Below are 72,089 nucleotides of genomic sequence, written 5' to 3'. Positions count from 1 at the left end.
GAAGTATAAAAGCTTTCTAGATTTAATTACATTCTTAACATTATTTATGCTGAGGATTTAGCAAAAACAGATTAGTAACTATAAGGGGAAACTTGTCCTGGAAATGTAGATTCTTCTGCTAGCTAAACTTTCAAGGTAAATAATAAAGCTTTTTCTTTCCAGGCTCCTAACTGAAGGACTGATGTTTCAGGAAGACTCTTTTTTAAAAAAATTAAGTATGAGAGATGTCAGGAATGGAAGGCACATTCCCAGCAACCCAAAAGTTGGGCAGCTGGTCTGTAAAGCAAGGAGAGATTTCCAGTGGTTCCACAAGATGAGAGGTGAGCTGTGAGGCCCCAGAAAATCCCTGCAATCTCACCAGGACTCAGATACATACAGGCCTTGCTAGAGAGAAAGTCCAGATCCCACTCTGAAAACATCTGAGGCCAGTGATGAACTAAAACAAGTTGCAGTAAAAGTGCACACTCAGCTCAGTGACAGATCAGATTGACTCGTCCACTCTAGTAGCCTGGTATTTACCCTTCTGAAAGTGAACAATATTTACTTCAGTCTCTTCTATTCTTTTATATTAAATGCCCAGAATGCAATTAAAAATCAAAAGACATATGGAAAAAACAAGAAAATGTGGACCCATGGTCATAAAAGAAGATCATCAATAGAAACAGACCCTGGCCTTACCCAAATGTTGAAATTATCAGACTAGAACTTTAAGATAACTATGGTAAAAATGCTGAAGTACCTAATGGGAAAGATGAAAATATGTTTGAAGACATGAAGACTTTCAATAGAAACATGAAAACTTTTTTTTTAAGAATCTAATGGAAATGCCAGAAATGAAAAATATGATATCAGAAGTAAGGAATTCATTGGATGGGTGTAACCACAGATCAGACAAAGTAGAGGATAGTATCACATAGCCAAGTTTAGATCAATATAAGTATCCAAACTGAAACACAGAGGAAAAAGAGAGAGAGAAAAAAATAATAATAATAACAGAACAGATCTGTGGGAAAATATCAAATGGTCTAACATTAATGTAATTGTAGTCCCAGAAGCAGAGGAGGGAGAAAGTGAAGTAGAAGAAATATTTGAAGATACACTGGCCAAGAACTTCACAAGATTGATAAAAAACAATCTAAAGATTTAAGACTCTCAGTGAACTCCAAGCAGAATAACCACAAAGAACTGACCTAGTCATAGCAAAATCAAATTTCCAAAAATAAAAAGCAGATCTTAAAAAGAGCAGCCAGAGGAGCGAGGGGTGGGCAATACATTATATACAAGCAGGAAAGGACACACATAAAGGCTGATTTCTCCCCAGAAATACTGCAAGTCAGAAGACAATGGAGAAATTTCTGTATAGTAATACAAGAAAAATAAAGGTCAACCTAGAATACCATATTCAGTGAAAATATCTTTCAAAACTGAAGAGGAAATAAAGATATTCTTAGAAAGATAAAAGTTGAGAGAATATGTCTCCACAAGCTTTACTACGAGAAATGTGAATGGTAGTTCTTCAGCCTAAAAGGAAATAAAACTGACAGAACTCTAGTACTGCAGGAGAAAAATAAAGGGCAAAAGAGAGGATAAATTATCTGAGTAAATGTTTAAAAAATTTAGTACCTTTATTTTATATATTTTCTTTTCAAATTTCTACAGAAGACCATCGATTTTTAAAGCAAAAATTAAGAAATTGAGAAGCTTATGGCGTATAGAGTAGTAAAATACAAGCAATGAGAACATAAAAGGCGGAGTAGGTCAATGGAATTGTGCTGTTGTAATGTCCTTATACTCTTCATGAAATAGTCTGATACTAATTGAAAGTAGATTATGATAAAGTAAACATGCATGTAATACTTATTCCTACAGCAGGTTATTACCTAAAAGTTTTGCCTTAAGTTAAATCTGATTTTCCAATAGAAACAATGGCATTAAAAGAAGATGGGGCTTCCCTGGTGGCGCAGTGGTTGAGAGTCCACCTGCTGATGCAGGGGACACAGGTTCATGCCCCAGTCCGGGAGGATCCCACGTGCCGCAGAGCGGCTAGGCCCGTGAGCCATGGCCACTGAGCCTGCGCGTCCGGAGCCTGTGCTCCGCAGCGGGAGAGGCCACAACAGTGAGAGGCCTGCGTACAGCAAAAAAAAAAAAAAAAAAGATGTTTTCCTAGGGACTCAAATTCAAGGCCTCCCTCTGCTGCTCACTGCTGAGTATACTTCGTTGTGGCAATGCCCCAAATTGGCAATGCACAGCCTGAGAGGAGGTCTTCTCCCAGAGCCCGCCCATCCTCGATGCTCCCCTCGGCTGATCTAACATGTCTCCCCGTCTCCAGGTCCAAGCCTCTAAGGACACTCCTCTAACCGCTTCACTCTCCACCCTTCTCTCTCCTACAATCCACAGCTCTCCAGCCTATTGTTTTGCTGCAAAAACTTATTTTGCACTTCTAGACTTTTGCACTTGTGTGCCTAGATGGGATGATTCTATAAATCGATTTTGCAACTTTTTATGTGTTCTTTGTTTTTTTTTTTAATTTGCAATGTATTCTGGACACCTTTCCAAGTCATTTCAGAGTTAGCTCATTCTTTTCAATAATTGTGTGGCATTTCACTGCGTAGATGTGCTATAATTTATCAATTGCTACTAATGAACATTTGTGATGTTTCCCATTTTTTAATATTAAAAACAATGCTGTAATTCTCAAACACTGCTCGTAGGGGTATAAATTAGCATAGCAGAATGGATAAACAAATTGTAGCATATATTCATAAACTGGAATATTCACTATATGTGAAAATGAATGAATCAGTTATAGGTAAGAGCAGGATTAATTACATAAGAAAAAGAAGCAAGACATGAAAGAATACTTAAAGCATTTTCCATTTATATAAATTTCAAAAATTGGCAAAACTATATTATTTTTACAGATGCATACACAGGTGATAAAAATTTAAAGAAAAGGAAAAAAATTATTAGCAAAAAGTCAAGATAGTGGTTACTTGTAGAGCTGTGCTGTCCAATATAAATATAATGTGAGCCACGAAAGCAAGCCATAAATGTAATGTTACGTTTTCTAGTAGTCACATTAAACAAAAGGAAAAAAGAGGTGAAATGAGGGACTTCCCTGGTGATCCAGTGGGTAAGACTCCGTGTTCCAAATGCAGGGGGCCTGGGTTCAATCTCTGGTGGGGGAACTAGGGTCCCACATGCCACAGGGCAACCGGGCCCACGCACCACAACTAGAGAGAAGCCTGCACACGACAACAAAGAATCCCACGAGCCGCAACTAAGACCTGATGCAGCAAAAAAAAATAGATAAATAAATAAAATTTTTTAAAAGTCCACATGCCACAACTAAGAGTTCGCGTGCCTCAACTAAGACCCGACGCAGCCTAAATAAATATTTTTTAAAAACAGTGAAATTGGACTTCCCTGGTGGCACAGTGGTTAAGAATCTGCCTGCCAATGCAGGGGACACAGGTTCAATCCCTGGTCTGGGAAGATCCCACATGCTACAGAGCAACTAAGCCCACATGCCACAACTACTGAGCCTGCGCTCTAGAGCCCACAAGCCACAACTACTGAGCCTGTGTGCCACAACTACTGAGCCTGTGCTCTAGAGCCTGCAAGCCACAACTACTGTGCCACAACTACTAAAGCCCGTATGCCTAGAGCCTGTGCTCTGCAACGAGAAGCCACCGCAACAAGAAGCCCATGCACCACAATGAAGAGTAGCCCCTGCTGGATGCAACTAAAGAAAGCCCATGCACAGAAATGACCCAATGCAGCCAAAAATAAATAAATAAAATAAATTAACTATTTTTTTTAAAAAACAGTGAAATTAATATATATTTAACCCAATACATTCAAAATATTGTCATTTCAATATGTAATGAATATTAAAAATTATTAATGAAGTGCTTTACATTTTCTTATACTAAATCTCCATAATCCAGTGTGATTTTTATACTCACAGCACATGTGAATTCCACCTAGCCACATTTCAAGTGCTTATTAGCCATGTGTGGCTGGTGGCTACCATACTGGACAACCCAGTTCTAGCAGATATAAAAATCAGGAAAGAAGTTATCCCTATAGGAAAGAAGTAAAATTGGAATTGGGAAGGACCCTGGGGACTTCTGGGGAACTGGCATTATTATCTTTCCTGATATGAGTGTTGGTTACATGAATGTTTGCTTCATAATTATTCATTAAACCATAATACGAACTTTATGAGCTTTTTAAAATGTGTTTTATTTCATCAAAAAAAGTTTTAAAATTACTGAATGTAGGGACTTCCCTGGTGGCGCAGCGGTTAAGAATCCACCTGCCAATGCAGGGGACACGGGTTTGAGCCGTGGTCTGGGAAGATCCCACATGCTGCAGAGCTACTAAGCCTGTGCGCCACAACTACTGAGCCTGCGCTCTAGAGCCTGTGAGCAACAACTACTGAGCCCACATGCCAGAACTACTGAAGCCCACATGCCTAGAACCCGTGCTCCACAACAAGAGAAGCCACTGCAATGAGAAGCCCACGCACTGCAACAGAGTAGCCCCCGCTCACTGAAACTAGAGAAAGCTCGTGCACAGCAACAAAGACCCAACACAGCCATAAATAAATAAATAAATAAATAAATAAATAAATAATTTTTTAACATGCTGAATGTATATTCTTGTAATTTATTGTTATAAACTTGAGCAAGTATTTCTGAAGGATAAATTTATAGAAGTGTAACTACTGGATCAAATGATACAAACATTAAAACATTGAATAGTACTAAATTACCTTCCAAATGCTTATACCAATTCTCACTCCTACCAATAACAAGTGAAAATTCCCATTTCTCCACATACTTACCGACACTGGGTTTTATCAATTTTAGGACATTTTTGACAGGTATGTGTAAGAAGATATCTAAAGAATTAGGGTCATTCAATGACTATTTCAAGAAATTACAAAGTATTCCATTCAGTACAGGTTCTCCTTTTGCAAATGTAGGCACTAACAATCAAGTTGGTGGTCCTTCTGGTGCCTCTGAAACAGATGGGACACCTGTGTTCTTGGGTTACCATTGCCCTGCACTAGCAGCTTTACCCTGCAGCTAGATAATATTTGAAATAGCCTTGCTTGAAAGTGCCTACACCAGCCTTCATTCTGACTAAACATGTTAGCATTTGATACTTCGCCTCAGGGCTTTCATGCTTTCAAGCTTTGGCTTGAGTGGTGGCCAAAAGCAAAGACCTCAAAGCCAAAGATGACCTTGATTCCACAGGCTGAAAAAAATCTTACATCTTGGCACTATTCCAAACTTTCTCCTCTAGTGGCATTATAGTCCTGTTTCCTTTTATGTGACATTTTAAATGTTTAGAATATATGTTTAGGACTCCTCTAATAAAATTGCTTTCAGAGATGGATTATCAGCCACGTAAGAAAAATGAGTCCTATTACTCTATAATCACAAAATACTCCTTTGTCAGATTATTCTCTCTCTCCCTCCCCTCTCTTTCCTCCTTCCCTTTCCTCTTCCTTCTCTCTCCCAACATTGCTTAGCTTAGTTCTGATCTCTCTTTCCTTGCTCTGCAACGGCCTGAGAATCCCAGAGGCAAGATGCCTGAGGCCCAAAAGGTGGGCAACAGAGAAGTAAGGAACCCTGGAGACAAATTGAGATTTTAACCACAGAAGCACTTACCCAGAGCATTAGCAAGTACTACTAGATAGCCGATTGTGTTAGCTGGGTACCTAGGCTAACTTTGTAGGACTTATGAACAAACTGGACCTAACGAACATGCTCTTGGAACGGAACTTGTTCGTATGTAGGGGACTTACTGTAGATCTATAGAGGAGGGCATCTAGTGCTTATTTGCTAGCAGGAGTCAATAACATGGGCACAAATAACTTGGCCCCCAAGTGAAATAATCCGTAATTAATTCAGGCCTGCTTGTACTTTTCTCTGAAGTAAGAAAAAGAGACTGTCTGGTATTGTGCAACTATGATTACAGAACAGGATATCCGACTAGTAGGGGTTTCCAGGCTCCACTGAAGAACTCCTGAATCAGATTCATCAAGGATGATCCTCCTGGTTAGGAACAACTTAAGAGAAGGAGGCACACAGAGGTTCAGCCTAACATCCCAAGGCATAAATCTGCAGACACACACAGGCTCATCACTTATTAGTATGTGACTTTGAAAGTCGTTATGACTCTTGCTTTTCTTATCAGTATGACAGAGATGATGCCTACCACAAAGGGCTAGTTTAAGGATTCTGTGTGTAAAGCACTTGCACATAATAAGCTCTCAACAATAAGTACTTATGATAATAATCAGATAATGATTTTAACAAGATGATAAGTGCCATCCAATTTTTCTGAATTTTTTTACAATAAGCTCATATTATTTTTATACTTAGGGGAAAAAATTAAGCTCATTTTTAATCGGTCTGCTTTTTCAACAGCATAGGCTTTAAGTACCATTATAGAATCTGCTATTAAAATTTTACAGAGGAGGGGGAATGTGGGTCAGTTTCATGGAATAGGAACTAGGGAAAAAAATAATTTCCATCTCTTAAAAACATAACTTCTTTTATCCCAGTTACATTTACAGGTACTGAAATAGAAATGAACAAGACAGACATAAGATCTACTCTTAAAGTCTTTATGGAGTAGTAGGAAAGCAACAACTTATAACAGAAATCACTGGAATTGTGCTAAGTGACACTGTGTCACAAGGCCCCTCACCAGGTCTGGAGGGTCACAGAGGTCTCCTGAGGAAGAGATACCTGTGCTGGGTAGAAAAGAGAAAATCTAGAAGAAGAGTAGAGAAGCACTCACCAGGCAGAGGAAGGAGCCTGGGTAAACTCCCTGAGGTGGAAAGAAGAGTGGGAGAGGGAGCGGTAGTTGGTTGAGAATCATAAGAAAAACCTTGTGAAGCACAGAGGGGCAGCTCGTCCAGGCCTGTGGAAATGTTAAGGATTTGGGACTTGATCCCAAATACAATGGAAAGCCATGGGTGGGTTTTAGGTGGAAGTGATATCATATGACCTATTCTTTCATAGAGCAGTCTGGGTGCTTTGTGAAGCACTGAGATGTTGTGATACAATAAGAAATACATACTTGGTCTTCATCCCAGGTTCTTGGCACAGAGCTTCGAAAACCCTTGGAATTTCCTGAGTGGACAGAGGTGACAGGAGTGTTTTTTGTTATTCATAAGAAGTCGTTTTCAGCCATACCTGAGTTGAATGAGGAACTCTTGATAGGGCCCTAGATAGCTTCAGGGTGGGGCTGGGGGAACCAACCATGTGATTAAAGTGTGGGAACTTTCAGCCCCACCCATCCAGGGAGAGGAGAGGGGCTGGAGATTGAGTTTAATCACCAAAATCACAGCAATATCTTTTTGGATCCACCTCTTAGAGTAATGAAAATAAAAACAAAAATAAACAAATGCAACCTAATTAAACTCAAAAGCTTTTGCATAGCAAAGGAAACCAGAAACAAAACAAAAAGACAACCCACAGAATGGGAGAAAATATTTGCAAACGATGTGACCAGCAAGGGATTAATCTCCAAAATATACAAACAGCTCATGCAGATCAATATCAAAAAAAACAAACAACCCAATCAAAAAATGGGCAGAAGATCTAAATAAACATTTCTCCAAAGAAGACATACAGATGGCCAAAAAGCACATGAAAAGATGCTCAACATCACTAATTATTAGAGAAATGCAAATCAAAACTACACAGCAGGGGCCTCCCTGGTGGCGCAGTGGTTAAGAGTCCGCCTGCCGATGCAGGGGATACGGGTTCGTGCCCCGGTCTGGGAGGATCCCATATGCCGCGGAGCGGCTGGGCCCGTGAGCCATGGCCGCTGGGCCTGCGCGTCCGGAGCCTGTGCTCCGCAACGGGAGAGGCCACAACAGTGAGAGGCCCACATACCGCAAAAAGAAAAAAAAAAAAAAAAAACTACACAGCAGTCAGAATGGCCCTCATCAAAAAGTCTACAAACAATAAGTCTACAAACAGTCTACACTGTTGGTGGGAATGTAAATTGGTACAGCCGCTACAGAGAACAGTATGGAGGTTCCTCAAAAAACTAAAAATAGAGCTACCATATGATCCAGCAATCCCACTCCTGGGCATATATTTGGAGAAAACCATAATTTGAAAAGATACATGCACCCCAATGTTCACTGAAGCACTATTTACAATAGCCAAGACATGGAAGCAACCTAAAAGTCCACTGACAAGAGTTTAATCACCAACGGTCAGTGATTTAGTCAATCATGCCTACATAATGGAACCAGCATAAAACAATGGGGTTGGGAGAGCTTCTGAGTTAGTGAGTACATCAAGGTGCTGGGAGGGTGGTACACCTGAAGAGGACATGGACGCTCCTTGCCCCTTCCCACATACTTTGCCCAATACATCTCTTCCATTCGGCTGCTCCTCAATATTCTTGGAGTCAGGCATGATAACCATGTCACCATGAGGTCCCTCTAAGTATTCTTTGTAATAAACCAGTAATAATAAGTAAAGTGTTCTCCTGAGTTCTAGTAAATTATCAATCCCCAGGAGAGGATCATAGAAACCCCTGATTTACAGCCAGTAGGTCAGAAATACAATGGTCCAGACTTTCCACTGGTGTCTGAAGCAGGGGCAGTCTTGTGGGACTGGACCCTAAGCCTGTGGGATCTGACATTAACTCCAGGTAGACAGTGTCAGAATTTAATTGAATTGTAGGACACCCAGCTGGTGTGAGAAAATTGGTTTTGGTGTGGGGAAGAAAAACATACATTTGGTTTCAGAAGTGTTGTGAGTACAGAAAAAGAGTTTTACTTTAAGAATGGATTCAGGGGAGGTAGGAATTAATGGGAAAATGGCAGTATAGGTAAAAATGAAAAATAGACAATTCTCACCAATTACTTAGGAGGTGGAATCAACAAAACTTGATGGTGGATTGGAAATGGCAAATGAGGAAAAGTGAAGCAATAAGGGTAAATCCTAGGTTTCTGATTTGGATAACTATGCTTGGGGGTACCATGTACTGAGATGGCAAGCACTGAACCAGGATCAGGTCCTGGGGGCCAAGAAGAGGAAATTAGAGTGTCCAGTACATAGCAGGAAATAGGCACTCAGAAGCAAGGTCTGGACTGCATTATCAATTTGGGAGTGGTCACCCCAGGAATGTGTAATCAATACATCCCCAGACCCCATCTCCTCCAACTGCAAAGTGAGGCCACATCTCCATGAACATCTAAATTGCTTCATCCTTTCCTAGGGCTCTCCTCCAGAAATACCCAAAGATTCTCAGGGCTGCTCACACTGGCCCAGCTCTCCCAATCCTCATGTGCCTCTTGCTGCCACCACAGCAAGGGCAGAAGACTCAGACATGCCCCTCAAGTCAGGTCTCCACCACCACTGACCCCTCTGTGGCCAAGCGTACAGGTCACCTCCAGCACTTTCTTCCTGGATGGCAAAATCAAAGGCCAGTGTTGCCATCGAGGGAAGAATTGCTCTCACTCCTGATTTCCTTGAGGAAAGGTTTTCCTTCAGTGCATTCCTAGCCCCTCTCCATTTGGGGACGTAAAATGACTTACCCACTTGGAAATTTGGAAAGAACTGGAAACGCAAGATATTCACCTATCTTCTTGGGAATGAGCTACCCACCGGGAGACCAATTTGTCTGCTCCTCCAGAGGCTGGCTCTTCCCCCCATACCCTGGTCCAGCACTGCCTGTGACTGATAGGGAAATTCTGCCTAATTCTGGGCTTTGAGATGAGCAAAACCATTTTGAATAACAGACCTAAAGAATACCATGCCCTTTGACAGTAAAAAAGTGGGGAGAGGTGGAGATTTTGGCCCATTATGGTATCTAGTACATACCATTTACTATTTGCTATCTCTCCATAACATAAACTAAATGTGTACATCATTTTTAAGTATAAATACACCATAATTTAACCAGTCCTCAATGAACAGCCATTCATCTTATTACCACTTTTCTACTGTTTAAGCCTCATCTCAATTAATATCCTTGAACATATAATTTAACTGTCTATAGACTAAGAGTAGAGCTGCTGGGTCAAAAGACATATATTTTTTTTGGGGGGGGAGCTGCATTGGGTCTTCATTGCTGTGAGCAGGCTTTCTCTAGTTGTGGCGAGTGGGGGTTACTCTTCGTTCCGGTGCGCGGGCTTCTCACTGCGGTGGCTTCTCTTGTTGTGGAGCATGGGCTCTAGGCATGCAGGCACAGTAGTTGTGGCACAGGCTCTAGAGCACAGGCTCAGTAGTTGTGTCGCACGGGCTTAGTTGCTCCACGGCATGTGGGATATTCCTGGACCAGGGCTCGAACCCGTGTCCCCTGCATTGACAGGTGGATTCTTAACCACTGCGCCACCAGGGGAGTCCTATATATATTTTTGTTTGCTTGTTGTGTTTTTTGTTTTTTAAGTATTGATACACCTTGAGACAATATACACTTCTACCTGCATGAATGTATTGGTATTATATTGCTACATAATAAACAAACTTAAAAGCATAAAAGTGTCTGTGGTTGGGGAGTGTAGGTACAGCTTCCCTGTGTCCTTCACTGAGAGTTTCACAAGGTTGCAGCCAAGGTGTCAGCTGAGCTGTGTTCTCACCTGGACACTTAACTAGAGGAGAATTTTCTACCTGGTAGCTATATGAATGAGAATCTGGCTTTTTACCGGCTATCAGCTAGAGGCTGCCCACAGCGCCTAGAGACTGCCCACAGTTCCCTGCCACATGGCTTTCTCCATAGTAAGTTCAAAGCATGGCACTTTGCTTCTTCAAGGCCAGCAACAGAATCTCTCCTCTCCAGTCTGCCAAGATAGGGTCTTTAAAAATGTAACATAATCATGAAAGTGACATCCCATCACTGTCGTCACTGAAGCAAATCACATGTCCTACCCACTATCAAGGGGAGGGGGTTCTAGGGGACATAACACCAGAAGGCAGAGGTCATGGGACCATCTTAGAATGGTGCTTCCCACAGTGAAGCTTCCCACCCAGCTCCGCATGCCAATCCTAGCTTATCAACCTCTGCCAACCTGACAGGTCATGAAATATCTTATTTTTATTGGCATTCTTTGATCACCAGTGAAGCTAAATACCTTTTTATATATTTTCTGGTTATTTCCTATTTCTTCTTTTGTGACATGTTTCTGCTCTTGCCCAATGTTTTACTGAAATGTTGGTACAAATCAACAATCTCTTATTTGCAATCCCCAAAACCAAAAAAACTCTGAAAATCTTAAATTGTTCACAACCCATTTGGTAGCATAATCTGGCTTGATATGAACTCTTTTTGTCAGCAAAACATTTTCTGGACTGATGTAAAACTATTTATAGTTTTATTTACCTCATTTACTGTGAATATTCATATAGTTCAATGCAGAACTAAAAATATATTTGATAAACTGCATATTGCCCTGGGCCTCACTAGGAATATTAAATAATATACACCAGTTACCTTTCTAAAGCCCCTAAAAATCGGAATTCTGAAATATTTATAGTCCCAAGTGTTTTTGAATAGGGGTTATGGAACTCTATTTCTTATTGATTTCCAAAATGTTTTTGTAGATTAGGAAAGTAAACATATTTTCATAGATATTGCCAGTTTTTCCCCATTTTGCCATGTTCCAATCTATCATATAGTATTATAGGTTTTTTAAATTATTAATTCATGTTCATTGCAAAAAGCTTCAAATATAGATTATAACAGTGGCTCTTAATCCTTTCAAGTAAATGATGACTTTGAAAATCTGATTAAAGCAGTGGGAAAGCTCCCCAGAAATTTTACGTATAATTTCAGGAGCTTTAGACACCAGATTAACAGCCTCTGCCTTCTATGCGCTTCCTAGGAACTTTCATCTTTTCCTTTGACTTCAATTATCATCTATCTATGACATACATATATATATATATATATATATATATATATATATACATTCAGCCCAGATCCATTTCCTGATTATTATCTCTCCATATTCATCAGACTACTAAACAGCTCCACTCAAATATTTCATCAACATCAAACTCAACACATCAAAAACTTAAATCATTTTCTCCTATGCCAAAGCCATTCACCTCTTTATATTAATTTTTAATGAATCAAAAATTCATTAAAAATTCAATAACCACTCAACTGAGTCAGCCAAAAATCTGGTCAGCAACCATGACTTCCAAATCTCCTCTACCCTTGACATCTCTCAATTTTATCCACTTCTCATCTCCACTGCAACAAACTTAGTTTGACCACCATGTGCTGCCTGAATTACTCTAACAGCCTTTTAAATAGTTTTCCTACCAGAGTTTTTATCCCCTCCAATCCATGTTTAACGTTGTAACAAGAATGATCTTACTAAAATGCAAATCTGGGGAATTCCCTGGCGGTCCAGTGGTTAGGACTCTGTACTTTCACTGCCGAGCGCGGGTTCAATCCCTGGTCAGGGAACTAAGATCCCACAGGCACGCGGTGTGGCCAAAAAAAAAAAAAAAAAAAAAAGCAAATCTGATATCACGCCCTCATTTAAAAGTCTCCAATGACTCCCACTGCTCTAGGGCTTACAAAGCCCTTTATCATCTACAACCCAGTGACTCCTGCAGGATCACCCCTACACCTGATCGTTTCCCCCAAGTCCCCATGTCAGTGAATGTCACCACTTACCAAGTTGCTCAGGACAGAAACCTGGACTCTCTCCTCCCCCTCACTCTCTATATCTACTTAGTCACCATATCTTGCTTCTACCTCAGTGCCACCACCTTGGTCCAAGTTACCCTCTTTTTCTCACCTACACTACTAAACTAGCCTTTCCTCATTGAGGAGGGAGCAAAGTAGATGGTTCTCATGAATAGCTTGACCAACCATTAGTAAAGAGTTCAATTTTGGGGCTTCCCTGGTGGCACAGTGGTTGAGAGTCCGCCTGCCGATGCAGGGGACACGGGTTCGTGCCCCAGTCCGGAAGTATCCCACATGCCGCGGAGCAGCTGGGCCCATGAGCCATGGCCGCTGAGCCTGAGCGTCCGGAGCCTGTGCTCTGTAACGGGAGAGACCACAACAGTGAGAGGCCCGTGTACCACAAAAAAAAAAAAAGAGTAGTGCCCGCACGCCGCAACTAGAGAAAGCCTGCATGCAGCAATGAAGACCCAACGCGGCCAAAAATAAATAAATAAATAAAAATTTTAAAAATAAAGAAATTAAATTAAATAAAGTAAAATAAAATAACAACAAGATCAAGGCTTTGTATATATTCCAAAGACTGAAAGCTGACAAATCAAGAAAACAAATACCAAGAAAAAATATTATGCTTTAATGAAACCATGGTACTATTTTATTACTCAAGGTAAATGAAGTAAAGAAGTTTAAAGGGACCGAGATTTCATTCTGCTTGAAAGCTCACAAGTTAGCCTATTAACTGTTTGACAGATGCTGACAAAGACAGGAGACTCCAGGGTCAGAGACAAGGGTCTTTATTGCCCTCAGCAAGAGCAGTAGCTAGAGGATAGCATTTCTTGTTAAGGATCCTGAAGCTCTCATTCTCACAGAGACATAAAGAGGGCCTAGGTAACATCTATACATACAATGGTTTCATTACAGGCGAGAACCCCTGAACTTTGAGAACACAAATCTTTTTATACTGGACAGTAAGCATATCTCTGCCTTTTGCTCCAGAGACGAACACTGTATCTTCCAAGGTTCTAAGCAAACCTACCATTCACCCTAAAAGGAGACACTACATCTTCCAAAGCTGTTCCTTTAACAAACATCCTTAGAAAGATAGTCAGGAACAAAGGCAATCAGAACCACTGTTTTAAGACATGCAGAAAATGTGAGAGGCCCACAGAGAACTATCTCCCAACAACATCCACTCCACGTACACATTAGTTTCTATACATCTCTTTTTTGGGGGCCATGCTGCTTGGCATATGGGATCTTTGCTCCCTGACCAGGGATCGAACTCACAACCCCTGCATTGGAAGCGTGGAGTCTTAACCACTGGACCGCCAGGGAAGTCCCAGTTTCTATACATCATTATACTGCTCCATCAGCCACTCTAATTAATCTAACCAACAGAGGCTGGAACCAAATCAACTTATCTAGCACAGCATTTTATTAAGGCTACTATCAAATAGGATTCTGACAACAGGATGAGGCGATCCTACCTTGATCTCAACCATGGCCCCAGCATCCTAGAACCAACCCAGCTTAACAAATCCCCAGAACTATCAGGGTCTAATTTAGAAAGCCATGTTTCTGTACTGACCTTTCCACTTGGCCCAAGGCGTTAACCCAGGCACAGCAAGGTGTACTTGAGATTGCACAAAATCCACCTTGGCCCATAAGGAGGAAGTCTATGGCAATTCTCTTATCCGTAACAACTTTGGCTAATGAGTTGAGGCTGACCTGAAACCCTTCTAGGGCCAAGGCAGTGCCACGGATCACTTCAGCTAAAATCATGAAATTCTGTACCACCTTTTCTAATTGGAATGACTCCTGTTATAGGGATCACTGCCCATAAGGTGTACATGAATAACAGATCAGTTACCTTTCTGGAGAGCCTTGTGGGAGAGATCTCTGCAGTCATCTGAGGGCCACATGATCTGTCAGGGGTATTTCTAAACACTCGCAGGTCTCTCATGATTGCCCCAAAAGGTGTTTTTCAGAAGACAAGTTAACTCCTGACTTCCACACAAGAAATAAAGTCCAGAGGTCACATATGGTGTCCCTGGGAAGAAAATGTTTTTACAATTGTTGGCCTCAAGTGAGACCTCCATTATTCAAAGGGCGTAGGTTGACAGTTCCTCCAAGGGGCCTCCTGGCAAGCTGGTATACCTTAGTTAGGGTTCCCAGTTCAGTTTAAATAGTTGAATCTAGTCACTATTTTTCGAGAGATTGCTTGAGGGCCAACAGTCCAAACTGTCCTGTCTGTCCAGTGCCAGCAGGAAGGTGGCATTTGTTCACTCCCTGGAGACTGAGCGATGGCTATGGAAATGGAACATATCCAGAGGTGTTAGCCAGTGTTTTGCATGGGAGATGCAGAAGCTGGGGCTATCCTCTGCTTTATTTGATAGAATTCTTGGTAAGGTCAAAGGGAATGGCAATCAAAATCATGGTCAGAGCCATCTGGAGGTGAGGGAGGGAGTGGCAGATTCAGCAGTCAGTTCCATTTAAGGGGCTTGCACCATTGGGAAAGCCACATCAGGGCATTTTCCTTCCTGAGGAAGGATCCACGGTGGCTCTGAAAGACAAAAGATCATTAGAGTTCCTTCCTCCCTGTCCTGGGGTTTAAAGTGTTCTCACCTCAAGCACTGGAGTTGTTCTTTCTCTCCATCACCACAAAATCAGTCTGTCCCATTCCAGTAGCTATAACTTCGCCTTTTTTCCCATAATCTCTACTCACCCAGACCTCTCATTTGGAAGAGTCAGGAACAAAAGAGATAAGGCATTTTATAAAACTTATAGAAACTCATGATGCCACTGACCTTGGCCTGCATGAACCACTGGGTGAATCCCGAGGTAGTGTACTCAACCAAGTACCTATTAGCCTTATGATATGGAGATATATCAATCCAACAAGAGAAGCCAGGGGGCTGAGCCAGTTTGAAAGCCCTTTTGGCTGGGCGGCCAACCTACCAGCCTGGGGTTGCCATGAGTGAACAGGAAAGCATCATGCCCAGGAATGGTCAGGGAGGAATCCCAAACTGTAAAATAATAAAAGATCATCCGAATCACTAACCAGAAAGTGGTTGAGAAGAGATGGTCCCTTTCTGAGCACAGCCACATACAGTGACCAAACTGCCTTATTAAGGTATATGTACCAGGAAGAGATGAGGGATTAAGAGTCAAAAATATATTTAAATTGATTTTTCAGGAGGCCATTCCAATACTCAATGATATCAGATACCTGTGAATGGCAGGGAGCATGAAATGGCCCTCGAATACCTTGACTGTCAGTGCACTGTTGAGTAGCTTTTGTGATTAAAAAAAAAAGCACACCATTGTCAAGCTGCAAATGGGCCATGAAAACATGGCACAGATCAGTTTCAAGGGCCACAACAGTGTGGCTGGAATCAGCTGATTAGGCTGGAACAGCAATATTATAAGCCCAGAAAATGCCAACAGCCATGAGGCACAACAGACAGCCCAAGAGGAAGTCAAAGTTCTGATGTATTCAATTGGCCAAGAGCAACATAGTTGGGGTGAGGGCCCATGCTACGTCACCACCCTCACCAAAATGCTTTTGGCAGGAGTCACAAGTCTGGCTTGTAGTGGTAGTCTCTGCATCAGAAACAGAGTCCTTCACCTTGCACAGAGCCTACGAGGGTAGCTGTGTTGCCACGTCCAGTACAAAAATGGACCCAGGCAGTAATGGTGGCAATCCGGGTGGCGCAGTCTTGACGTGAACAGTAGCTTCGTACCAGAGAACTGGCCCATATTATGGGCATCTACATAAGTGACACAGACACTTTGATCAGCAGCTGTGATTTCTGACATTTTGCAGCCCCAAAGAAGGATGTCTTTAACCTACCGATCTGTAGTTTTCCAAGTGACAGACCAAACTGCTAGACCATTGGCTACAGCCCAGGGGTCAGTAAGAAGATAAGTTGTATCAAGGAGAGTACTGGCCAGGGCTGTGAGAACAGCCTTGAGTTTTTTTTTTTTTTTTTTTTTTTTTTTTGCGGTATGCAGGCCTCTCACTGTTGTGGCCTCTCCCGTTGCGGAGCACAGGCTCCGGACGCGCAGGCTCAGCGGCCATGGCTCACGGGCCCAGCCGCTCCGCGGCATATGGGATCCTCCCAGACCGGGGCACGAACCCGTATCCCCTGCATCGGCAGGCGGACTCTCAATCACTGCGCCACCAGGGAGGCCCCAGCCTTGAGTTTTAACAGCAAATGGAACAAGCATGCCCATGTTTGGTTCTGCAGAGCTGACACTGAGGCTGAATAGTAGCAGAAGCTCAGCAGATACCATCAGGTTTAAGCTTAGCCAAACCGTCAGTGAAGTAGACCTTAGCACTCAGGGTAATCTCTGTGAACCGAGGTCCCCACTGAACCAGCAGTTTTGCTTCAGGCAGCAGAACAAGAGGTAAAGTATTCCCAGAGGGAGGGCTGCCCCTTTTTCATGTAAAGCTGAGATGCTACTGGAGCCCGGTCAGCTGCACACTGGAATACAGCATTTCCCTCTGACAGTGAGGCTGCTTTGGCCTCCCCATCCTGTTTGAGTCCAGCTGACTCACCCTGAAATGAAACTATCATGCCGGAGAGTCAAAAGGCTTCCATGAGTCAGTTCCAAGAACAGCCCAGTAGCAAGTTCCTAGCTGTTTACAAAAGGAGAGCCACTACCAGGGGGCAAGAGGGCCCAGGAGTCCAAATATCCAAGGAGCACCTCAGATGGAAGATGCCTCTTTTTGCCAGACTCTAAATGGTTAGACCATTAGTCATAGAGACTTGTAGCTCAAAGGGGTCATTTGGGTTGTGGGGATCCAAAGGTACTAGTATTTCTTTACATACATCTCTTCCCGAACATGAGTGGCACCCCTGCCACTGACAAGCACTGATAGCACAGACCTGTAAACATCAATACTCATTACACATTCACCAGTGTAAGCTACAGCAGTACACTGAATAGGCCCAAACGGCTGCACCCAACAGGGTCACATAAATTTCCGTTCTCCACTGCAAAAATTGCCCAAACTCCACTAGTTGAATTCTGGTGCCCTCCTCCCACAGGAATGGGTAGGATAATGACTTGGGTAACTATATCCAATGGAGCCATGAAAGTTTGACTCTCTCCCCTCTGCGAAGCTCCCCAGCATACTAAGGCAGGATGCACTGAGTCTCACCTTTGATCACCTTCCTCCTTAATGAAACTGAAGCCAGGATAGAAGAGAAGGGGGCACAGAGGGAGAGAGCAGCTCTGAGCCCATTAGCAAGGTTTTGCATTCAGTTCACCTGAATAAATGTGGAGTATTTCAGACCACCCAAAGGTCTCTACTGAATAACGTGTCCCTCACTGCTGTCACCATTTATTTCTGTTTTGGGGGTTCCTTGGCTTAGCAGCCACAGCTACATTATCTTTAGAGCCATCCCATTACTCTAAGATTCCTTCTTCCACCTGCCCTGAGGAGCATGCCCAACCACTAAGGCACTGTGCAGGCAGCTTGTTTCAATCATCTTTCTCACCGCTCAGACTCTAATGATTAATTAACAAGTAGGACAGCAGAGGACCCTGGTTCCCCTAACCCACCCGATACTTGAGCAAGAGCATTTACTGCTGGATACCAGGGTATGTCTCATCTCTGAATCTGCCCTGTGGGGCTATCATCCTTTCTCTTCTAGGAGACCACGTCTCTTCTTTGTCGCATTCTCACCACCAAAACTGTCAAGAACTGTGAAGGGTCTGCAAGCTAACAAGTTAGTCTGGCACAGTTTTGCGGGTACTGGCAGAAGACATGAGATTCCAGGGTCAGACACAAAGGACTTTATCACTTACAGAAACAGTCAAAGTAGGGGCTTCCCTGGTGGCACAGTGGTTAAGAATCCACCTGCCAATGCAGGGAACACAGGTTCAAGCCCTGGGCCGGGAAGATCCCACATGCCATGGAGCGACTAAGCCCATGTGCCACAACTACTGAGCCTGCGCTCTAGAGCCCATGAGCCACACCTACTGAAGCCCGCGTCCCACAACTACTGAAGCCCGCACACCTAGAGCCTGTGCTCCGCAGCAAGAGAAGCCACCACAATGAGAAGTCTGCGCACCGCAATGAAGAGTAGCCCCCGCTCACCGCAACTAGAGAAAGCCCACGCACAGCAACGAAGACCCAACCAACACAGCCAAAAATAAATAATTAATTAAAAAAGAAAAAAAAAAGAAATAGTCAAAGTACCATTTTCTTGTTTTGGTTTCCAAGCTCCAATTCCCACAGGACAATGTAAAGAAGGCCAGGTGACACCTGTACATGCAGAGGGTCACTTTACAGGAGAGGAACCCTGAGCACAGGGAACCCAAATCTTTTATAGTGCCCACTGCTGCAGAAGGAGATGATCTTTATATTCCAAGGCTCTAAGCAAACCTGCCCTTTGTTCTGGAGGGAGACATTATCTCTTCTCTATCTTCTCTATCATACAAACATCCTAGAAAAATATTCCAGAAAAAAGGCAGTCAGTATCTCTGTTCAGAAGACATACTGAAACATAAGCGACCTATAGAGAACTGTCTAATGCCCACTTGTAAACAGATAAAGTTAAATGATCTCCCCATTTGTTATTTACTGACAAATAGACCAGACCCTTGCATCAGTGGGTGAGGATATGCTTCCCTGATTACCTACCAGTGGACCTGCTCCTATTTCTCTTTGACTCTTCTCAAGATTCTCTGTAAGGCTGAACTTATCTTCTATCTATCTCACAGGCCAGTGTTTTGTAACAACCATTAAATACAACAGTGATTTAATGGATTTCAGCAGAGTTAGGATGAATTAAAGATTTCTGAGTAGAGGGCTAGGATAGATAATCTGGATACACATCTAAACTAGTGATTCTTGACTTTTCCTGTCTTCAACTCACCAGAGATCCAGACTTAGAATCTACTTGTCAGTGGTTAAGGGGGGGAGGAGGGATGTCAATGGAGGAAAGCCAAATTTAAGCATTAATTGAACAAATCCAGACTTAAATCCTCATATTCATTATTTTGCTTGAGATAGTGTGAATACTATAATTATGCCATAAACAGACATAACCATATCCAACTACTTTTAAGCACTTCAAAACTAAATACTTATATATTATTCTCACCCTCCCTAATAGTAATGATATAATTTGATTCTCTAAAACTACCAGACTTTTATATATTACTTAGTACCTCTGGACTAGAAAACACTTCAAAAGTCTAATCCATACAATTTGGGGCCAAAAGTACTTACTTTTTTTTTTTTTTAAATAGCAAACATTCTGGGAGGTATGTTAAAAAAAGTCTAATTTTTTAAATTAGCGATACTTTTATGTTGAAAGACATGTTAAGATATACTTACTGCTTATCTGTCCACAGCAATCAATACAGAAGTATAAATATTAGATCAACATCTAACCAACGAGAAAAAAAAAAAAATACTGCTACATCAGCTGATTTTTCTCTCTTTGAATTTAATGAGTTTACATCAAAAAGTTAGGTAGTCATTTTACATTTAAGGAATAAAAATCTTTTTAAAAAAAAAGCAATACAAAGAGAAGATTTTAACCAAGTTTACATTTCTTTTTGCTATAGTTTTTAACAATTCATCTCATCATATTACAATGTGCAAATGCATTTGCAGCACCCATTACAATCATGACACTAAATTTAAGGAAGTACATTGTTACTAATGGCCCTCAGAGGAAACTGATTTACCTTCTATTAAAAACTCTACAATATATAAGCATTACATAATAATGCTACTTCACCACCATTTGTCACAAGAACCATCACCAGAGTTTTCTGGAAATGAGTCCACACACAAATTAAATATTTAAAAGGTGAAATGTTCCTTATTTTAACTTCAGCAAGATCTTTCTTTTTCATTGTTAAGAAACACTTTAATAGTTCTAAAGTAAAAGCTGTTAAGAGTAGAGTCCAGATAGCTAAAACTGTACTCCTGAGTTCAAACTTACAGATAAGTCTTTTGTAAATAGTTCTCAATAAAATATCCTCCCTCCCCAGCCCCGTCCCGAATCTTGAATTTTTTCTTACAAAACTTTGGTCAAGAGTAGAAATATATCCAGGCAGATATGTATGCCATATGATAGCAAGAACGGTAAAGCCCAACTAATGACTTTGGGTTTTAGAAATAGAAGGCAATTAAAATGTACTCAAAGTTACATTAAGAAAAGCTTTCACTGGGTAATATTGAAACAGTCACAAAGGTTAAGAAAATACTGATATCAAAGTACAAATGACTACAATGTTAAAATAGACAAAAACTACTATACAAGAGCCTCTTTTAAAATTAAAAATAAAGAACACAACACATGAGTCAGGATTGTTTTCCTGTTCTACTCATAAATTTTAGTCTTTATATGCAGAGGGTTGGGTTGGTTATGTTGACATCTAGTAGAGTTTCTTATGACATCTGATGAAGTCTCGTTCCAACTTCAGACGGTGGCTCTTCCCTAAAGAACTTCTTGATTTTGGTCACATCTTGGTCATTGTACAATTTCAAAGTAGTGCAGTATCGCCATGATGTGCTGAGGCATGAAGACATATCCTGTGTACAGTGCCATCCCCACGATGGAAACCAGCATGGAATCTAAGTTGTAGTTAAGGAAACTTCATTTACTTTTTCTCAGTTTATCCAAACCTAAATCCCCAAATTTTTTCAACAATTGTTCTATGTGGAAGTACCCATTCATTTAATGCTTTCTCATACCTACCAAGTATTTATAAAGAACTAATAAGTATAATTATAGCCACTAACCTTAACTATGCCTAACACCATTCTAAGTTTTTTAAGCTCATTTTGTCTTCACCGTCACCTTACATGGTGCATACTATTATTCTCCCTATTACATTTCAAAACATCAGCCTGCTTAAAATGAAGCAGAGAAAGCGACTCTGTTCAATCTAAGAAACAGAAACATATAGGAATAAAATTGTACAGTATTTAATGACTGCAAAAGGTCTACAAGCTTGAACAATAAGAATGTCTGATCCAAGAATTTTAGAATTATTTAAACTAGAATGTGGCTAAGATATTGGCTTTAGAGCCAAAGATAAGATCAATCATATACTAGTGACATAAACTGATAATAGCTGCTACTATTAAACATTTATTATTATTATTATCACTAAACTTTGCAACAACATCAAATAAAAGCCACCTTGATAACCTAAACCATAAACATTCTGCACTGTGGTCCTTTCTCCGCATTCCAAAAGGAATGTAAACTGTATAGGGGGCTTCCCTGGTAGCACAGTGGTTAAGAAATCACCTGCCAATGTGGGGGACATGGGTTCGAGCCCTGGTCCAGGAAGATCCCACGTGCCGTGGAGCAACTAAGCCCATGCACCACAACTACTGAGCCTGCGCTCTAGAGCCCGCGAGCCACAACTACTGAAGCCTGCATGCTGCAACTACTGAAGCCCGTGCACCTAAAGCCTGTGCTTCACAACAAGAGAAGCCACAGCAATGAGAAGCCCTCGCACTGCAAAGAAGAGTAGCCCTGCTCCCCAGAACAAAAGAAAGCCCGCACGCAGCAACAAAAACCCAACGCAGCCAAAAATAAATAAAAATTTAAAAATTTATAAAAAATAAATAAACTGTATATGTGCAAGTCAACAAGGAGCCCTCCTCTTGGGCCACACGAAATACTACTAACAAAAATTATGTAAAACCTGAGGGCTTTTTGCTTTGCAGAGTCATGCTAAGGGGAATAACTCCTTCTGAACTGGGACTGTGTTTTATGCACTCATTCATTCATTCATTCATTCATTCATATTCTCTCTCTCCCCTCCTCCCCCACCTCCTGCCTTACATACCTTCAGCTCTACATACTAGTAGTTCTATAATACCTTACATTCCTTTATGAGAATATAGGGTTTAAATAAACAATGTGATTACTACCAGCTAATATTTGTGTAACAGTTTAGTTGACAAACCTCTGTTATGTATTATCTTGCTTGGCCTTTACGGCTTTCCTGTGAAATGTTTATGCACTAGCACTCATCAGAGACTCACAAAACACTGAGGTGACTTGTCCAGGGTCACACAGGAAGCTGTCTTCAGAGCCACAGCTCAAACCTGACTCAGACCCTAAGTCCATTCCCCTCATCTGGCAAACATGGGTGAAAAGTCTCCCATAATTTTTTTTTAAATGAAATTAAAATCATAATGATTTTGGGACTTCCCTGGTGGTCCAGTGGTTAAGACTCCACGCTCCCAATGCAGGGGGAACAGGTTCGATCCCTGGTCAGGGAACTAGATCCCACATGCTGCAACTAAAGATCCCGCACGCTGCAATGAAGATCCCACATGCTGCAACTAAAGACCTGGCACAGCCAAATAAATAAATAATTTTTTTTTAAAAAAAAAGATTCCCACATGCTGCACAGCACGGCCTTAAAAAAAATCATATTGATTTTATAGTGGGATTTTACAGTCTTCATGGGAGGGGTCAGCCTGCATTCAGTCTTAGCTTTTAAGCTAAGGTTGGTCAAGTGTGGGTCCCAAGGTGGGGAGGGCAAGTTCTTGCTGATTAACAACCATTATTTGGTGAGTTACATTTTTCTGGGGGTAGGAGGAGCAGCTGGGTGATGGGTAAGGGGGTTAGGAGGAAGGCCTTGGTGACAGGGAGACAGCCACAGTGGACATTCTTAGTCCTTCAGTGTCCCTCACAGTGCCCAGAATGGTGACCAGGACAATTTGGACACAGGGGTATCCTGAAGCGTGATTTATGAAGAAGATGGACAGGACTTTGGAAATGGGTCACTGCATATGGCGGCAGAGGCCAGTGTCACATCTGGGGCGAAACTGATGACCCTGTTGGGGGTACCTGGGTTGGTGCTGCTATCCCTGTGAAGAACTTCACAAGAGGGAGGGTGTTTGCAGGAAGGAGATGTGCACTGGTAGAGTTGCAGACGTCAGATGTGGGTAGTTCTCCCATGACCTTTTTTTTTTTTTTTTTTTTTTAATTTACTTAGCCAAGTTGGGTCTTTGTTGCTGGGCACCGGCTTTCTCTAGTTGCAGCGAGTGGGGGTTACTCTTTGTTACGGTGCACGGGCTTCTTGTTGCGGAGCAAGGGCTCTAGGCATGCGGGCTTCAGTAGTTGTGGCTCACGGGCTCTAGAGCGCAGGCTCAGTAGTTGTGGCTCACAGGCCTAGCTGCTCCGCGGCATGTGGGATCCTCCCGGACTGGGGCTCGAACCCATGTCCCCTGCATTGGCAGGGAGACTCTCAACCACTGCGCCACCAGGGAAGCCCTATGACCATTTTTTTAATTTACTTTTTAGCCTCCCTTAATCCAGTTCTTTCTTAAACAACCACTTTGTATTCACCACTCAATTTCTTTAAAAAAAAAAAAAAAGTACAAACTTGCTGCTTCCATATCATTACTCATCACCCACACAACCATCTGCCTTCTACCTCTCCAGGCTATAGACACTGCTCTCAGGGCACCAACGACCTCCTATCAAATCCAATGGCTATCTGAATTGACACTATTTTCATCTTTCCTCTTCAAAACTCCTTCACCTCTGGGCTGAGGTACTTCTCTGGTGCTCTCTTCCCTTCTCTCGCACCATTTTCCTAGTTCACTGGCTCTTTTTCCCTGTCTGCCACTAATGTGTAAGATGATTAGAGTTAATCTTGTGCTTTTCTCCCAAACATCCACTCCAGCCCTCCTGCTAGTACAGCAGCCGTGCTCTTTGGGTGGGCCTAACACCTATCCCAACTCCAGGGATAAGCCCTGACTCATCTGAACCAGTTAAGATCTTCTCTTTTTACAAATGCCCACCCCCCAAATCTGATCAACCAGCTCAAAGTTTAGGAGTTCTGCCAGGAATCCAGGAACACAGATTCTCCTTCTAAAATATGCAGTTTGCTGATAGAATCCTGGAATCACTGGAGTCACTTTGCCTCCATGAGGAAATCAAAACTCGGAACAAAGTTGACAGATGAAGGTGGCGGAACAAAAATAATCGCAGAAAAATGGAGCTAGAACCCTGATCAAATGGCCTGAAGCCACCCTACCACTGGATTTTCAGGTACATAAGCCAATACATACGCCCTTTACCCATAAACCACCTTTAGATATTCTTTGTCATACTTGCAGTTGAAAGGATTCTAAATGATAAATGGAGTTCCCAATGATTTGTCTTGGGCCTACACACACTTATAACTTAAACAACCACCTTAATGTTGTTGACCTGACCCCACCTTCTATACTGCAGACAAGTATTTCCTATGATACTGGACATTTCCACCTATGACAGGCTTAAATTCACAGAGCCAAAACTGAACTCATTACCTTTCTCCAAAACTACTTCTTCCTATAGGTCCTATTTTCCAATGATTTGAAAATTGTTGACACACTATCTGATATAACTATAGATTAACTATTTGCCTAGTCACTCAATCTAGAAATTGCTTTGATTCCTTCTCCCCAAATTCAAATTATTTAAGACTTCTCCATTCTTTCCAACCACACAACAAATGACTTTTATCTCATGTTCCCCTACCCTTATCAATGATAAATGATTGAGGTATTTATCATTCCTTACTTAATCACTTAAAAGCTCCCACTTTAGGCCTCTGGCTATTTTCCATGTCTCTCTTTACATTTTAAAATGCATGCTTCCCAATGCCTCTAGGATAGCACTTGGAATTCTAAGCCAAGCATCTGAGGACCTTTCCAATCTAGCTCAAGTACCTGGTCTTAGGTTGGAGTGCAAGAAGTAGACAAGAATTGAGAGGCTGGAACAGGGATTCTTGTATAAGCTATTCTGAAGGGAGTTTTATCAGAAGGGGAGTGAGCAGAACAGAACAGAGCAGGGGGGAAAGCTGAGGAGGTTCAGGAGCTCAGCTCTCACAGGGCGCTCTGGAGCATGAATTGTACCACATATTGGTGTTGCTTTGAGGCAACAGGCCTGATCTTTTGTATCCCTTAATCTGTCAATCACTGGCTGTGCGATAGGCTGAGGAAAAACCACCTGGGCGAGACAGCTGCCTTGGCCAAGGACAATAGTCTGGAGAAGGGGGAAGCTAGAAGGCTGTAGCAGACAACACTCCCAGCAGCAAGGGAGAAGTACATCAGCTGGCAAAGGGGATCAAGGTAGGGACCAAAAGCATCTACAGTTGACCCTTGAACAACATGGGTTTGAACTGCACAGGCCCACTTATACGTGGATTCTTTTCAATAAATACCTACTACAGCACTACACAATCCACAGTTGGTTGAATCTGCAGATGTGGAGCCACAGATACAGAGGACCCGACCGTAAAAAGTTATACTCAGATTTTCAACTATGCACGGGTCAGCACCCCTAACCCCTGCTTGTTCAAGGGTCAACTGTACCATGCTGCTTTTCCATCATACCTCCCAACACTCCAAGTCATCCCCCAACAAACACACATCCTACTCATGCCATATTACACGAGTCTCAGAAAACAATGTTCTATATTTTCATACTGCTCTGCCTTTGATTACGGTTTAATAATGTGACTAAGGATAACAGCAGTGGCAGCTTTCACTTTGTCTAGTGTGCACACGGCACTGTGTTAAGCCCTTCAGTAATATCCCGAAATCAGAGTAAGCAATGGAGCCCATTCCAAACCAAGTCAAACTCCTAAAATGTGTTCTTAACCATTACACTATAATATCTTCCTTTGTACGAAAAGTCCTATCCCTCCAAGTAAAACCTAAACATTCTTAGAGCTCAGCTAGTCATCTCCTCTCGTATGAGGCTCTCCCTAGCACTCATACTTTTTCTATTCTTACCCCAACGTCCTGGCAGAATTAACTATTCCCTAATGCTCATCAAGTTCTTTACTCGTATCACACAGTGCTTATCACCTGACATTACCTATTTGTAGATGTACTGATATTTATTTCATCCAGATTATCAACTCCTTGAACACAGGAACAATGTCTAATCATTTTTGTATCTCCAACATCTAACATAACACACACTTAATAAATATTTGATGAATAAAGGAATTGCTTAAGAAATGTTATTTGACTCTAGATTCACTGTGGTGCTTTCTACGTATTCCACATATTACTGTGACCAACAAACTCTAAAGCAACTACAGCAAAGAAAACCAAAATCTGTTTCTAAGCAATACTATATTTTCAAGATGCTTTTTGGGTTTTTTAACAGCTTTTAGGTAAGACTTACGAATGTATACACAAAGCAAATGAAATGGTATGATAATAATCTTCAGGTCATTGGCTCAAATTCAAGTAAGAATTACTAAAAACAGCCATTTGAATGATTATATTATGTACTCTTTTTTTTTTTTTTTTTTTGCGGTATGCGGGCCTCTCACTGTTGTGGCCTCCCCCGTTGCGGAGCACAGGCTCCGGACGCGCAGGCTCCGGACGCGCAGGCTCAGCGGCCATGGCTCACGGGCCCAGCCGCTCCGCGGCATATGGGATCCTCCCAGACCGGGGCACGAACCCGTATCCCCTGCATCGGCAGGCGGACTCTCAACCACTTGCGCCACCAGGGAGGCCCTATTATGTACTCTTTATGGCACTATAATTCTTCTATTTAGTATGGAGCATGTATCAGTTAACATGCATAAATTAGCTTAACAGAGATTGTTCTACTATAAGACAGGAATCTGAAACTTAGGCTCAATTTTGTGAACATTAAATTGTCAAACCTTTAATCTTTTATATGCATATAAAATCAGGACATCTTTCCAAGTGAAACAAGAACTTATCAAAACTTTTTTTTTTTTCTTGGCCACACCAAAGGAATGCAGGATCCTAGTCCCCCCCACCAGGGATCGAACCTGTGCCCCCTGAAATGGAAGCGCAGACTCTTAACCACTGGACCACCAGGGAAGTCCCTAGAACTTATCAAAACTTGAAAAGATGTTTTGCCTGGTTAAAATATTAGACACTAGAGTTCATGACTTTCTACAGCATTATGCTGTGATGCATACATGTGGAGTAATAACAAATAAATGGCAATTATATATGATAAATTCAGGATAGTGGTTACTTAGTGGGGTGAAATGGGAAGAGGAAGAAGGGAGATCAAGTGAGAAGGGGCACAAAGGGTCTTCAAATGCATGTTTTTCATCAGTAGTTGGTGGTATGGGCACACTTCATTATATTATTCTTTATGGGTTTTTTTATTGCATGCCTGAATAGTTAATAAGTCTTACTTATTCTTTTAATAAGTAAGAACTGTAAAGGAAAATGGAACTGCATATAGTACTAGACTAAAAACTGTTTTATTTGAAGGATCTTTTTCCCTGGCAAAGTTTGGGTTAGGCATCACTGGATCTAATTTGCTACTAGGAAATAAACAGAAAATCTTAGCTCTCAGAAACAGAATAAACAACTCTCAATTCTGACCAAGAAAACAGAAAATTACCAAAAGTCACTTGCACCTAGATGCAAATGCCAATTATTAGCTACTCAAAATAATAACAATAATAACAATAAACCTAAACTTTTACCCAGAGCCACTTATTAAATTTAACTTTTAATTCTATTTCCCTCAAAAAACAGTTTCTGTATTCTGATCCCACTTCTCCTAAGTATTTCCAGAAACACAATAATTAAAGAAGCCTCTAAAAGTAAGTTTTCTATACAATTAAATTTCAAAATTATTCCCCAAAATTATCCTAAAGCTCTCAACCATAAGAGAACATTTTTTTACTGAAGTATAGTTGATGTACAATGTTTCAGGTGTACAGCAAAGTGATTCAGATATACATATATTCTTTTGTAGATTGTTTTCCATTATAGGTTATTACAAGATACTGATTATAGTTCCCTGTGCTACACAATAGGTCCTTGTTGTTGATCTGTTAATCCCAAATTCCCAATTAATCCCTGCCCCCCAAATAAGAGACTATTTAAAACTGACTTAACTATACAGTGAAACTCATATTAAATGAACAAGTAAACAATGGGACCATGAGGAATTTCTACTAGCCTTAATAATCACCTTGCAAAACATGCAAAAAAGTGCCTTTTAATAAGTAACTTTCTACAAATGCGACTTAAGCAATTTTAGCCATGTAGCTGAAATAGCTCCAATACACTGAGTGGAATACTCCCTGAGATTATGCTTGGCACCATTCAAAACAGCAGTTTTATTGTGACATTTGCAAGGTTGGGGAACATGTGACCTTCATCTTCTTAGAAATGTTCTCACAAACAGAGCTAAGCGTACACCATTTAGAATATAACAGCTATTATTTGCTATCTGGGTACTTGAGTGGATTTCTCAATCCACTGCGCTCTTTAACACACCTCTCAAAGTTTAAAGTATCCTTGACACACTGTGAAGTACAAGAAATGGATACTGGAATCACCATGGCACTGGAAGAGACCTAGGGTTGAGCTGCAATTCTGCCAATCCCTGGTTGTTTCAAAAACTCTCTGATCACTAGTCTCCTTATCTATGGTTTGGGGACACACATCACCTACCTTTCAGGGTTGATATAAAAATTTGGAATCAAATCTATTCTGCAACAAAAGGTAATATAATCTTTATTGAAATTATTATTTGAGGGCTTGGGCACTTAACATTATGACTCAGACCTCTGTTTGGAAATTGCCCAAGGTCACCCTGCTATTAACTTGTTATTTATAGTATAATCCTAAGGCATCACAACCTCTCTGGACCTGAGTTTCTTCTCCATAAAATGAAATCCCTTCCTGGATTAATGTTAGGATCCCACTTGCTTGGAGAGGGCATTTAAGTACCACTTCTCAATCATCCTTAATGTAATCTTCTCTTTGAGACACTGAGGCACACACACACACACACACACACACAGAGAGAGAGAGAGAGAAAATGTAAATATTCAGTGTTATATAATACACATATATTGGAAGGTAATACACAAAATGATAGAGTAATCTTTCCATTTACCAAGCCCTTACTGCTGTTTGTATAAGTATCAGCAGCTGTACCAAGATTAATCACGTTTATGTTTTAGAGGGGGAACCGTGATTCAAGAAACATAGAATAAAGCTAGTGAAACCCAGACTATAACAAACCAAAAACCTCAAAAATTAAAAAATATGTCTTTTCTGTTTTGTGTGTATGTAACTGTCTCTACCACTGAATTTTAAGTGCTTGAGAGTGAACGCCTCGGCTGCTCTTTGCTTCCAGTTGTAGCGCATTGTTAGACAAAGCAGGCACTTCATCAACCATTCAAGAACTGAGCAGATAATGTGCCAGGATTGTGCAGGCACTGCCGATAATTGTTTGTTCAAGGGCTGAGTGAACAATCAGAGGTTATTTATAACCTGAACATAACATAAATACTTTATGGGTCCAATGGATTAAAAGCAAATAGATGTGAAACCATATATCTGTGTGCTGTTTGCTGTTTTCTTTAACAGGGATCCCCAGCTAATCATGAGCTGATAAGTTCCCAGTTAGACAGGAAAAAATAAATAAATAAAGACTTTTTGCCCATACAAGGGATTGGCCATCCCCAGTGCTTTTCTCAGCAACTTAAAAAAAAAAAAAAAAAGAGGAAATGCTTTAAAGTTAAATACAGTACATCAGAAGTAAGACCACAGTAACTAACATTTCCTGCCCTAACCAGTAACCCCGTACTATCACCGCCTACTTTAGCAACCTATTCGCAAGACTTTGCAGAAACCAAAAGTAGCTCCTCATTGGGAAAAGGGCAGGGGCCTTTGTCCCAGTGGGTATGATTTATTCCTCTTCACTAGTCTAATTTCAATGTTTTCAGTCTCTGATGGCCCTGGTCACATCAAAAAACAAAGCTAAAATGTCATCTAAAACAATCCAATCTTCTATTAGTCAAATTCCTTTTGTAAAACTAACTCTAAAAAGCTACTTTTATCCTCAGAAATATTCAAAAGTTTTGATAAATTTAATTTTTTTAAGGAATCATCTTAAAGGAAAACAAAGTATCTGACAAAGTATTACCATAGGCTGTTTGGTGAAAAGCAATCAAAGCTCTAAGGGAAAGCAGGTGTCAGCTGCTGAGTGATGCTCCAAAAAGGACTCTTTCATATTACTGCAGGTTTTGTCCCTTGACCTCGAAAAACTAGAGACCATCACCAAAAGAAATGTTAAGAAAGCTTATTTTGGGACTTCCCTGGTGGTCCAGTGGTTAGGACTCCGTGCTTTCACTGCCGAGGGCACGGGTTCAGTCCCTGGTTGGGGAACTAAGATCCTGCAAGCTGCGTGGCATGGCCAAAAATTAAAAAAAAAAAAAAAAAAGAAAGCTTATTTTTACCAAATATATCACTTTTGATGCTTTCCTAGTTGCCATAAATGAAAGCAAGTAGAAGATAATGATATGGTTATAGTCCTGTGTAAGTCAGCCACTTTGATATTCTTGGGCCATAGTAAAGGATATCACATCAGCATCAGAGGTTACTGTTAGCAAGCAAAACCCATTCTCTGAGCTTTCTGTAGTGTTGGTCATACTTAAGTATGGAAATTGATTTTAGAACAACTTGATGAGGAACTGTTTAAAAACTAAACAAACAAAAAAGCCTGCTGCTGAAACCAGCAATGATCATGTTCAGCTCTGAGCTGAAATCCTAGAAATGGTTTGTAGCTCTGAACCCAGAGACACCAAGGCTATGTATCACTACATGTCTTTATAATTAGAGCTTCTATTAATCACATGAAGATCTAAGTCCCAGGGTCAAGGGGGAAAAATTACCTGTTTGCTCTAGAATATAATCTGTTCTGCTATAACACATTTCTGGAACATCAATTAACTCATATATGACTAGGATATCACAGGAGCTGCATGGTTTCACATGGGATTTTTCGTAAATTAGGGGCGCCAGATTAATGAGGAAAGAATTATAATCTTCAGCAAGAAACATCCCTCGGCTCAGCAGCTGCAGTCCTTTTAGCTCTATTTTAAGAAAATTAAAAATTAGCATCTATACCTGGGCTCCCTCTCCAGAAAGGTACACCTCCAGGCTAGCGCAGCTCCCAAATAATGGCAGGACTGCACTGCCTCCTGCACCTCCTCGACGGCAGCCCACACCATCTCCATCACTTCAGCAGTTCCAGTCAACTCTGTCCATGCATTTTTAATGTCCCCTGGGGCAGCGCCCAGCCTGCCTGCCCAGGCTATCCAAGTTGTCCCCCAAGATGCCAATCATTGTTTTCATTAGCACCTGCTTACGAAGTTGCATAGATTTTGAGGGGCTAATGATATTTTCCCATAAACTTTTATTTGAAAATTTTTCAGGAACGCTTACAACACTTGATGGCCAAAATTCTTGTATTAGTAGTAATTCTACTTTTCATAACCATTGATCATAAATACAATACTGTCTTTCTATCATTCCATCACTACTATTTTTTATTATTATTATTGTTTCTGGCTGCATTGGGTCTTTGTTGCTGTGCGTGGGCTTTTCTCTGGTTGCGGCGAACAGGGGTTACTCTTCATTGTGGTGCGTGGGCTTCTCATTCTGGTGGCTTCTCTTGTTGAGGAGCACGGGCTCTAGGAGTATGGGCTTCAGTAGTTGTGGCACCTGGGCTCAGTAGTTGTGGCTTGCGGGCTCTACAGCACAGGCTCAGCAGTTGTGGCGCACAGGCTTAGTTGCTCTGCGGCACGTGGGATCTTCCTGGACCAGGGATTGAACCTGCATCCCCTGCACTGGCAGGTGGACTCTCAACCACTGCACCATGAGAAAAGCCCCCATAACTACTATTTTTTAAGCATTCCAATTCATGAAAAGTATATATCCTCTCTTAAGTAAATCTTTTAGAACATAGAGTTTTAATTATTAAAATTGAGCATTGGGGTTTTTTTTAATCTAAAGAATTTACCTTCAACTTCCCTGGTGGCGCAGTAGTTAAGAATCCGCCTGCCAATGCAGGGGACACGGGTACGAGCCCTGGTCCGGGAAGATCCCACATGCCCCAGAGCAACTAAGCTCCTGCGCCACAACTACTGAGCCTGCACTCTAGAGCCCACGAGCCACAACTACTGAAGCCCACGCACCTAGAGCCTGTGCTCCGCAACAAGAGAAGCCACCGCAATGAGAAACCTGCGCACCGCAACGAACAGTAGCCCCGCATTCTGCAAATAGAGAAAGCCCATGCACATCAACGATGACCCAACCCCAACGTAGCCAAAAAAAAAAAAAAAGAATTTATCTTATCCTTGCTCCTAAGCACCACAAATGTTACAACAATCAAACCCTGAGCCGGGTTGTGGGGTGGAGGAGGTCACAAGGTCTTTAAGAATATGAAGCAGTGGAGACAGGATCCACATTCAGCTCTACTGAAAAATCATTGGTATCACATGCAGATACACTGTAGATCATCTGTATGTGCTTTGTCCCCACTGCCATCAACCTCCCATGACTCTCCCTGACATCCTAGTACAGATCACCTAGTTCTTGTGTAGCATAGTTTTTCTCTTCCACCTTTCCTGAAAGAAAAGAACATTTTCCTACTAAAGAAAAAGTTATAATATCCTAAGGAGTACAGACAAGGGATAGTCTAACATTCTCACATAGCCAGCCAAATATCCAGGCAGTGTCAAACAGGCTAGAGCAGCTGTTTTCAAACTAAAGCACAGGAGCCCTGGAGGAACAAGACTTTTCAGAGGATTAGAATCAGTTAAGGGGAATCAGTTTACAAATCTTCAGCTTCCACTGTACTCTCTCCTCAAGCTGATCTGAGAACTGCGATCTGCTACGTCTCCTTCCCATCCCCCACCCCTTACAACTTCACTTCTCTCACTATACTTCCAGAATCTTACAATTAGCATTTCCCCAGGGTATAAAATAACCTCTGGGACAGCAAACAAAGGAATAGTAACTAACTTACATTGTACCTTATTTCGTTCAGGTAACAGACTCCTGGCACAGCTCCAAACCTCACCTATCTATCCATCTAATAATGTGAATTTGGAAATGAGACACCTTTCCAATCTGGGCCCAGCAAAATACCTCCAGCAAGGAGGATGGTGAGAGGGGCCGTTCTGCCATCACTGAGGTAGTGACCAGAGAATCCACTGTCAACATTCACAAGCGCACCCATGGAGTGGGTTTCAAGAAGCGTGCCCCTCAGGCACTGAAAGAGATCCAGAAATCTGCCATGAAGGAGACAGGAACTCCAGATGTGCACAGTGACAACAGTTTCAACAAAGCTGTCTCGGCCAAAGGGTTATGGAATGTCCCATACTGTATCCACGTGTGGTTGTGCAGTTGTCCAGAAAACATGAAGCTGAAGATTCACCAAACAAGCTCTATACGTTGGTTACCTAAGTACCTGTCACCACTTTGAAAAACCTATAGTCAATATGGATGAGAACTAACCACTGATTGTCAAATAAAATTATAAAACAGCAACAACAAAAAAGTGAGACAGGACTGAAGGTGTTTACATAACAATTATTTGAACAGAAAAATGACACCGAGCTTTTCCTGACAGAAATTAAGACTGATTTTGCCTATTTGGCTTCACAGTGAGGACCAGCTTTGCCAATCAGGTCATGTGATGAATGTTTTCTATGAATTGTGTAAGAAAAAAACTATAGTTTTAAGGTTTTAGCAAAAACACAATAATTTTTAAAAAGCAAAAAATTAAATCTTTTGTAATTGTCTAAATTCACTATGAAAGATTTCAGATGTCAACTTAAATGAGTGAGAGGATACACAGTATGTGCTTTTTGTTCTTTTAGGGAATACACAAATGAAAAGTTTGAATACCACTGGGCTGGAAGGTTGGAACTATTAATTTATCAGTTACAGAGACCTCCCTGGCGGTCCAGTGGTTAAGACTCCACACTTCCACTGCACGGGGCTCGGGTTTGATCCCTGGTCGGAGAACTAAGTAAGATTCTGCGTGCTGCACGACTCAGTTACAAAAAAAAAATTTTTTTAATTAAAAATAAAAATAAAATAATAATCAGTTACAGTTATTCCTAGCTCAGCTTTCCTCATTTAGCCCTCCCTGGTAATGGAAAACTGCATTCATTTCTACAAAAGGAAGATCAAATGAAATGGCATAGGGCTTCCCTGGTGGCGCAGTGGTTAAGAATTCGCCTGCCAATGCAGGGGACACGGGTTCAAGCCGTGGTCCGGGAAGATCCCACATGCCGCGGAGCAACTAAGCCCGAGCGCCACAACTACTGAGCCTGCCCTCTAGAGTCCACGAGCCACAACTACTGAGCCCGAGTGCCACAACTACTGAAGCCCGCACACCCACAGCCCATGCTCCGCAATAAGAGAAGCCACCACAATGAGAAGCCTGCGCACCGCAATGAAGAGTAGCCCCTGCTCAGCACCCCCCCGCCCCCGTCTATGCGCAAAGACCCAATGCAGCCAAAAATAAATAAATAAATAAACTTATTAAAAAAATAAATTAAATAAACTGTCAAACATGTTAATTACTCTAGTATACTGACAGGTGAAGAAAGAACATACAGCTTAAAATGAAGCGCTGGGGAGGGGGAGGGGCAACACAGGGGTAGGGGTAGGGGAGTGGGAGATACAAACTATTGGGTGTAAGACAGGCTCAAGGATGTATTGTACAATGCAGGGAATATAGCCAATATTTTGTAACAACTGTAAATGGAAAGTAATCTTTAAAGTTGTATAAATTTTTTTTAATTTTAAAAAAAGGAATGCTTGTTTTCATTATCACTCAAAGCCTATCTCAATCCAAAATATCTACCTTTGCTTCTACCCTTGCCTCCTCCAGCCACCCTTAATTTATTCCAAATCCTGCAACCGAAGTAAATCTTTTCAAACTTAAAAAGCCAGATTGGATCACTCCTCTATCAAACCTTTCAAGAGTACCTTTTTTTTAATATATATATATATATATATATATATATATATAAATTTATTTATTTATTTATGGCTGCATTGGGCCTTCGCTGCTGCGCGCAGGCTTCCTCTAGTTGCAGCGAGCGGGGGCTACTCTTCATTGCGGTGTGCGGGCTCAGTAGTTGTGGCTTGTGGACTCTAGAGCACAGGCTCAGTAGTTGTGGCACACGGGCTTAGTTGCTCCACGGCATGTGGGAACTTCCCAGACCAAGGCTCGAACCTGTGTCCCCTGCGTTGGCAGGCCGGTTCCCAACCACTGCACCACCAGGGACGCCCAAGAGTACCCTTTTTTACCAAAATTAAAAATCAAAGTCCTTACAAAGACCTCCAGGACCTCCAAAGAGTCTGACCTCACCGCCTAGGACTCTCCCGCACACTCACTCTGCACTGGCCATACCTGCCTCAGTGATGGCCTTCATCCATGCCAGGCAGGCTCTGGACTCAGGGACTTTGCAATGGCTAGTCCCTCTGCCAGCTCTGCTCTTCCCTCAGATTTCTACCCTGCTAACTCCCTCACCTCCTTTATCTTTTTACTCAAATATGCTTTTGCAATGAAGCCTCTCCTGATATCTCTTTAAAAACAGTAACTCCATCCCATCCACACATTTCTTATCCCCCGACCTACATTTCTGTTTTCCATAATGCTTACCACCTAACATACTATATATTTCACTTTTTTTTTTTGGTAACATCTCGCTGCCTGCAGGATCTTAGCTCCCTGACCAGGGATCGAACCCATGCCCCCTGCAGTGGAAGCACAGAGTCCTAACCACTGGACTGCCAGGGAATTCCCACTATATATTTCACTCATTATCAAAGTTTCCCAAGGACAGGGATCTCTGTCTCGTGCTCACTGATACATCACAAGCATCTAGGCCAGCATCTGGCACAAGGTACGCACACAGAAGTGTCTGTTCAATTAAAAAACAGTCTCAACCTACTTTTTCAACTTTATTTCCCACCCACTCTGCCTTAAAGAATCCCTGCTCCAGCCAAGTCAGCCTGGCGTACTCACCATCCCAACACATCTCTGCACCCCAGTCCACACCTTCTCCCCACCTGGGAGAAAATAAAGCAAAGAACTCAAATACCTCCCTGAAAGTTCTCTGAGTCCACCATGCTCTTCCTGCCCTGCATCCCAAAGCACTCACTGCCCAGCTCTTTCAGTGGAATAACAAGGGGTGGGGCAGGGATCCACCTGAGAACATGTGTCAATTCTAATTTTTCCTGAACTTGGATCTAATTTCCTGGAAGAAATGAAGTCCATCTTCTTGGAAACTTAGAACAGAACTCAGGATGTTGAAAATTTTTTTAATTAAAATAAACTTTAAAACCCTGTTCCTAGGATTTTTTTTCCCATTCAAAATGAAAAGAGCTTTGAGTCTCATGAGGAAAGGAAAAATGTATATTCCTGTGGTTTATTTTCCTACTTTATTAAATACAGTTAGTCCCCTTCAGTTCTACCATCTCCCACCTCCTCTCCCTTCTCCAGTGAGTAATTCTTCTTGGCTGTTCACTCCATGCCAGCCCCTGTATGCCAGCTGTTGTACTATACTACTGTACTTTTCAAGGTACTGTATTGTAAGAGTAAAAATGTTCTCTTTATTTTTTTTATTTGTTTTCTATTACAGTACAGTACTATGTAGCCAATTGTGTTAGTTGGGTACCTAGGCTAACTTTGTTGGACTTAATGAACAAATTGGACTTAACCGAACACGCTCTCGGAACTCGTCTGTATGTAGGGGACTTATTGTATTTAAATGTCAGTGAGAAAAATGTCAGTGAGAAAACTGTTACTGGATTTGAGTGACTCTACTCAAAAGGTATGAGCACCTCCCTTCATCTCCAGAACTCTCACTCCATGCCTAGGAGGCCGTACTGGAACATATATGACCCCCTTTCCTACTACTCACCCCCACTAATTCCACCCCAGACACACCAGCCACTCAGCTATCCCAGAAACAAGCCAGATACGCTGGCGCTTCAGGGCATTCCTAGTTACTGTTCCTTCTGCCTGGAATGCTCAATCCTCTGGAATTTTTCCCCTGCTTAAATCTTTCTAAATGTCCCCTCCCTGACCACTCTAACTAAGAGTCAAAGAACATGGACTCTTTCTTAGTTCCTATCTTCCTCTCCATTTTATTTTTCTCCGTAACAGCTATAACAATCTAATAATCTAATTTTTTACTTATTTATCTAGTGGGATTAGAATAAATATTTTTATCTGTTTTATTCACAGGTAAATCCCTACTATCTAGAATAGTATCTGGCAATTAGAAAGTATACAATACTTGTGGAATACAGAACTCAGCAAATGTACATGTTTTACAAATGAGTAGACAGAGCAATGCAAATGTTGTTAACATCTCCAAAATAAATCAAAGAAGTTCTTTCAATCTATAGCCTTTTCTACTTCTTTAAGTTTGAATTCTCTACAACAACTGAATGTTGTTCATCAGGAACAGTCAAGTTCCAAAGCTTCTCTAAAAGTGGCTTAAAATCAGTGCTTCTGCAATTTCTCTGAAATGACAAATCAACATATAAACAAATGTTTGTCAAAAAAAAAAAATGTTTGTCAAGCATTATTTGTGTGCCCAGCACTGTGGTTGAAAAAAAAAAAAAAAAAAAAAACTCTTTCCTTGAAGAAACATGGACTGTCTTTCAGGGGGAATCTAATTCCAAGCATAAACCAAAAAAACTGCCTGCATTTTGCTTAAAATAAATACAAATATAAAATGTCATGGAAACATATGAAGCCATTACAGAATAAACCTTTGTTTTTTTAATTAAAAGAACAAGGCTAAAATAACTTTTACTTATGCTTCCAATTATTTTAACAAAGATTTTTAATTTTCTAGCTCCCCTCAACAGCATGATTACAATGTTACCCAGTAAGGCACTACAGGGAGTGTCTCGCTGGTTACAAAACATGTCTTGGTTACAAAACCTGGTCTTTTCCTTTCCCACTGATGGCTGCCAATAGGGAAAGGGGACTTTCGAAACATGTTAAAACTTCCCCTCCAGAGGTGGACGTCAACAGGTCCCAGCAGGTCTCTTTCAGGTTGGTTGCAATCTCACTAGTGTGTGTGGTTTTTTTTTTTTTTTAATGAAATCATGTGGTCCCATAAACCAATGAGAAGTCAAATGCTTCAAAGGCAAAAACCCACAGAGGTACTACATATCATCATAATTTATTCATAATTTATTTCTCCATCCCCCCCAAGAAAAACACGGAGGTATTTATGACACTACTACTATTGCAATAAAATACAGAAAAACCTTAACACTGACACCATAGCATTTATCTATGTGCCAACAAAAGCCTTTAAGAGTAAAATTAGAGTGTAGACTCTGATAGTGGGGCCCTACATTCAACTTCTGATTTAAAGAGTTTCAATTTAGCACAACATTGTTTATGTTTAAATTCACTTTTTAATAACTTTAACTGAGTCAAGAGGTGGTCTATATTTTAGTATACATTTTACAAGGATGACCTCATGAGCTCCAACCTATAGAACTTAGAGTGAAACTAAACTGCAGCTACAAGTAAATGGTGCAGGAAATTAGGGCATACTTTACATTCAGACTCTAAATCCAAACTCTGCATTCTGGTTCTTAAACTCCAGGTTTGGAAAGAAATGCCAATAATAATAAAACTAAATTTCCTTGTAAAGCAGCTAAGACGCCTCAAAAGTATTGAGACAAAAGACTCAGCTTTGAGTACAATCCTATTGCTATTTGTTCAAGACAAATAAACACACTTATTAAGGCTTGGAATGAAATTACCTCAGTCACTCTACCACGTATTTGCAAAGTTGTTCTGAAGCTACTCCAAACTAAACCACACTGAAGACGAGAGGCCAAGCAAGTATGCTATATAAAATATTTTGTTTCATATTGGCCCTCAAGTTTTTTTTAAAAAGTTCTCTCTCATTAGTATTTATTCTGCAAGAATAATATCAAGGGATGTCAACATAGACAAATGAAGACAGACTCCAGGAAGCCTCTCTTCACAACCTTGAGTTATTAACTGAGCTTATGAAAGTTACATGAGTTAAGATACAGGCAAAGCACTTAGCACAGTTGCTTGGCTGGTAGTAAATGCTCTATAGTCGTTAACGAGTAGTTATTAGCCATCTACGAAAACACAGCTTCAAACGCTATCTACAACTAACCACATATTCCTTTTCGGGCTCGACTGTTACGGACTGTGCAAACAGCAAATTAATGAGTAGAACAGACTTTTTAAACCATCTTGAAGACCAAAAAGGTACGATTCACGAACTGCTTTCAAAAACTGTATTGGGATGCCATAAGCACAAATTCACAACCTGACTTAAAAGCCGATAAACTGGTTAGCATTCTTATTAGGACCAAAGCCAGCTAAATCAGGGACAGCTAAAGGTCAAAAGCGTCCAAGCCGGGAGCGATTTGCTCCACTTACACGGTCCCTGCCTCCCACGGGAACAGGAGATTGAATCAAAGGTTGGCACGGCCGAAGTGCAGGCGAGGGCAGACATCGCCCTAGGGGATCTCCTCCAGCAATAAAGACGCTTCTACCTCGGTCCAGTGACTCACCGGCGACCTCAGATCTCAAAAGACTTCTCGTCCCCCACCCCCCAACCGCGGGAGCGCCACCCTCGGCCCCGAGACCTCGGCCCCGCGTGCCCGCCGCGAAGAGGCGAGTCCACGCGCGCAGTTCCCGCGGGGCCGCCTCTCCGCCCTCCCGCCGCCCCGCGCCCGCCAGGCCCTGGGCCCGGGAGGATGCCGCCCGGGCCCCCGCGCCCCGACTCGGCCCCGCGCCCGCGGCCCGGGCAGGATACTGAACACAGTCCGCTCCCAGGGCTCCAGCATGTAGAGCGCCGTGACCAGCAGGTACTGGTAGTAGAACCAGGACATCTGTTTCCAGGCCCGCGCCAGCGCCATCCCTGCCACGCGCCTCCCGCGTTGCAGCCAAACGTCAGTCTGTCCGGCCGGCCTCCCGTTCGCGTCCTAGAGCCCCTGGCCGCCAGGCCCGCCTGCCCCGCGCCCATTGGCCGGCCCGGCCCGGAGCGTCACCCGTGGGCACGCCCAGCCCCGCGCGCTCCCGGGCAGCCGGCCGCGAGGCCCGCCCGGCCGGCGTTTATTGGCCAGGCCTCGGCCTCGCGCCGCGCCTTCTCCCTACCCGCGGTTCCCCCTCACGGGGCTGCGCCCACGCGAGCCCGAGAACTGTCCCCGCGAGAGCGCTCCGCCCGGCCCCGCCTCGCCCGGCCGTTGGTTGGGGGGGAGGGCGGTAGTGCCCGCTGCGGTCCTGCCGCAGGGGTCGGCCGTGGCTCCCTTACGCGATGGGTCCCCCGAGTCGGGCCCAGAAACGCCAGGCGAAGAAATATTTGTGGAATACCAGTGACGCCTTAGGCGTCCTACTGGGCTGGGAGATTACAGGGTGAATAGGAGCATATTAGGATCCTTACCTCTTGCAGTTTACGATCTAGGGGAGGAGACAGGCATTCATCACACAAATGCCAGAAAAGCTGTGATCGGTGCAGAGGGGGAGAGTAAGGTGCTCGGAGAGGGTGGGGAGGCGAGCATCGCCCAGTAGAGCAGGTCAGGAAAGGCATCTGTGAAGAAGTGATGCACACACTGCCCTCTTCCTCCTTCCCCACCCACACGCGGACTCACACACACAGAAGCACACCCACATAAACCAACATACCCCGTGCACTCCTTAACCTAAAGACAAGAGAGAGATTACCATAAATATGTCAATCTGCCCACCTCTCTTAGTGGCAAAAGGTGCCGTGTAGGTCAAGACTGGGAGAAGGACGCTGATCTGGTCGGTTCTGCAGATGACAGGCTGCTTGAGATCCGTCTGTGGGACAGATACCTCCTGGAGATGCACTCTTAAAAGTCCAGATTTTCCCACTGGCAAATGGGCCAGCAACATTGCACTCACCTTCAGGAATGAAGATGCACGATTAGCATGTGAAATGACACAATTAATGGCCTGCTATTTAAATGTTAAAAAGGTTTCTAGGTTAAGTAGCCTTCTGCATAACCTTTAAAACTTTGATGGTTGATCACTATTTATTTATTTAGAAATATCAAGTACTGTTCATGAGCAAAACATTGGGGATAGAAATCCAGATAGACTGAGATCTTCCTTCATAATGTACCCAGTCTACCAGGGAAGAGAAGCAAGTTAACTGATTATAGTGAGATGCGGTAAAGGGTATTTTTATGTTATGTGTAGGATGCCTTGATAGCCCAGAGAAAATCAGATTGGGGTTGTAAAAGTCTTCTGGGAAATGGTGCTTGAGCTGAGTATTGAAGGAAAAGCAGAAATGGCAGAATGAATGGGGTTAGGGTGGGGAGTATATTACAAACACAGGAGTATGGAACCCCTATATGAAGGCCTGGTGCTTTTAAAGAGCTGGAAGAATTTCACGTGGCTAAAGCAAAAAGAATGTGTAGGCAGCAGCAAGAGATAGGGCTAGATAGTAACCAGGGATCATATCCTGAAGGACCTTGTGTGAGGAGCTAAGGAATTTTTAACTTACTGTCCAAAAGTTAAAAGAGCCAATGGCTTGGACTTCCCTGGTGGTGCAGTGGTTAAGAATCTGCCTGCCAATGCAGGGGACACAGGTTCAAGCCATGGTCCAGGAAGATCCCACATGCCACGGAACAACTAGGCACGTGCGCCACAACTACTGAGCCTGAGCTCTAGAGCCCGTGCCCTGCAACAAGAGAAGCCACCGCAGTGAGAAGACCACTCACCACAACAAAGAGTAGCCCCCGCTCACCACAACTAGAGAAAGCCTGTGCGCAGCAATGAAGACCCAATGCACCCAAAAATAATAAAGTAATAAATAAATAAATAAATTTATTTTTTTTAAAAAAGAGCCAACGTCTTAATAAGATTCACTTTTTGGACAAGACATGGGAGTGAGCAATAGCCTGGAGGAAAAGAGTGTCCAGTTGGAGACCTTACAGAGGTAGAAACTGTAAATGGGACATATATAAACCACACTCACTTGGGGCCTCCTTATCCCTGAGAGATCCAAGTACTCTTGGCCCTCCCACTTCTGAATCTTACTGTGTTGGGGCTTCTCTCTGTCCCTGATCCTCTTTGAGCTATCTCTCTTCAGATCTGTTTCGGCACAGGCAAGCTCCCTTGTTCCTTTCTCTTCAAGAATTCCAAATACCTCTGCCCTTGGTGATGCTTGGTGAAGTTTACACAAGGTTGGAAGCATCACCCATAGCTACCCTTCCCTCACTGGGCCAGCTCTCTAAGTGCCATTCCTACCATGTAGTCCTCCCTGCTGTATGTAGCCCCCCAATCCACTGCATCTCTTCAGGAAAGCAGCCCTGCCAAGCCAATCTCCATCACTCAGCTTCCCCGGAATTCCAGTGAACGTAAATCCCTCCATCTCTCTAAAGTTGATGACTGACTAGGAATGGTGAAAAGAGGCCGGGATCCTGGATAACGACAATATTCACAAAGAATCCACGAGAAGAAGTCTGGCTGAAAAGATATGAATTCTGTTAGGAAGAGGTTGAGTCTGAGGTACCTGAGGGACATTTAAGTGGAGGTGTCCAGGGGGCAGTTGGCCATGAGGGTCTGGAACTTCAGAGAAGCCTGAACAGGAGCTAGAGGCATGTGAATTTTCAATCAGCATTGGTAATTGAAGCCATGACTGCAGACGGGGTCAGCCAGGGAAAGCAGCCAGAGTGGGGAAAGCAGAGCACAGAATAAACCCAGCAACGCTGCATTTAGGGGATGAGAGTCCAAAGGGAGCCAATAAACGGCACTCAGAAGGAACTAACGGATTTGACAGCAAGGAGGATTAGACAAATGGGCAAAGCCAAGGGAGGAAGGGACAGCCTGTAAATCAAATGGCTCAGGGAGGCCAGGGAAAGGAGGAAGGGAAGTGTCAGTTTGTTTTGTCCACATGGGGTTCAACTGATGATTCATTCACTGTGGAGTGATAAGGGCAGAAACCGGATTAGAGAGGGAGAGGGGGGTAAGAAAAGAAGAGAGCTGATCAGCCTTATCTTTGCAGGAAGTGGGGGGTGGGGATGATAACAAGAGTTTTTTGTTTGGTTTGATTTTCAGATGGGGAAAGTGTGAGCAAGTTTATGAGCTTAGAGTAAAAATACAGGTGCAAATGGTGGGATGGGGAGGCCAGATCTAAAGCCTTAATAAACAGGAATCATCTGTAGCTCTTTTCCTAAGAGGGGAAGGGTAAGAGGATGGGAGCCAGATGGACATAAACATGGAAGAGTAAGTTAAGCCACTCCCTACTTTACAGCCTCAGTCTCTGTAAGGAAGTAAGGCCTTCTGTTGAGAGTTGAGCAAGATGTTGACGTGGACAGTTGGAAAAGGAAAAGGGGGAGTGGGAGAGACTGCCTAAAGCTGGGTAGAGATCATCAGGCAGAAAAAGCATATCAATTTCACCAGCAATCCACAGGACCCATGTATGGAACTGGAGAGGACGAATTAGGAGGCTTGCTCTAGGGTGGAGTCTTGCTGGCTGAGTACAAGGGAGAGACAAGGAAGCAAGAAGGTTGGTGGGAAGAGAATCATTGAAATAACAGCTGTGAGAATTGGATCAGAGATGGAAGTAAATGCAGAAAAGTAAAAATGGAATCGTCAAGAGCTGTGCAAGGGCTCCCCTGGTGGCGCAGTGGTTAAGAATCCGCCTGCCAATGCAGGGGACATAGGTTCGAGCCCTGGTCCGGGAAGATCCCACATGCCGTGGAACAACTAAGCCTGTGCGCCACAACTACTGAGCCTGTGCTCTAGAGCCCGCGAACCACAACTACTGAGCCCGCATGCCACAACTACTGAAGCCTGTGCACCTAGAGCCCATGCTTTGCAACAAGAGAAGCCACCACAGTGAGAAGTCCGCACACCACAATGAAGTGTAGCCCCCGCTTGCCGCAACTAGAGAAAGCCCATGCGCAGCAACGAAGACCCAACACAGCCAAAAATAAATTAAAAAAAAAAAAAAAGCTGTGCAAGGTTGGGAACTGCAGGAGTACATGAGTGGGAGAGCTTCTGTCCTGGAGGAGAATAACCACAGATATGCTGCCAAAGCTTGAGATCACAAAGACGGGCCAGTCCAAGGCAAGGACGGGCACAGGTTGTGACCATGGGACAGGCAGCCAGAGTGGGGTGGAGAAGTAAGGGACTGTCGTTGCCAATGGTGTTGGCAGGGCTGGCCACATGAAAGTTGAAGTTAACTAGGATGGTGGCAGGACTAAGGGTTGAGAGGAAAAGTCCGCAGACCAAATGTCAAAGTCTTCAGGGATCACTGAGAAAGCTCCAGAGAGAAGTGGAACAGAGGGGGCAAAGCCCGGTGGCATGTGGTCTTGCTTAGGATGCAGTAATGGGGACAAGAAGAAGGCCAACCTGCCTTGCCCACAGCGCCATGGTGGGAGGGGGTGGGCCCTTCCTCAGGGGACAAGAGGTATGCAGAGCGTCCACCATGAGTTTGAGTTCAACAGTAGAGGAGACTTTGTTTATATGGGAAAGGAGAGTCTGGCCCAAGAGAGGGTCGGCAGGGAGGGCTCAGTGCAAGGATGTGTCTAGACGAAGGAAATGCCAGAGCAGAATGGGAAGGTGGGACATTGGTACCTTAGAGAGGTAGTGCTAATGACAACATGGGCTAGGCTGACCTCCAGATCTGGCTTCCAGAAACATCACTGTGGACACGGCAGGCCCCAACTGGTGTCCAGGGCTAAGGGGCGACCACTGACTGCAGTCCAATCAGCAACCAGGACCTTTGCTCATTCGCAGCCTGTCTTTCAATTTCATGTTAGTAAGAAGTCATTTTAGGGCCTCCCTGGTGGCGCAGTGGTTGAGAGTCCGCCTGCCGATGCAGGGGATACGGGTTCGTGCCCCGGTCTGGGAGGATCCCATATGCCGCGGAGCGGCTGGGCCCGTGAGCCGTGGCCGCTGGGCCTGCGCATCCGGAGCCTGTGCTCCGCAACGGGAGAGGCCACAACAGTGAGAGGCCCGCATACCGCAAAAAGAAAAAAAAAAAAAAAAAAAAAAAAAAAAAGAAGTCATTTTAGGCCTCAGCAAAGCTCAGTCCTGGAGTAGCAGCTCATGCAGTTGATACAAGTGACCAATAGCCCGTGCAAACTGCCCACCTCAGGCTCCTGCCCAGACAGGGGAAGGAGAGGGGGAAACATAACAGTTCAGGGCTTCCAGCTTCTGCAAAGAGGAGTCCTAGGTAAAAAGTGAGTGGCACAATTAGGTCTAAGTGTGAAAGAAAACAATGTACACTGCAGCATATTTACAAGAAACACACATACACACATCCATGTACAACCGTGTAGCTGTATTCATGAGTAAGATCAATGCCTGACTGACATATAATGAAAGTAACTTAATTCAACCAGCATTTATTAAAGATCTAGTCCCTTCCTATCTATTTAGATTTGTATGAAAGTGAATAGTTCCTAGTTGAATGTGACAAATGAACATCTGTATTTGCAATTTTTTTTTTTTTTTTTTTTTTTTTTTTTTGCGGTACGCGGGCCTCTCACCATCGTAGCCTCTCCCGTTGCGGAGCACAGGCTCCAGACGCGCAGGCCCAGTGGCCATGGCTCACGGGCCCAGCCGCTCAGCGTCATGTGGGAACTTCCCGGACCGGGGCACGAACCCGTGTCCCCTGCATCGGCAGGCGGACTCTCAACCACTGCGCCACCAGGGAAGCCCCCGACACTCAGATTTTAAAAGATAAACTCTACCTAATCGCAGTTTCATTTTAGGCCTCAGTGTCACAATGCTCTCCCAGTTTAGAGTATCAGAGGGAAGAGTCTGGAGCTAGGATTTCAGTGGCTTAATAAACAAAAGATCTAGTAACATGAAATTAGATCTTGATTACTTTTGCCAGTGAGGGGTAGGAATACATGAATAAAATTAATGGAACCTAAAACCCCAAGTTCAACCTTTTTTCCAATTAGATATTTATTTTTTAAATTACTAAATAAATACAGAAAATCTTACAGTAATCTCACTGTCAGTTTCCTTTTACCCTGATCTGGAAGAGATGAAGCTGCTGAAAAGATGGGGGGAAATTGATAACGTGCTAGATAACCTAGAAATTGAGAAATCCACTCCTCAATAATATTAATATAGCTATCTCTTACTGTTTCAGGTTAGGTCTCCAAAGAGTGCTTCTGTTTCTAATTTTTTTTTAACAAGCTTTCATTGAATATTTACCCAATACAAGACACATGCTAGAATTACGAAATAAAAAAGACATTGTCTTGGGCCTTCCCTGGTGGAGCAGTGGTTGAGAGTCCGCCTGCCGATGCAGGTTCGTGTCCCAGTCCGGGAAGATCCCACATGCCGCAGAGCGGCTGGGCCTATGTGCCATGGCTGCTGAGCCTGCGTGTCCGGAGCCTGTGCTCCGCAACGGGAGAGGCCACAACAGTGAGAGGTCCGCATACCGAAAAAAAAAAAAAAAGAAAGGCGGGGGAGGACAGTCTTCCTGGGGAGTCATAATGCATATTAGCGTATTAGGTGCTCTTAGATGTCCTGCAGTAAAAACCTAACTTTGCACAACCCAGTGTATCCCAAACTCATCTGACCAAAGCATCTTTCTGTGATGGTGGTTGTAGAACATCTATTAATACTCAGTAAGACCCTAGGGTTAAACAGGGTATAACTCGTGAAATGTAGTTCAGGTAGTAGATGATGAGGTTCTGAACTAGGATATAGCAATATAAGATATAGCAATCAGTCCTGTATTCAGTATTTAAAATCTTGAAATATTTCCAATACGATGATTTCCTCAGTTCAGTCATTTCTCTTTGTATCCTGTACACAGGAAAAGCCAAAGATGAGAATTTGGGGCCGCGTCAGGAACTGGGGATCCTGGGTTCTGCTGGAGGGCTGAGGGAGTGACAGGAGAGGCTGGGGACAAGAGAATTGGTTAAAAGGCTGGTTAAGAAGCTGTTTGGGGGGCTTCCCTGGTGGCGCAGTGGTTAAGAATCCGCCTGCCAGTGCAGGGGACACGGGTTCTACCTCTGGTTCAGGAAGATCCCACATGCCGCGAAGCAACTAAGCCCGTGTGCCACAACTACTGAGCCTGCAATCTAGAGCCCGCGAGCCACAACTACGGAAGCCCGTGTGCCACAACTACTGAAGCCCGTGCACGTAGAGCTCGTGTTCCGCAACAAGAGAAGCCACCGCAGTGAGAAGCCTGTGGACCACCACGAAGAGTAGCCCCCGCTCGCCGCAACTAGAGAAAGCCCACATGCAGCAATAAAGACCCCGCGCAGCCAAAAATAAATAAATAAATTTATTTTTTTTAAAAAAAGAAGCTGTTTGGCACCAGGTGTCATCAACACCCCGGAAAGCCAAGCGACTTTCCCTTTCTCCCAACACTGCAGGAAACAGGAAGTAAAGACAAATTATACCTCCAGGAAACATACAATGTAGAAGAAAGGAAATGTAACCATCCTACACTGCTTAGTTTAGACATAATAATGTAATCATTTAATATTGACTTTAAAAAGAAAGGCTGCACTACATTCTTATTGAGAGGTGGCAGGATATGAGAGAGCTCTAGGTCCTTGCTGACCAGAGAGAAAGTAAACACCGTGATCTAAGGTTGATGAGTCAAGAATCCATGGTATAAGCATGTTAGTTAGATAGAGGTGGACACCAGAAAAAACAATTACATTATAAGGAGATGACTCTGCATCATAGCAACATGGCTAGGGGAGGGAAACACTGATTTTGTTGCATTTTAATACTATTTTATTCTTAAAACAGTTATATAGGGCTTCCCTGATGGTGCAGTGGTTGAGAGTCCGCCTGCTGATGCAGGGGACATGGGTTGGTGCCCCGGTCTGGGAAGATCCCACATGCCACGGAGCGGCTGGGCCCGTGAGCCATGGCCGCTGAGCCTGCGCGTCCGGAGCCTGTGCTCCGCAACGGGAGAGCCCACAACAGCGAGAGGCCTGCATACCGCAAAAAAAAAAAAAAAAAGTTATATATTAGCTTGATAAAAATTAAAATTAAAAAATTCCAAGATTTGCAGTGATAAAGAACAAAGCTTTATGCATTACCTAAAGATGAAGACCATTCTTTTATTCAAGACACATTGGCAAAAGGTACCTTCTGTGCTAGTCTGGATCATCTGTGTAGAGTTCTCTTGAGATCTCCAGGTAAAAGCTACTGAAGGCACAAGCTACATTTTGATAATGATTCTCCCTATGAATTATTTATCATATTTTTATATAGTGGAAAACTACCTGGCAACTGGTATATCATGGTTACATTGTGGATACAGATGGTTAATAAGCAGGGACTGCTATATTTGATTCAATAAAATAATTCTAAACCAGAAGCTGAAGTTACTTTAGAAAGCAGCTTACTACAGTAAAAGGAGAAAGGAAATCACTGTGGCCCTAGCACCTAGAGATCCTGTAAAAGCTGACATTCCTGCGCATGCATAGGAATCCCAGGTCAAGCACCAGGCAACTGAAAACCCAAGAAACAATGATTTAACTTGAAAGCCTTTAAAGAGATTCATGTGAGCTACTCCTATGACAACACAGATGGATTACACACCAATGAAGTTAGTTTGAGGCTAAGAGTTCATTTAAATATGAGATGGCTCCTTTTAAACTCTGTGAGTTGAAAAATCCATGAGTGTTGCATACCTGTTTGCATTTTTTTTTTTAAGGATCTTCCAGAAAAGCATCATCTCACTTTCCCATGACAGCCTATGCCTGGAGGGAGTTTCGGTACTACACCTGCACAGCTAAAGAAGAGACCTTGTTTGTAAAGGCTGGGCCAGGGATTCTGCAAGAAGCTCAGAACATGACTTAAGGCTCTGTGTGAAGTCATCGGATTTTGACACATACGCAAATAACATCCCCTGCCATCCTCCACTGATCAAGCAACACCAGGAGTCAAAAGCACTTTTACAGTCCTTGGGGCTCTAGGGACACACCGCTTAGGTGACTGCTGTTGCTTAGTACCTCCACCTTGGATGTGTTGAAAGAGTGGCAGATCAGTAAAAACTTAGGGGTGAGCAACCCTGATGACTCATCTGTGAGTTCATTCAACATTGTGTGCCAGAACTGAGAGGACAAAGGGAATCTTTGAAAGGCCCGGTACTCAAGAAGCTCACAGCCCAGATTCATAACAGATGATTACATACCATTTTTTTGCAGCAGTAAGCAGCTGAGGCCGGGAGCATGGAGGCCTATCAACCACAGGCTTCACAGAGGAACACCCGTCTTCATCAGACCCCTCTCTGCCTTTTGACAACAGATCCTGCCTTACTGTAATGTGAGCACTGAAAAAGTCAAAATTTGGTAGGACTGAGAAAATTTAAAATCTGCCTTGCCATTACCCAGGCTAGGATAACAGACACAGTTAAAGGCAGCTGCAAAATAACGAGAAAAGCGTCTCTCCCCCTGACACATTACAGCTGTAAAGTATCAAAATAACACCCTTCTTTGCATGACTCCTGCTTTCTTAACTCACTGAAAGCATTTGTTCTCTAAAATCATAGATTATCAGAAACTTTCCTATTTGAAATTATATCCATAAAAATGAAACATTCTGGGCTTCCCTGGTGGCACAGTGGTTGAGAGTCCACCTGCCGATGCAGGGGACACGGGTTCGTGCCCCAGTCCGGGAAGATCCCACATGCCGCGGAACGGCTGGGCCCGTGAGCCATGGCCGCTGAGCCTGCGCATCCAGAGCCTGTGCTCCGCAACGGGAGAGGCCACAACAGTGAGAGGCCCACTTACCGCAAAAAAAAAAAAAAAAGAAACATTCCATTCCTGATTGAGAATCCAAGTCACTTTGACACAGAGAAGCAGCCTTGATTTACAACCCAGGTGTAAAGCTTCAGAAAAGGAGTTGTGGACACAACATTCCACACCTAAACTTTTACTTTCCAAGGAAACATCACTCTGAGCTCAGTTCACAGTTTAAACCTGACACTGACCACATGAGCCCTGTTTTGCTTTCAGCCTGTCACTGCTTCTTTTAAATTTTATCTCCACCATTCCCTCAAATCTTGTATTTTTAAACAATTTTTATTTATTTATCTGCTCTAGGTCTTAGTTGTGGCATGAGGGGTCTTGGTTGTGATATGCGGAATCTAGTTCCCTGATCAGGGATCGAACCCCAGCCCCCTGCATTTGGAGCGTGGGGTCTTAAACACTGGACCACCAGGGAAGTCCCTCAGGTCCTGTATTAACTCTATACTTTGTTTGGTCCTCTGGTGAGTAGCCTCCCTCACTGTAATGGGTTAATAAACCTGACTTTGTCACATTACTGGTCTGTGGATGGGCTAAGACAGCATCATAATCTATGAGAGCCTTGTTGATTTCCAGAATCCTATAGTAACAATCTAGATAGTATTTGTGATATGACTATACAGCTGTGGCAGAGGGAAGGATTTGTACCTGAGGTTTAGTTTCTTAGTACATCTACCCATTTGTTAGCTTGAAATTTGATTCCACGCTTGAATTACAATGATTGAAATGTGATAACTGCACTTAAAGAGTCTTAAAGTCTACTACAAATAAATAAATAAATAAATAAGATATATGGAAAGTTTGCATTCAGAGAAAAAACTTTCCCAAAGAAGAGTTTGATCTAACAAAGAGTTAAAACCTCAGAGGGCTGAATTCCTGGCCAATTCATACCAATCGTGTAAGACTCACCTCAAACATTTCCTCCTCTCCAGAGCTGTCCCGAGTCCTTCCTTTTCTATACTCTGGTGGCACCTGGTGTTACATTTGTGCCATGGCCAACAACACACAATATTGTGATTGTTCGCTTACCTGTTTTCACCACTCATCTCAAGTCATCTCAACTCGGTGAGAGCAGGCCCCTGTCTGTAAATTCCTAGCACCTGACACAATCCCAGGCAGAGAGGAGCTCAGTTAATGCTGATGAACTAATGAATGAAGGGGAGACTGGGAGCAAGAAAACCAGTTGGCAGGTGGTTGTAATGGTCCAAAAGGGATGGAAATGACCTGGACTCAGTGTGACTAGAGGAAAATGATAGATAAGTAGGGGACATTTGAAAGGAAGATGGAAAAAAGCCAAAAAAGACTCGATAACTAAGTGGAAGTGGGAAACAAAGAAAAAATTTCAATTTTAAGCCTACACAGCTAGGAAGTGGATACCACAACAGGCATAAAGGAATCCTAGAGTAGACAATTTTTTCAGTTTTGGGGTTTTCAGGTTTTTTTTTTTCCTTTGGCTATGTCCTCCTGTGTGGCATACAGGATCTTAGTACCCCGACCAGGGATCGAACCTGAGCCCCTTGCAGTGGAAGCTTGGAGTCTTAACCACTGGACCGCCAGGGAAGTCCCTGTTCAGTTTTAGATAAGCAGATTTTGCAAGGTCCTAGGAAAATCCAGTGTGCTTCCAGACATTCAGAATTACAGTCAAGGCTCAAAATAGACTTGGGAATCATTAACATTGAGACTGAAACTTTTTAAAAAGTGGATGAACTTTCTAAGGAAGAGACTATGCACTGAATGGTTGAAGGACTGAAACTTGGAGAATGAAAAGGTCTAGAGGAAAAGAAGTAAACAGGCAACAAAGACAGAGTGTGTTCACAGAGGAACAGGGCAGTACAATATCCTGCACAGCAATGGAGAAGGACCGCCTGCAGTTGAGAGGAGGAAAACCCAAGAAAGTCACCTGAAGAACTATCAGAACTCTAAGTTCAGCACAGTAGTGAGTTATAAAATACAGCAATTGCTTACAACAATCAATGGCTTTCCTCCAACTATTACCTGTTAGAAAATATAATGGACAAAAGACACAATTTGCAATAGTAAAAACAAAAACAAAAATACCTAGGAGAGCAGGGTTTCCCTGGTGGCGCAGTGGTTGAGAGTCCGCCTGCCGATGCAGGGGACACGGGTTCGTGCCCCGGTCTGGGAGGATCCCACATGCCGCTAAGCGGCTGGGCCCATGAGCCATGGCTGCTGAGCCTGCGCGTCTAGAGCCTGTGCTCCGCAAAGGGAGAGGCCACAACAATGAGAGGCCCGCGTACTGCAAAAAAAAAAAAAAAACCTAGAAGTAAACTTTGAAAATGTGTGGTAAATTTTACAAAGTTACAAAAACCGAAAGATTTTTTGAAAATATTTATTTAGTTAGTTATCTGGCTGAGCCAAGTCTTAGTTGCAGCATGCAGGATCTTTAGTCGCAGCATGTGATCTCTTGGTTGCAGCATGTGGGATCTAGATGGAACCTGGTTCCCCTGCATTGGGAGCACAGAGTCTTAGCCACTGGACCACCAGGGAAGTCCCCAAAATCAAAAGATTTTAAAAATGAAGAGATGTAGTAGATGGGAAACACTGTATTATGAAATGTTAGTGTCCTCCAAATTTACACATTAAATACAATTTAAAGCCAAAATAAATTCCAAGTGGACCAATGAGATATTTGAAAAATAAAAAACAGATAAAAGATGTATAAGTGGGGAGAAAAGGGAGAATGTGTCCTAGGCATAATCCCAAAAGCAGGACTAGTAAAAAAAAAAAAAAATAGATAGATATGATTGTGAACGCACCTGATCCTAGACCCCAAGCACCCCAGATCAGGCCTTTAAAATGTCCTCCCCAGTCCTTGGATCTGTGATTCTTACAATCTGGCCCCCCCCAGCTCCCAACACCAACCCTGGCCTTAGCTCAAGGTATTTCCATCCCCTGTACAGATGAATCATCTGTAAGTATTTGCCAATGACCTTCACAATCCCACTGTAGGTGAAGCAACACTGAAGATTCTCAAATTCCGAAACCACTCCCACAGCCTTGTGATACAGCTAGCCCTCAGCCCTGGCTGAGAAATAAGATCAAGAGAAAAAAACAAGCAGGCCATGGCTGGCACTGATAAGCCCAAAGCCAAAATTCCACACCATGAGTGTGTTTGGGCTGGGGTTGTTCCGGTCCTAGAAGTAACAGCAACACACCCCACCTGACCAAAAACCGGGACCAAAAGCAGGGGAAAGATAGTAGCAAGTACCTATTAGGATAAATGTTCAAATGTTCTCTGGCTTGTTTTTTCCTTGTCTTAAGAAAAACAGGGACTTCCCTGGTGGCACAGTGGAGAGGAGTCCACGTTCCCAATGCAGGGGGTCCGGGTTCAATCCCTGGTCAGGGAACCAGATCCCACGTGCAAGCCGCAACTAAGAGTTCGCATGCCACAGTAAGGAGCCCACTGGCCCCAACTAAGGAGCCCACATGCTGCAAGTAAGACCTGGTGCAACCAAATAAATAAATTTTTTTTAAAAAGAGAAGTTATTACACAGCCTCACAGCATACACAAAAATAAACTCAAAATGGCTTAAAGACTTAAATAAAAACAATAATAAACAGTCCTTCATAGTGGTTCTCAAACTTCAGAGCACATCAGAATCACCTGGAAGGTTTGTTAAAAAGATGGCTGGGGGCTTCCCTGGTGGCACATTGGTTGGGAGTCCAGCTGCCAGTGCAGGGGACATGGGTTTGATCCCTGGTCAGGGCGGATCCCATGTGCTGTGGAGCAAGTATGGCCTCGAGCCACAACTACTGAGCCCTCATGCCACAACTACTGAAGTCTGCGTGCCTGGAGCCCATGCTCTGCAACAGGACAGGCCACTGCAATGAGAAGCCCGCACACCGCAACAGAGTAGCCCCTGCTCGCCGCAGCAAGAGAAAGACGACGCACAGCAACAAAGACCCAATGCACCCAAAAATAAATTAATTAATTATTTAGGAAAAAAAAAAAGATGGCTGGGTCCCACCCCCCATGGCCTGGAGTGGGACCTGAAGGTTTGCATGTCTACAGGTGAGTTAAACCAAATTTTAAAGAACAAATCATCACAATCTTATATAAAATCTTTCAGAGCACAGAGAAATAGAGTTCTCCCCACCTTGTTCTATGACAGGATATAACCTTGATCCTAGAAACAGATAAGAATGGCTAAGAAAGGACAAGTACTGGACAACATCACTTGAGAACACAGGTAGAAAAATTAAAATTGACAATCTGATTCTAAAATTTATATAGAAATACAAAGGGCCTAGGATAGCCGAAACAACTTTAAAAATAACAAAACTAGAGGGATTATACTACCTGATTTCAAAGCTTATTATAAAGCTATAGTAATTAAGACAATGTGGTATTAGCATATAGACCTATATTTCAATGAAACAGAATAGAGTCAAGAAACAGACCTACACATATATGATCATTTCATTTTCAACAAAGGTCCCAAGGCAATTCAATGGGAAGGATAATCTTTTCAACAAATGGTGCAGGAACACTATTGGGTAGCTATATACAAAAAAAAAAACCCAAAAAAACACTCAACCTTTATCCCACATCACATACAAAAACTGACTTAAGACGGATCACAGACCTGAATGTAGGAACTTAAAGTGTAAAACTTGTACTTTTATTATTTTTGGATGTGCTGCACGGCACGTGGGATCTTAGTTTCCCAACCAGGTATCGAACCTGTGCCCCCCGCAGTAGAGGAGTGGAGTCTTAATCACTGGACCACCAGGAAAGTCCCTAAAGTATAAAACTTGTACATGAAGGGACTTCCCTGGTGGTCCAGTGGTTAAGAATCCGCCTTCCAATGCAGGGGACGCCGCTCGATTCCTGGTCAGGGAACTAAGATCCCACGTGCCGTGGGGCAACTAAACCCACGCCTGGAGCCACAACTACTGAGTTCGTGCACTCTAGAGCCCGTGCACCACAACTAGAGAAGCCCCCACAGCACAACTAGAGAGAAGCCCACAACGAAGGCCCAGCACAGCCAAAAAAAAAAAAAAAAAAAAAAAAAAAACTTGTAGAGGAAAATAGAAAATCTTAGTGACCTTGGGTTTTGCAAAGATTTCTTAAATATGACACAAAAAGAAAACATTGATAAGTTGGATCTCATCAAAATGTAAAACTTTTGCTGTTAACTAAAATGAAAAGGCAAGCCACAGACTGAGACAAAATATTTGCAAAATACATACCCAACAAAGTAGACCCAATTTTAAAATAGACAGTTCACCAAAGATGGCAAATAAGCATAAGAAAAGGTGATCAACATCAATTAGTTAATAGGGAAATGCAAATTGAAACCATAATGAGAAATCTCTACACACCCAATTGAATGGCTACAATTAAAAAAACAGACTAGGGACTTCCCTGGTGACCCAGTGGTTAGGATGCGGCACTTTCACTGCCTGCTATGGCCCCAGTTTCAATCCCTGGTCCTGGTGGGGGAACTAAGATCCCACAAGCCATGAGCTGCAGCCAAAAAAAAGACAGACTTAAAAAATAAAAAGACAGACTATACCAAATGTTGTTGATGTGCACCAGTTGGAACTCAAATACACCGCTGGTAGGAATGCAAAGTGTTGCCATCACTTTTGAAAATAGTTTGGAAGTTTCTCAAAAAGTGATACATATAACAACCACACAACCTAATCATCCTACTCCAAAATGTTTACCAAAGAGAAATGAAGGCATGTGCCCCTACAAAGACATGTATATGAACATTTATAGCGGTGTTATTTGTAATGGCCAATAATTGGAAACAACCCAAATGTCTATCAACATGTGATAAATTGTAGTATAATCCATATGAAGTTCATACAATAGAATACTACTCAGCAATAAAAAGGAACAACTATCTATAAGATGCAACAACATGGATGAATCTCCAAATAAGTAGTCTGAGTGACTGAGGTCATGCAAAGAGTATATACTGCATGATTCTATTTATATAAATTTATGAAAAATGCTAATTATAGTGATAGATCAGTGGTTATCTGGGGTGACAGGGTGCAGAGGAAGAGATGGATTACCAAGGGGCATGAGATAACTATCAGGGTGATAGATATGCTCAATATCTTGACTGTGGTGATGGTTTCATGGGTATATACATATGTCAAAATTAATAAAACTGTACATTTTAATATGCATTTTATTGTATATGTTTATACTTTAATAAAGCTATAAAAACATTAAAATATTCAAAACAACTCCAGCGACATATAAAAATTATAATTTGAGGGCTTCCCTGGTGGCGCAGTGGTTGAGAGTCCGCCTGCCAATGCAGGGGACATGAGTTCGTGCCCCGGTCCGGGAAGATCCCACATGCTGCGGAGCGGTTAGGCCCGTGAGCCATGGCCGCTGACCCTGCGCGTCCGGAGCCTGTGCTCCGCAACGGGAGAGGCCACAGCAGTGAGAGACCTGTGTACCACAAAAACAACAACAACAACAAAAACACTGTAATTTGAAACTAAAACTGCTCTTAAAAAATTCAGTCTATTAAAAAAAATAATAATTTGGTCAGGGGAGAGGTTCCCAAGACCACCCCCAGTTTCAGTGATTCATTAGGAGGACTCACAGGACTCAGCGTGTAGTCACATACATGGCTATGATTTATTACAGTGAAAGGGTACAAAGCAAAATCAGCAAAGGAAAAAGGCAAATGGGCAAAGTCCACAGAAAACCAGACACAAGCTGCCAAGAGTCCTCTCCTAGGGCCTCCCTGGTGGCGCAAGTGGTTGAGAGTCCGCCTGCCGATGCAGGGGATACGGGTTCGTGCCCCGGTCTGGGAGGATCCCATATGCCGCGGAGCGGCTGGGCCCGTGAGCCATGGCCGCTGAGCCTGCGCGTCTGGAGCCTGCGCGTCTGGAGCCTGTGCTCCGCAACGGGAGAGGCCACAACAGTGAGAGGCCCGCATACCGCAAAAAAAAAAAAAAAAAAAAAAAAGAGTCCTCTCCTAGTGGAGTCACCAGGACACACTTAATTCCCCCAGTAACAAGTTGTGACAACACGTGTGAAATGTTCTCTACCAGAGAAGCTCATTAGAGACCCTGCTCCCAAGGTTTTTATTTGGGCCTGGTCACGTAGGCACCCTTGGTCTAGCAGTACCAAAATTCCAGACTCCCAGGAGGAAAGCCGGTGTTTAGCATAAACCACATTGTTTATATAAACAGTTTAGGCACAGTGAGGTATTTCTATCAGTTAGGGTGGTTGAAACCCTCCCCAGATTCTTAGTTTCCAGATGCCAGCCAGGGCCAACCTTGTAAGCAGGCTTTCCAAAGGATAGCAGTCAGAGGGACTTCCCTAGAGGTCCAGTGGGTAAGACTCCGCACTCCCAATGCAGGAGGCCCAGGTTCGATCCCTTGTCAGGGAACTAGATCCCACATGCAAGCTGCAACTAAGAAGTCTGCAACTAAGAGTTCACATGCCACAACTAAGAGGCCCACATGCTGCAACTAAAGATCCTGCATACCACAACGAAGATCCGCGTGCCACAACTAAGACAAGGCACAGCCAAATAAATAAATAAATAATAAAAATTAATTGGCTTTAAATGAGAAAATTGTATACTATGTGAATTATATCTCAACACAGCTCTTTTTTTTTTTTTTTTTTACGGTACGCGGGCATCTCACTGTTGTGGCCTCTCCCGTTGTGGAGCACAGGCTCCAGACGTGCAGGCTCAGCAGCCATGGCTCATGGGCCCAGCTGCTCCGCAGCATGTGGGATCTTCCCAGACCGGGGCACGAACCCGCGTCCCCTGCATTGGCAGGTGGACTCTCAACCACTGTGCCACCAGGGAAGCCCAGCTCTTGTATTTTTTAAAATCAGTTAGGGTTGGTGAGTTTTGGTGAGTGGGGACTGTGCGACTGAGCATCTGCAGTTCCCAGGCTTGTACTGACAGCAGGGATGGCTCCACTTCCCATCTAAAGGAAAATACCAGATTTTTAAAAATATAGCAGATGTAGAGAGATATAATCCACATACCATACAACTCACCCATTTAAAGCCAACTTATTTTTTTATATATCGATCTTATATTCAGTCATCTTGCTAAATTCCCATATTCCTGAAAACCTGTCTGGGCTTTTTTAGGTAGAGAACTCTATCATCTATGAACAATGACATTTCTTTTTTCCTTTCCAATCCTTATACTTTTTTTTTTTTTTTTTTTTTTTTTTTGCCAAGCCTCGTGGCTTATGGGATCTTAGTTCCCCAACCAGGAATGGAACCCAGGCCGCAGCAGTGAAAGTGCCGAGTCCTAACCACTGGACCGCCAGGGAATTCCCTAATTTATTTTTCTTATCTTACTCCACTGGCAAGGAGCACCAGAAAAAGCAACCTAGGCCAGACACTTACTAAAGTTTGGGCACTCTAACCGAGACCATGATAATGATATTGTTTAACTGTACCTTAAAAAATCCAAACATAATCTGGAGCTAGAAACAAAAACAAAGTTCAAAATTTAAAATCTGAAGATGCTCCACTTCAAGTGAAAACTCCATCCTTAAACAACAAGCTCTACCAGAGAGATTTAGAAGTTACATCCGTATTACCAGTGAAGGAACCATCAACAGACTCCACTGGTGTGCAGGGGTTTCAGGGTAAAGGAATTGAAAAATGTGGCAGTACTAAAACAAAAACAGTGAATAAGCTTTCCCATTTCTCTAATTGTAGCACAATTAGTGATTATTTGAATTTGGATGAAATTACTGAAGATGATTTGCATGATGGTTAATGCTTGAGTAAAACAGAGGAACATTCTTTTGAGGAAGCACTAGACCCAGTATTAGTGATCCAACTTCAGTGAAAGTGAGGAAAATGATGAAGAACTCACTATGAGTAAAAATGAAGGAAAGTTTAAGTGAAGGAAAAGCCCCAGTAAAAAAGAACCCACCTAAATTAAAATGTAATACTTTGAGGATACCAGTAGATGGGGCTGCTGTAGCAGCCAATAAAATAATCAACTCACACCAAGAAGTGTTTCTCTCACTTCAGAGCCTATAAGGAAACCATTACAAATATTCAGCCCTGCAGCTAAAAGCAAGAGGTCAAAAGATTCCACCAGCAGCATCAGGAAGTAGTGGCAAGAGCAGCAGACTACTTGTGAATGTTTGTATTAATGTTTGTATTAAGTCTTGATAAATGGTACAATGTTTTACAATTCCAAGCATATTCCTATAGAACACAACATCTGCTGAAACAGAAATACAGTGAAATTGAGAGATCAGCACTTCTATTTAAGGCGTGGAGGAAAGCTATGTGAATGCCTATGTGTGCATGTGTCTGTTTAAACAATCACTTTGTATTAAATCAATAATATAGCAAGTGCTTCTCAGGTACTTAGTTAGCCCTACTATAATGCCAGGTAATATCTTTTTTGGTTAGATATAAATTTATCATGAATAAATAGAGTTACAAGTATTTTATGTAAAGGTGTGAATTTTAATCATCTGCTAGTTATAACTATAATTTATATCATATATAGATATCAGTTATATATGTCTCAAACCTTGTTAACCATTAAAAATTAAAAATACCTAGCCTAGTTTATTGTGCTTTGTAAAAACATAGGTGTTAACACAAAAAAAGCAATTCAGAATTATGATTAAAGTGGGCATTTGCCTTTTTATTAAAAAGCAATTGCTCCTGGGCTTCCCTGGTGGTGCAGTGGTTGAGAGTCCACCTGCCGATGCAGGGGACGTGGGTTCGTGCCCCGGTCCAGGAAGATCCCACATGCCGTGGAGTGGCTGGGCCCATGAGCCATGGCCGCTGAGCTTGCGTGTCCGGAGCCTGTACACCACAACGGGAGAGGCCACAAAAAAAAAAAAAAAAGCAATTGCTCCTTCAATAGCTGAATGGCTAAACAAACTGTATCACATAGAGAAAATGGAATACTACTCAGCAATAAACAAGGAATGACCTACTGACACATGCAAAAATTTGGATGGATCTCAGGGCATTATACTGAGTGGAAAAAAAAAAACTATTCTCAAAAGACCACACTGTGGTGGGAATGTAAATTGACACAGCCACTACGGAAAACAGAATGGAGGTTCCATAAAAAACTAAAAATAGAACTACCGTACGACCCAGCAATCCCAATACTGGGCATATACCCTGAGAAAACCATAATTCAGAAAGAGTCATGTACCACAATGTTCATTGCAGCTCTATTTACAATAGCCAGGACATGGAAGCAACCTAAGTGTCCATCGACAGATGAATGGATAAAGATGTGGTACATATATACAATGGAATATTACTCAGCCATAAAAAGAAACGAAATTGAGTTATTTGTAGTAAGGCAGATGGACCTAAAGACTGTCATACAGAGTGAATTAAGTCAGAAAGAGAAAAACAAATACTGTATGTTAACACATATATATGGAATCTAAAAAAAAAAAAAAAAGGTTCTGAAGAACCCAGGGGCAGGACAGGAATAAAGACTCAGACATAGAGAATGGACTTGAGGACACAGGGAGAGGGAAGGGTAAGCTGGGACAAAGTGAGAGAGTGGCATGGACTTATATATACTACCAAATGGAAAATAGATAGCTAGTGGGAAGCAGCCACATAGCACAGGGAGATCAGCTTGGTGCTTTGTGACCACCTAGAGGGGTGGGATAGGGAGGGTGGGAGGGAGATGCAAGAGGGCGGAGATATGGGGATATATGTATATGTATAGCTGACTCATTTTGTTATAAAGCAGAAACTAACGCACCATTGTAAAGCAATTATACTCCAATAAAGATGTTAATTTAAAAAAAAGAGACCACATACTGTATGAGTTCATTTAGATAAATTCCTCGAAATGATAAAGTTACAGATATGGAGAACAGATTACTAATTACCAGGGTCTATAAATAATAGTGGAATGCTAGGTAGATACTTTTATAAAGGGGTAGCATGAGGGAGAGCTTTGCGGTAATGGAATAGTTCTGTATCTTGATTGCAGTGATGGTTATAGGAATCTGCACATTTGATAAAATGACATAGAACTATATAAATGCACTGTACCAATGTCCATTTCCTGGTTTTGATATTGTACTATACCTATGTAAGATAGAACCATTGGGAAACTGGGTGAAGAGTACATGGAACTCTCTCTACTATTTTTACAACTTCCTGTGAATCTATAATTATGTAAAAATTAAAGTTAAGAGAGAAAAGAAGTTGGGAGTTCTCTGGCAGTCCAGTGGTTAGGACTTGGTGCTTTCACTGTCTTGGCCCCAGGTTCAATCCCTGGTCAGGGAACTAAGATCCCACAAGCCACATGGAGCAGCCAAAAAAAGAGAGAGAGAGAGAGAGAGAAGGAAAAGAAGTAAAAAAGCAATTGTATACCTGTATAACAAAGTTAGAAAGTAACTTTTTTAAAGATACTATTTAAATGAATAGTAAAAATCATTAGTTACCTAGGAATAACTCTTTTTAAAGAACATTCAAGAGTGGTATGTAAAAAACTATAAAGCTTCATTGAAAAATAAATGGAGAGATATCATATTCATTGATAGGAAGATTCAATATTGTAAACATGTCAATTTCCTTAAAACGACTAAAGATTAAATGAAATTCCTATGAAGATCTCAAGTAGTTTTATAGAACTTGACTAGTTGATTTTAAAATGTAACAACATGACTTACCATAAAACCACAGTAATGAACATGGTATGGTATTGGCACAAAACAAACAAATAAACTAATAAAACAGAATGGAGAGCCCAGAGTTAGATCCATGCATATTTGGAAATTTGATAAGACACCATTATAGGTCACTGGAGAAAGACAGATTTTTCAGTAAAGTGCTAAGTATTCACATGGAAAAAATAAATCATTGGTAGATTAAAGAATTAAATATGAATAGATAACTTGGAAACTTTCCCAAGAAAATATAGAGGAATATCTTTGACCTTAGGGTAAGGAGTTATTAAGACACAGAAAGTGTTAACCATAAAATGACAGATTTGACCATCTTAAAAGAACTTTTTGTTTCATTTAAGGAAACCATGAGGAAGGTGAAATGATAAACCACAAAATGAGAGAAGGTATTTGCAGTACGTATCACTAACAAGTTTGCTACCCAGCTTTTCACGAAGATGGCGCCGAAGGAGAAGAAGGAAGCCCCTGCCCCTCCCAAAGCCGAAGCCAAAGCGAAGGCTTTGAAGGCCAAGAAAGCAGTGTTGAAAGGCGTACACAGCCACAAAAAAAAAAAAGATCCGGACGTCACCCACCTTCCAACGGCCCAAAACACTGCAGCTCAGGAGGCAGCCCAAATATCCTCGGAAGAGCGCCCCTGGGAGAAAAGAGCTTGACCACTATGCCATCATCAAGTTCCCCCTCACCACCGAGTCAGCCATGAAGAAAACAGAAGACAACACCACACTGGTGTTCATTGTGGATGTCAAGGCCAACAAGCACCAAATTAAACAGGCTGTGAAGAAGCTCTATGACATTGACGTGGCTAAGGTCAACACCCTAATCAGGCCTGATGGAGAAAAGAAGGCATATGTTCGACTGGCTCCTGACTATGACATTTTGGATGTTGCCAACAAAATTCAGATCATCTAAACTGAGTCCAGCTGACTAATTCTAAATATAAAAGTTTTCACTATAAAAAAAAAAAGTTTGCTACCCAGAATGTATTTTAAAATTTATGTTTAAAAAGTAAAATGAAAAACAGATAGTAATCACGAAAATAGAATTAAGATCATAATGAAAAATTGTTTGATGCTCTTCAGAAATTAAATCTGCTAAATATTGACAAGAATGAAGATTCTTATGGGAAGTTTGGGAGATTCTTAAATGGGATTTCTTTTGTTTTCCTTGTGGATGCGTAAATCGGTATACCTACTGCGAAAACTGATTTGGCACTATCCTGAAAACTAAACATTCACATACAGCACAACCTACAATTACTACTCCTACATTTAACCCTAAAATTCTTGCAAATATCCATCAAGAAATGTGTATAGGAATGTTCATAGCATCAATGTTTATAATACTAAAATAAATAATTAATAAAAGCAACCCAAATATCCATCAGTAGGAAAGTAACTCTTCCTCTCAATGGGGAGGTTCAGCTCAAACATCACTTCATTAGGCCTTCTCCAAAGTCTACTTAAATTTAAAGCACACACATATGTAGTCACTCTCTTATAGTAGCTACCCCCTTACTTTCACATCAAGACACAACTATCAGTTACCATCTAAAGTCAGTGTATGTTTCGAAAGATCTCTTCTCCCCACTAGACAGTAAACTCCATGAAAAGAACATTGTGTCTCTTACTTTGTACCTCTAGGCCTTAGTACATAGTAACACTGAAAGTGAAAAGGAAAGTGAAAGAGAAATCAAAAAAGAGGGGCATGGGCTACCCGGGTGGCGCAGTGGTTGAGAGTCCGCCTGCCGATGCAGGGGACACGGGTTCAATCCCTGGTCTGGGAAGATCCCAGATGCCACGGAGCAACTAAGCCCATGCACCACAACTACTGAGCCTGCACTCTAGAGCCCGCAAGCCACAACTACTAAGCCCACGAGCCACAACTATTGAGCCCTCGTGCCACAACAACTGAAGCTTGCGTGCCTAGAGCCCGAGCTCCGCAACAAGAGAAGCCACCACAATGAGAAGCCCGTGCACTGCAATGAAGAGTAACCCCTGCTCACTGCAACTAGAGAAAGCCTGCATGCAGCAACAAAGACCCAACACAGCCAAAAATAATTAATTTAATTAAAAAAAAAAAAGACTCCATGCTTCCACTGCAGGAGGCATGCGTTTGATCCCTAGTCGAAGAACTGAGATTCCGCATGCCAAGGGGCACAGACAAAAAAAAAAAAAAATGAGGCAGAAAAATCGTTGCAGCCCTCTCTGCTTGAAGTCAAAACACTGTTGACCACCAATCTCCTTTAAGTAATGTTTCAAGGGTTTTTTTTTAAGTTAAAGGGACATAAAGAATAGTTGTACATAGTTTCATATTTTGTAATACTTAAATGTATTATAGTCTATTCGTGGATCACTTTATATTTTCTTCTTGTTGCAACATCTTCAATGGTTACCCTTTGGATTACAACTGTCATCTTACATCTCTAAGAAACTAGCTTGAACTCAGCTTTAGTAGAATACAAAACTCTGATTCTATACAGTTCTGTCCTTCCCCTTTATGTTACTGTTACAAACTGTATCTTTGGACATTGTGATTTCCTGCCTCATGTTTATTATTTAGTCACATTCTGAGTAGGGCCTCAAACAATGTGCCTTTTTAATATCTGCTTCAGGTGATCTTTACGTGTAAGACCACTGAGATACTCCTACTGAAGTGGAAATAAGGGTACAATGAGGGTGGTGGAGCAATCTAGGAAGAAAGTAGGGTTTGCAATGATAGCAAGACAGAAAGACACCTTGCAAAGTTACAATAAGGCAAACACAAGGTTAAAATAAACAGACTAGGGCTTCCCTGGTGGCTCAGTGGTTGAGAGTCTGCCTGCCGATGCAGGGGACACGGGTTTGTGCCCCGGTCCGGGAAGATCCCACATGCCGTGGAGCGGCTGGGCCCGTGAGCCATGGCCGCTGAGTCTGCACGTCCGGAGCCTGTGCTCCACAACGGGAGAGGCCACAACAGTGAGAGGCCCGCGTACCACAAAAAAAAAAAAAATTAAAAATAAAAAAAATAAACAGACATAGTGTTATTCTGTAACGTTATCATCTGGCAACATGTTGAAACGTTTAAAAGTATATATATTGCTTCCAACTGGACAGATATCAGCATATTATAAAAATTATCAAGTATGCTATTAAGACATTGGAAATTTCCTGAAAGAAAATTATCATTTTTTTACCTCCATCTAATTCTTACCAACACCACACCATCACTGGTTCCAGTTCACCTTATGTGTAGCTTTTAGAAAGCGTAAAATAGAAGGTGGTGGAAAGGATATGCTTTCCCTTCTGGAGGTGTATCATTCTCTGAGGGAGTATGCAGAGGTCCCCGTCAAGCTCTGTTGAGCCCTGACCTCTGTGGGGAATCACTGCTCTCCTCCAACCTTTTCATTTTATAAGTGGAAAACTGGGACTCAAAGGAACAGACCTTCCAAAGATTAGCACTGCTGAGCCTGAATTAAAACCTATTTCCTGATTTCTTTCCACTCTATCACATCTCTATTAAAATAACAAGAGGACCATGAGTTTCCTAATGTTGTTTTTGGAAACAGTCCAATCATATTCTTTTAAAAAGCTAAAATGTACAGATGCCTACAATGCAATTTCCTCCAAGCTGCCACTACTGATTCTTCTATTATTAAGAGCAAAAACAAACATACCTTCATTGCTGGCAAGAGAAATTCCGGAATAAATGGTAGCACAAGCGACAGCAACAAAATTTTTAAGTCTAAGGCTGGAGGGTGAGTTTGCTCTTCCTTCCAACTTTACTGTGTTAGTTCATTAAGTTTAGAATACTGATTAAGTACCACCCTTTTAAGGAAAGACCTATGTTAATTACTCAAGGCACCCCAATACTAACTTCATGTAATTGTAACAGTTACTAAATACTGTTCACTCCATCCTATGGGTTAGAAGGAAATAAAGATACTTCTTAGCAAAAACAATATAGACAGAAAGGGTGGGAGGGAGGTCCAAGAGGGAGGGGATATATGCATACATACAGCTGGTTCACTTAGTTGTACAACAGAAACTAACACAATGTTGTAAAGCATCTATAACCCAATTTAAAAAAAGAAAAAAATATATAGACAGAAGTGAGGAAACAGTTTCTAGATTACGCACACCAAGGGTATATCCAAAATAAAAAATAACACTCTGAAACAGAAGTTACCTGTAACTCCAGAACATTTTAATTCTAAAGAGCTTTAATAAATAAAAAGCCCCAGTTTCCAAATATCTATCAAAAAGAGAATGAATAACAAGTCCCATTAGAGCTGGGGAAAAATTTTTTTTAAAAGGAAGGGGAGGGATGAAGGTAGATAACCATTTTTTTTCAAAAAGATAAAGATAAAACACTGCTTCCTCAAATAACCACTCAGAATGTCACTTGAGATGAGTAGGCAGGAGGAATATAACTGTCCATATTTGCCTTGTATACTGGGCAACTAAATGCCAACTTAGCTATTTAGGAATGGCTTGCTAAAACGTTGAAAAAATGAAAGACTTCATCCTTGTCATAGACCGCCACTTCGGTGGAACATTCAGTGCACATGACTGGGTGATAGATTTCTTCCACATTTGTCTCTGCCTGCTCCGCAGCATCTTCTTGGTTAGACCTCATCTTCTTATGGCCTCGCCTTTTCTTCCTGTTCTCTGGGGTTTTGTATCTTAGAATCTCTTCTTTGTTGATAGAACAATTCATTACAAACATTGCTCTATACTGAGTTTTGTATGATTCATGCCTAAGAGGAAAATGAAATGGAGAATTTGGATTTACATTCTATTTTAATAGTTACACATTTAGATAAAATGTGAGAATACCAAAAACTTACTGAAATACCAACCAAAATAAAAACATGAGAACAAAACGGGAAATTAAAGAGTCTTTAAGAGTCATTTTAAGAACAGGAAGAGACTTGTTAACAGATACTAATGAATATATCCTCTTTTCTACTGCTCTATAAGTAACTTTTTTTTTTTTTTTTTTTTTTTTTGCAGTACGCGGGCCTCTCACTGTTGCGGGACTCTCAACCACAGCACCACCAGGAAAGCCCTGTAAGTAACTTTTATCTCAGAAAAAAATTTTTTGATTTGCTCTTCCACCTTAGACAAGAAAAGCTATTGGAAACCTGAGAGGTAATGTTTAAAAAATCTTTGTGCCTTTTTCCTGTTGTGACCTGAGACTCTGCCCTCCTCTCATTACTAGGTAGTGCCATTCTGGTCACTATTTTAGTAAAAGCTACAGTTTTAGAAGCTTAAAGAGCATCTGATTTATAATGTCCACTCTTGGCTTTACTCCAACAGTCTAAAAAATAGTACTCCAACAGTCTAAAGAATAGATAATGCTTTCTTTGTTCTCCTCATACACTTAATATTTTCCTACTTCTTTCTTGACTTAGTAAGTTATTTTCCTTTTCTTCCCCCTTAAACCTCATGCAACAGAAATATCTATCTGGTTAAAAACAGTGAAGTCAAGTTATGCCTTCATTAGTTCTGAATGCTGATCATCTCCTCTTCCACCACCACCACTACCAGGCTGGTGTTTCTCAAGATGAAACCATAAAAATTTCATTTATACTCCACCGTACTGGAATCCTGTCTTAATATGGGACACAATTTTTACCAAGCCCAATTTCTACTGTTAGATCATGAAGAAACTTTGTTTGGGTATAGGAACCCTGTAACATGGTAACATGTTATTTAAAAGAGAAGCAACTTAAGTACAAAGATATTTTATTTTTTCTTTATTTCATATTCTAGGTGTCAATTTATATACAAAAAGCTTAAGAGCTCATATGGAGAGTACAAAAATTAATTGTTGCAGATGCTCAGAAACCTCAAGCTAGCTAATAAGAGTAAATTACATCTGGCTTCCCATTAGTACTAGAACAAATCCACCACTTAACATCATCATTTAATTTCAGTTAACCTGATTCAGAACATCGACTAAGCCAGACATTTATAAGGCTACCAGAAAAAGAGAAAAGAAAAAAAAAAAAAAGAAAAAGAGAGAAGGGCAAAAGTATATTTGGATTAATAGAATATAAGGGAAAAAAACACATGATCATCTCAACTGATGAATAAAGAAAATCTGAAAAATTCAACACTCTTTCGTGATAAAAACACTCAATAAACTTAGAAGGAAACCTCCTCAATATAATAAAGACCACATATGAAAAATTCATAGCTAACATCATACTTAATGATGAAAGACTGAAAACTTTTACTGTAAGACAAGGAACAAGACAAAAACGCCTGCTTTCACCACTTCTATTCAACAAAGTACTGGAAGTTCTAATCAGAGCAATTACATAAGAAAAAGAAATAAAAGGCATCCAATTTGGAAAGGAAGAAGTAAAATTTACTTTGTTCACAGAGGACATGATATAATATGTAGAAAACTCTGAACATTACACAAAAAAACTATGGGGTTTCCCTGGTGGTGCAGTGGTTGAGAGTCTGCCTGCCGATGCAGGGGACACGGGTTTGTGCCCCAGTCCTGGAGGATCCCACATGCCGTGGAGCGGCTGGGCCTGTGAGCCATGACCACTGAGCCTGCGCGGCCGGAGCCTGCGCGTCTGGAGCCTGTGCTCCGCACAGGAGAGGCCACAACAGTGAGAGGCCCGCGTACCGAAAAAAAAAAACAAAAACAAAAAACAACTATTAGAGCTAATAAACGAATGCAGCAAAGTTGCAGAGTACAAAATGAACACATGGAAATCTGTTGTGTTTCTATACACTAGCAATGAACAATCCAAAAAGGAAAGTAGAATAGAGATTACCAGAGGCTGGGGTGAGTAGGGGTGGAGAATAGGGAATTATTGTCTAATGGGTACAGAGTTTCTGTCTGGCGTGACGAAAAAGTTCTGGAAATGGATAATCATGATGGCTGTACAATTGTGACTGTAGTTCATGTCACTGAATTGTACACTTAAAATGGTTAAAATAGGGAACAAGATAAGAGTGCCCATTCTCAGCACTCCTAGTCAACGTATTTCTGGAAATCTTAGCCAAAGCAATCAGGCAAAAAAAAAAAAAAAAAAAAAAAAGAAAGAAAGGAAGGAAGGAAGGGAGGGAGGGAGAAAGGAAGAAAGAAAAGGTGTCCAAATAGAAAAGGAAGAAGTAAAATTGTCTCTGCAGATGACACAATCTTATATATATAAAACTCTAAAGACTCCACCAAAAAAATGTTAAATAAACAAATTCAGTAAAGATTCAGGACACAAAAGCAATAAACAAAAATCTGTTGCATTTTCACTAAGAAACTGAGAAATTAAGAAAACAATCTCATTCACAACAGCATCAAAAATAATAAAATACTTAGGAATAAATTTAACCAAGGAAGTGAAAGATCTGAAAACTATGAAACACTGATGAAAGAAACTGAAGAAAACAAATAAGTGTAAAGATATCCTGTTTTCATAGATTGGAATAATTAATATTGCTACAACGTCCATGGTACCCAAAGCCATTTATAGATTCAATGTCATCCCTATCAAAATTCCAATGGCATTTTTCACAGAAATAGAAAAAAAATCCTAAAATTTGTTATGGAACCACAAAAGACCCCAAATAGCCAAAGCAATCTTGAGAAAGAAGAAAGCTAGAGGAATCACACGTCCTGATTTCTAACTGTTCTACAAAGCTAGTAATCAAAACAGTATGGGATTGGCATAAAAACAGACTCATTGATCAGCAGAACAGAATCAAGAGCCCAGAAATAAACCCATGCATACACCATAAACTAATATTTGACAAGAGTCAAGAATATTCAATGGGGAAAAGACAGTCTCTTCAATAAATGGTATTGGGAAAACTGGATATTCATACGCAAAAAACTGAAACTGGACCCTTAACTTACACCACTGACAAAAATTACTTGAAACAGATTAAAGACTAAAATGTAAGATCTGAAATTATAAAACTCATAGAAGAAAACATAGGGGAAAAGCTCCTTGACATTGGTCTTGGAAATGATGTTTTGGAGCTGACACCTAAAGCACAAGAAACAAAAGCAAAAATAAACACGTGGGACTACATCAAACTAAAAAGCTTCTTCAAAGCAAAGAAACAATCAACAAAATAAAAAGGCAACCTATGGAATGGTAAAAAATATTTGCAAATCATATATCTGATAAGGGGTTAATATCCAAAATATATAAGAAACTCATACAACTCAGTAGCAAAAAACAAACAAAATCCAATTAAAAAATGGGCAAAGGACTTGAATAGACATTTTTCCAAAAAAGATATACAAATGGCCAACAGGCACACGAAAAGGTACTCAATATCACAAATCATCAGGTAACTACATATCCAAACTACAATAAGGTATCACCTCATATCTGTTAGAAAAGGTATTATCAAAGAGACAAGAAATAACAAAAGTGAACCCTTGTGCACTACTGGTGGGAATGTAAATTGGTACAGCCACTATGGAAAACAGTATGGAGGAGCCTCAAAAAGTTAAAAATAGAACTATCATATGATCCAGCAATCCCACTTCTGGGTATGTATACAAAGGAAATGAAATCACTATCTCAAAGAGATATCTGGGCCCCCACCTCAGCCAGGTGATCAAGGTCAACACTAATAGTCATAAATCATGTTGACAGTTTGTGCCCATGACATAATGTGATGAAAATGGCACTTTATTTCTGTGGTCTTCCTCCCAGAAACCTACTGCAGCCTTACTTACAATAGCCAAGACATGGAAACAACCTACATGTCCATCGACAGATGAATGAATAGAGAAAATATGGTATGTATATACAATGGAATATTATTCAGCCATAAAAAAAGAAAAAATCCTGCCACTTGTAAGAACATGGATGAACTTTGAAGGCATTATGCTAAGTAAAAAAAGTCAGACAGAGAAAGACAAATAGTATATGATCTCACTTATATGTGGAATCTAAAAAAAAAACTGAACTCATAGAAACAAAGTAACTGGTGGTTGGTGGGGAAGGGCAGACGGATGAAGGTGGTCAAAAGGTACTTATAATGAATAAGTTCTGCAGGTGTAAGGTACAGCATGATGACTACAGTTAACAATACTGTACTGCATACTTGAAAACTGCTGAGAGAAAATCTTAAAAGTTCTCACAACACACACACAAAAAAAGGTAACTATGTGAGGTGATAGCTGTGTTAACTAACCTTATTGTGGTAAATATTCTGCAATATATTTGAATATCTAATCATTACGCTGTATACCTAAAGCTTATACTATGTTGTATGTCAATTACATCTCAATAAAGCTGGGAAAACAGCTTTATTTAAAATTAAAAATAGGAACTTCCCTGGTGGCGACGTGGTTAAGACTCCATGCTCCCAATTCAGGGGGCCCGGGTTCGATCCCTGCTCAGGGAACTAGGTCCACATGCATGCTGCAACTAAGAGTTCACATGCCGCAACTAAGGAGCCTGAGAGTCACAAGTAAGGAGCCCGCCTCCCGCAACTAAGACCCCACACAACCAAATAAATAAATAAATAAAAATTAATTTTAAATTTTTTAAAAAATTAAAAACTAATTTTAATTAATTTTTTTTAAATTTTAAATGGTCTAGTTGACAATAAATTGAATATTCAAATGAAGTATTCTTTATAGCAAAATTTTTAAGACAGTTAAAATAGTAAATTTTATGCTACATGTATTTTATCACAACAGAAAAAAAAATAAGAGTGTATTTGAGAGATTTTGTCATTCCACAACATATATGCAGTTTTACTGAAGGCTTGTCAGCACTGGCAAGTACTTTATTAGAAAACCTATTTATAACAGACTACGTGTAACAAAAATTATTTGTATAAAGATTAGTCATGCAGCACCAGGGATATATGAGGACAGAATTTTATCATAATTCCTAAGTACCTCAAAAGTCTATTTCTGATTTAAACAAGGACTACCAAGTGGTTTTTTTCGTGTGTGTGTGTGTGTGTGTGTGTGTGTGTGTGTGTGTTGTTACCCTTTATCCGTTACCTTTGGCAATCAAGACACAGTGTGGTCATGCAGGCAGGGCAATTCAAGACAGCATCACTATTTGGAAAAGGCTGTTGTTGTTGACGTGGCCGCTGTATTCCAAAACCATGGTAGCTAGAACAGAAAAAGA

At 41.8% G+C, this 72,089-nt stretch overlaps 2 protein-coding genes and 1 pseudogene across 3 annotated transcripts in view; 1 reads left to right on the top strand and 2 right to left on the bottom strand.

Annotated features, from left to right (window-relative positions):
- Positions 1-20,183: 20,183 nt before the first annotated feature.
- SPTSSA (serine palmitoyltransferase small subunit A) lies at positions 20,184-40,518 on the bottom strand. The gene is made up of 2 exons (XM_060098173.1): positions 40,351-40,518; positions 20,184-21,292 (listed from the first exon to the last, which is right to left on the bottom strand). The coding sequence occupies exons 1-2, from the start codon at positions 40,451-40,453 to the stop codon at positions 21,189-21,191; spliced, it is 207 nt and encodes a 68-aa protein (XP_059954156.1). The 5' UTR covers positions 40,454-40,518; the 3' UTR covers positions 20,184-21,188.
- A 21,903-nt stretch (positions 40,519-62,421) lies between these two features.
- LOC132489267 (large ribosomal subunit protein uL23-like) lies at positions 62,422-62,893 on the top strand (annotated as a pseudogene).
- A 3,271-nt stretch (positions 62,894-66,164) lies between these two features.
- The window catches only part of EAPP (E2F associated phosphoprotein), an 18,509-nt gene continuing 12,584 nt past the window's right edge, over positions 66,165-72,089 (bottom strand). Inside the window, exons 5-6 of one of the 2 annotated variants that reach the window (XM_060098171.1) lie at positions 71,960-72,073; positions 66,165-66,719 (exon numbers count right to left, since the gene is read on the bottom strand). In XM_060098171.1, coding sequence (XP_059954154.1) covers positions 66,443-66,719; positions 71,960-72,073 — 391 coding nt within the window. In that variant the 3' untranslated portion in view covers positions 66,165-66,442. Of the gene's footprint in view, positions 66,720-71,959; positions 72,074-72,089 lie in introns of those variants that run through there. The other variant, XM_060098172.1, reaches the window with a different exon arrangement.

The sequence above is a fragment of the Mesoplodon densirostris genome, chromosome 4 (genome assembly GCF_025265405.1).
Source record: "Mesoplodon densirostris isolate mMesDen1 chromosome 4, mMesDen1 primary haplotype, whole genome shotgun sequence".
In the NCBI taxonomy this organism is placed as follows: domain Eukaryota; kingdom Metazoa; phylum Chordata; class Mammalia; order Artiodactyla; family Ziphiidae; genus Mesoplodon; species Mesoplodon densirostris.
Note: the sequence above shows the minus strand (reverse complement) of the source record. Positions and strands in the feature narration are given on the sequence as shown.

Excerpts from the sequence above, each read along its gene's own strand:
- SPTSSA (XM_060098173.1), bottom strand. The coding sequence starts at position 40,453 with ATGGCGCTGGCGCGGGCCTGGAAACAGATGTCCTGGTTCTACTACCAG. Across the intron at positions 21,293-40,350 it reads CTGGGAGCGGACTGTGTTCA|ATTCCATGCTGGTTTCCATC; the intron begins GTATCCTGCCCG and ends ACTACAACTTAG.